Source organism: Primulina eburnea, chromosome 18, assembly GCF_022965805.1.
Source record: "Primulina eburnea isolate SZY01 chromosome 18, ASM2296580v1, whole genome shotgun sequence".
NCBI classification, from domain to species: Eukaryota; Viridiplantae; Streptophyta; class Magnoliopsida; order Lamiales; family Gesneriaceae; genus Primulina; species Primulina eburnea.
Window position 1 is genome coordinate 8,413,169 of NC_133118.1, and position 72,089 is coordinate 8,485,257.

Genomic DNA, 72,089 nt, shown 5'->3' on the forward strand with positions numbered 1-72,089 from the left:
GGAAACAGGAGAAGGGGAGACGTAGAAGAGTTTATCTTCGAACTTCCATAAACAACTGCTGCTTACTGTTTTATTGTCTTTCAACTACTTCATCAGATTGTTTCCGCACGTTTTATTGTAATCAGGTGAAAGTATGCGCACAAGATAAACTAATATCCTTAACAGGATTTTAGTACCTCATCCGAAAAGAAAGAAAAACGAGTAGAGTTTATTCACCCCCCCCCCCTCTAAACTCAACTTCGATCCTCAACACCTTAATATATAATTTCCAAATTCAAAAATTAGACTTATAATAATTATTTAAGCTTAAAACTAATTTTCCAAAATTTTATAAGGCTTAAAACTAGGCTTTTCAATTAACTCGTTAATTAGCGTTTCGTGTGTCGATTAAATCCCGAATAAATCCAAAACTCATTATTTTGATCCCAAATTTTAAACATAACATATCCTATCTCGCTCAAACCCACCTTAAACTTGACCACAATTTCTGCATGTTTGAGAGTGAGTCTCCTAGCTTCTGTAGAACTCCTAACCCAATTAGGGCACTTCTAGCTGAGCCACCACCGAGACCACACGACCCTCACCATCCCTAGACCACGCCCAGACCATACCCAGACTAACCCAAGCCACTGGACGTGAGTAACAAACCACTGAACCAGCGGCAGCAACTTCACGTGCTCCCTAGTTAGCTTGCTACCTTAATTCACGTTTTTGTTGCTAGGGCCCCAACCACCGAGCCACCTCTTGAACCAGCCCTCAAGCAATCTCCTAGGACCCTAACCACTTGACCTAACGAAGCCCAGAGCCCCCAGGCCGAGCCTTCTCTTCCCTGCACAAGCTGCCAACCTGCGCCCCCTTGCTGTAACTCACGGGTGGGAGTCCTTCTTGGATAGGACTCCTCCCAGCCCACTTATCTCGAGTCCTAGCGTGGCTAGGACTCTACGCCTGACCCATAACTGACCCTAGCCACGCCCCGGTCCCACCCGAACCAAAGCCAAGTACTACAACTCAAAAAACCGAGCCCCTCAACCTCATGACAGAAAAGTGCTTCCAGCTTTTGTGTTTCTTATTTGTGCAGTGTGTTCGGTTGAGTTTTATGACCCTAAACTTGTGTAAATTCATGCTTGATCAAGTACTAATCATGGCAGAGCTTTTAAACACATAAAAACATGATTTTGGAAATTAAAAAACCGATTTAGAACACATAAGCATGTAGTTACGAAAATTTAACTTGTGTGCTATGTTTTTCTTTAAAAATCATGCATAAACAAATACTATGGTGTGATGATGAGTAAAAGGATAATATGGCGTGCCTTTACGTTTTAAACGCACGATTCTACGTTGAAAAATCGAAGAACAAGACGAGAAGACGTTGGCTTGAAAAACTTGAAGAACCTTGATGCTTTTCCCCTTGAATTTTTGAACACTTTCTCTTCAAAACATGATGTGTGTGCCGTGTAATTTGAGTGGTGGGGAGAGTTTTAATTGGTGCAAAGTGTGTGGCCGTGAGATGGAGGTGAAAAGTGTGGGGTTTTGGGAAAGATTTACATATTATATAACTTAATTAAACACTAACAAGGCTTTAGGCCTATTAAACCCCTAAATTAAGCCCATTAGTATTTAATTAAAATATTTAAAATAATTTTGCTTAAATAAGTTTGTGAATTTATCAGCCGGGTTGCCAAGAAATTCGTATTTTTGTTGAAAAACCAACACCGATAAAATTTACGTCCCGACGTATAAAATCACCTCAAAACCCCTTATTTTCAAAAATACTAAAAAGCAACAACCATATTTTAAATAATTAACAACAATTATTAATAAAAACATTTTACATTTTTCAGCCCTCGGTCCCCGTTCCTCGATCGCAACTTGAATAACCTTTTAAAAATATATTTTAATGCAACCATGTAGAAAATATATTTTAAATATGCAAATATGCACAACTTATTTAATTCATGCAATTAAAACAAACAATTAAAATACAAGAGAATTTAATAAATCGTATGCATATGGTTCGCGTAGACCTTAAAATATTCGGGGCGTTACAATCTTCCCCCCTTAAATTGAATTTCGTCCTCGAAATTCGTTTATCCTAGATAACCCAAAGTTTATGCTTAGTTCTAATATCCCAAAAATCCACGCTTCCGCTACGCTACTCTGATCAAACTTAAGTTTTAGAATGTCCTTAATCTCATTGATCTCAATTAAATTTTCCTTCTCAATCCTTATTTTCAAATCGCAATTTAAAGAGACCTAAATGACTTAGTACTATACTATTGTAACCTCGAATTTCGATTTTTCTTACAATTCCCAATATCAAAAGATGGATGACCACTTATCGTATATTACCTTCTTTATTTTATACCCAAAATATTCATTAACTTATCAATTTAAAATTTAAAATCTCAAACGCATCCGCTAACGCTAAGATTTTCAAGCCTATTATCAATTCATTCTTAAAAACCCTTGATTAACATTCCTTATAACATTATAACCCAAGATATCCCAAGGTTCTAAATATTCTTAAAAGTTTAAATCCTCAAAATTCTTATCGTTTAAACCATTTAATTATCGCTTAATGCTAAAATAGTCCCAAAATTCCCTAATATTTACAAAATTAATTCTTAATTTCCTCAAAAATCATCATAATTGGTCCTTAATTTCAAAAATCCTACGATTAACCCATAAATTCTTGGCATTCTTAATTTTCTTCTATAGGTTTCCCATAACATAATTTCGATAAATTTAACCTTATTTACCAAAAAAATCAATTCCTATAACCAATATTATCTTTCATCAAACTTAAAATCCTAATTTATATATTTTGTTGCTTCCCAAGATAATCGCAGTCCTGGAGTAATTATTACTTACGAGTAATTCCAAAAATTAATTCGACTAGTAACCATGAATCATAAATATTTTCTTAGAAAATCTATGTGTCCCAAAGAATTAATAATATTCCCCATTAACTTATAGCCCAAAAATAGAACGTCGATACTAAAACCAAAAAATCGACATAGTCTAATTCCACCACAAAACCAACATGCGTTGAAATCAAATAATTTCTTATTTCATATCATATCGCGTATAAAAATCATGAAGCATATAAATCATAAAGCTATTAAACCGTGTGACGTTAACATATAATTCATGTAGTCATGCAGGTAACAACATATAAATCATATAAAGCATGTAAACTTACAAGTTTGAGGCTCGACGACTGATCTTCCCGGCGCTGATGGTGGCACAACCCTTTACAGGAACCATTGCTCTTATACCAAATGAAACATCTGCTTATTCGTTTTCTTAAAAAGTACTAGGAATTTTTTTTTTCAAACCTCACATAGCATCGGCCGAACCATAAAATATTTTTGACATCATTTTAAAGATAAACATCCAACTGCCATTTACAAATCCAAAGGAAAATATGTTAAAGCATAACATCGTCAAAAAATTTACCAACCTAGAAACATTATTTGAAAAGTATAGCCCATACTATAACCTCTCAAAAATCTCTCATAACATAAATAAAAGACGTAAAAATATCTTTAACATTGCTTAAAATCATAAATAATAACTAGTGCGGAAAACTAGCGTCGGTCCTCGAATTATGTGCACCTTCACTCCAGTCAAGTCAACCATCAAGAGCTCTATTATTGTGGGGACCCGGACGCTAATCAAGTTCTTAATCATCATTGGGACTAATTAATCAATTAAAACAGGGTCTAAATTTTTTTTTTTTTATGCGGAACGTAGTGAAATCAAACTAATATACAACTCAGTATATAAAAGTACAAGTCCTGTATTTCAACATTTATTCAAACTAGGGTTTAAAACTAAAGTCAAGTGTTTAACCCTACATCTAGTCCAAGTCCGGTGCCACCACTCTAATCACGATCTAGCTCTTCATCTCCTGGACCCTGATCCTGTCCCACCTGTTGTCAAGTACACATACAGACAAGACAACAGCCGGATAACTCCGGTGAGAATAAATCCCAGTATAAATCAACGAAACATGCAATCATATAAACAAATATAAAGCATGTAATCAGGTAACAGAATATGTAACAAATCTGAAACATAATCAATATCATGCTGTCGACAATACTCGTAGATCTACAATTCAGACTAGACTCAATCCTAGTCTAGGGATCCCGGTTTCCAGATGTGGTATTCCTATATCGAATTCCGTAAAGGATGGAACCATAATCTCTATTACTCGATATAACCAGTGCCCTGGTATTCCTATATCGAATTCCGTAATAGAAGAATTCCACTACCCTTTACTCGATATAACCAAATATGGTGTTCCTATATCGAATTCCGTAATAGATTCCATTACTCGATATAACCAAACATCCAGTGTCCTGACCTAACCGTCAAGGACTGTAGCTCTATCGCTAGCATCCTATCTTGTGACATCGTGCAATGTGCCGTGGCGATACCACCACTATCCGGCACTTCTGTCACAAGATAACTCGTCTAATACCTGTCATCTAAAATCAAGAGAACAAGTATATCATCAATTCAATGCAAATATCAATGCAATAAAGTAAAGTATGTGATTTAGGGAAACTCAAGTACAAACCGACTCAAGTCCATCTCCCAATACCACATTGACTTATACCTTTCGTTGCAGTCTCGGTTTCCTGCTCAGTCGAAGTCTTGAATTCACAGTCTGTCTGGTAATGACAATATCAATAATCTTATGTCAATATACCACTCGAATCAATAACAATCTGATAAATCTTGATTTAATTCAAAATCAACGGCATAACGGTACAATCTCCATATTCCCGTCAATACCATTTCACCAGATAATAGTTACAATCCATAACCCATATCCAGTATAATCTGTAATCCAATCACAATTCAACTCTATCCGGTATAACTCAATATACCCTAAAAATTCATAACAATTCCATAATCAGTCCGTTTCTCAATCTGACTTCGATTCTACGATGTCTAACATATCAAGAACATCATATATGAATTCCATTCAATTCTGACAATAGCAAAATATCAAAGCATGTCAAAACGTAGCAAAACTTACGTCCAGTTGTAGCCTACGTTGCTAGGAACTCAGTACCGAAGTCGAATTTAAAATCTAACGGACGGATTTCGCATAATCAAATTGAACGTGATTTCTCCCCGGAAACTTTCGTTCTTTTCCTCTGAGATTCTGAGGAAATTTCGCATGTGTATATATATATATATATATATATATATATATATATATATATATATATATATATATATATATATCCATAACATGCATCAGGACGAGTGGCTCGATCTTGGCTCAACACGTCTCTCGCTCGGGCGGACATAAATTTCCGCCCGGGCGAGCAACTCTCGGCCCTTCTGCGCAATTCAGTCTCGCTCGGGCGAGCACAAACTTCCGCCCGGGCGAGTAACTCTCGGCCCTCTTCCACTAGGCACTCGCGCTCGGGCGGTTAAAACTTCCGCCCGGGCGTGCCATCTTCGCCCAACAATTTAGTCTTCTCAAATTAATCTCAAAATGGTCCGGGTTATAATCGTGTCCACTAATAATCAATAATCTCAGATTAACATGATACAAAATCTTGAGCATTACAATTATCATAATCATAATCACCTGCATCAATCACACCTAGTGAGTCTAAAGACTCAACACGTCATATTCTTGATAACGAGTAATACGTAATACAGTTAACATATAACAGTGAAAAATACTTGTATTTAAAATATCGTTTTCATGAAGATGCATAAACATAAACATTTTCGTAAACATTTTCATGATGCATAAAACTTTTAAATAAAAACGTTTTCATAATCTTATGCATAAACATTTTCATATAAACATAAACATATTCATATTCATATTCATATCAACATATTCATGTCCTCATATTCATATTCATATTCATGTTCGTGTATGTTGAACTCAGATCGTGATTGTGACTCGTATTCTTAAACGTATTGGGCGATGGATCCATCTAAAAAAACCACAGTACTGGGCGACGGGGACACCAGCAACACTCTCACCGGTCAACTGTACATTAGCCTACGTATTAACATATTCGTATTCTTATCACGTATTCATATCATATCGCGTATAAAAATCATGAAGCATATAAATCATAAAGCTATTAAACGTGTGACGTTAACATATAATTCATGTAGTCATGCAGGTAACAACATATAAATCATATAAAGCATGTAAACTTACAAGTTTGAGGCTCGACGACTGATCTTCCCGGCGCTGATGGTGGCACAACCCTTTACAGGAACCATTGCTCTTATACCAAATGAAACATCTGCTTATTCGTTTTCTTAAAAAGTACTAGGAATTTTTTTTTTCAAACCTCACATAGCATCGGCCGAACCATAAAATATTTTGACATCATTTTAAAGATAAACATCCAACTGCCATTTACAAATCCAAAGGAAAATATGTTAAAGCATAACATCGTCAAAAAATTTACCAACCTAGAAACATTATTTGAAAAGTATAGCCCATACTATAACCTCTCAAAAATCTCTCATAACATAAATAAAAGACGTATAAATATCTTTAACATTGCTTAAAATCATAAATAATAACTAGTGCGGAAAACTAGCGTCGGTCCTCGAATTATGTGCACCTTCACTCCAGTCAAGTCAACCATCAAGAGCTCTATTATTGTGGGGACCCGGACGCTAATCAAGTTCTTAATCATCATTGGGACTAATTAATCAATTAAAACAGGGTCTAAATTTTTTTTTTTTTTTTTATGCGGAACGTAGTGAAATCAAACTAATATACAACTCAGTATATAAAAGTACAAGTCCTGTATTTCAACATTTATTCAAACTAGGGTTTAAAACTAAAGTCAAGTGTTTAACCCTACATCTAGTCCAAGTCCGGTGCCACCACTCTAATCACGATCTAGCTCTTCATCTCCTGAACCCTGATCCTGTCCCACCTGTTGTCAAGTACACATACAGACAAGACAACAGCCGGATAACTCCGGTGAGAATAAATCCCAGTATAAATCAACGAAACATGCAATCATATAAACAAATATAAAGCATGTAATCAGGTAACAGAATATGTAACAAATCTGAAACATAATCAATATCATGCTGTCGACAATACTCGTAGATCTACAATTCAGACTAGACTCAATCCTAGTCTAGGGATCCCGGTTTCCAGATGTGGTATTCCTATATCGAATTCCGTAAAGGATGGAACCATAATCTCTATTACTCGATATAACCAGTGCCCTGGTATTCCTATATCGAATTCCGTAATAGAAGAATTCCACTACCCTTTACTCGATATAACCAAATATGGTGTTCCTATATCGAATTCCGTAATAGATTCCATTACTCGATATAACCAAACATCCAGTGTCCTGACCTAACCGTCAAGGACTGTAGCTCTATCGCTAGCATCCTATCTTGTGACATCGTGCAATGTGCCGTGGCGATACCACCACTATCCGGCACTTCTGTCACAAGATAACTCGTCTAATACCTGTCATCTAAAATCAAGAGAACAAGTATATCATCAATTCAATGCAAATATCAATGCAATAAAGTAAAGTATGTGATTTAGGGAAACTCAAGTACAAACCGACTCAAGTCCATCTCCCAATACCACATTGACTTATACCTTTCGTTGCAGTCTCGGTTTCCTGCTCAGTCGAAGTCTTGAATTCACAGTCTGTCTGGTAATGACAATATCAATAATCTTATGTCAATATACCACTCGAATCAATAACAATCTGATAAATCTTGATTTAATTCAAAATCAACGGCATAACGGTACAATCTCCATATTCCCGTCAATACCATTTCACCAGATAATAGTTACAATCCATAACCCATATCCAGTATAATCTGTAATCCAATCACAATTCAACTCTATCCGATATAACTCAATATACCCTAAAAATTCATAACAATTCCATAATCAGTCCGTTTCTCAATCTGACTTCGATTCTACGATGTCTAACATATCAAGAACATCAAATATAAATTCCATTCAATTCTGACAACAGCAAAATATCAAAGCATGTCAAAACGTAGCAAAACTTACGTCCAGTTGTAGCCTACGTTGCTAGGAACTCAGTACCGAAGTCGAATTTAAAATCTAACGGACGGATTTCGCATAATCAAATTGAACGTGATTTCTCCCCGGAAACTTTCGTTCTTTTCCTCTGAGATTCTGAGGAAATTTCGCATGTATATATATATATATATATATATATATATATATATATATATATATCCATAACATGCATCAGGACGAGTGGCTCGATCTTGGCTCAACACGTCTCTCGCTCGGGCGGACATAAATTTCCGCCCGGGCGAGCAACTCTCGGCCCTTCTGCGCAATTCAGTCTCGCTCGGGCGAGCACAAACTTCCGCCCGGGCGAGTAACTCTCGGCCCTCTTCCACTAGGCACTCGCGTTCGGGCGGTTAAAACTTCCGCCCGGGCGCGCCATCTTCGCCCAACAATTTAGTCTTCTCAAATTAATCTCAAAATGGTCCGGGTTATAATCGTGTCCACTAATAATCAATAATCTCAGATTAACATGTTACAAAATCTTGAGCATTACATTTCTCCCCCCCTAAGATACGATTTCGTCCTCGAAATCACAAACTGTCAATCGTATTAATAAGGAGTATGTATACAAACACTGTATCAAAATTTACATCAGTGAAACAATGCTGGAAATTCCTGTCTCATGTCAGATTCAGTCTCCCAAGTAGCTTCGTCAACCCCATGACGAGTCCATTGTACTTTCACAAGAGAAATCGTCTTTGTTCTGAGCTGTTTTTCTTTACGATCTATAATCCGGATCGGTTTCTCGACATAAATCAATGTCTCATCCAGCTCAGTCTCGTCTGGTTGAATCACGTGAGAATCATCAGGGAGATATTTCCGCACCATTGATACATGAAAAACATCATGTATTCCAGATAATGAAGGCGGCAATGCTAGTCGATAGGCACGATCTCCTATCTTCTCGAGAATCTCATATGGACCGACATATCGTGGAGACAGTTTCCCTTTCTTGCCAAATCTGACAACTCCTCTGAAAGGTGAAATTTTCAGGAACACTTGGTCTCCAGCCTCAAATACCAACTGTCGTCGTCTGAGGTTGGCATATTTGGCTTGTCTGTCCTGAGCTGCCTTCATTTTCTTTTGAATCAATTTAACTTTCTCGGTCATATCTCTGATCATATCCGGTCCAGTCTCAGGAACTTCAGAGATATCATCCCAATATAATGGGGATCTGCACTTCTTTCCGTACAACGCTTCAAATGGTGACATCTCAATACTCGTTTGATAACTATTGTTGTACGAAAATTCACAAAGTGGCAATGCTTCTTGCCAATTAGTACTAAAATCAAGTACCACCGCTCTCAGCATATCTTCCAGGGTCTGGATAGTCTGCTCTGACTGTCCATCGGTCTGTGGATGATATGCGGTACTCAGATGTAACTTCGTACCTAGAGCTTGCTGCAAACTCTGCCAAAAGTGCGAAGTAAACCGAGGGTCACGGTCTGAAACAATCGACTTCGGCACTCCGTGCAATCTTACCACTTCCCGGACATAGATATCGGCCATCTGATCATATCTATACGTCATCTTGTATGGAATAAAACATGCAGATTTGGTCAGTCGATCAATCACGACCCAAATCGCATCATAACCTCGGGAGCATCTCGGCAACTGTGTTACAAAATCCATGGAAATGTGATCCCATTTCCATTCAGGAATGGACAAACTCTGTAACAATCCTCCTGGTTTCTTTCTTTCAGCCTTCACCTGTTGGCAATTCAGACACTTGGCTACAAAGTCAGTCACATCAGATTTCATTTGTTTCCACCAATACTGTGTCTTTAAAGCATTGTACATTTTCCTACCACCAGGATGAATGCTAAAACGACTGTTGTGTGCTTCTGTCAGTATCCGCTGTTTCAATTCTGAAACATTTGGCACAACAATACGATTATTCACATACAAGACATTGTCACGAACCTGATATTCCGATTGATGTCCAGTTCTAACCATCGCAATCGAATTCTGTACATTCTGATCAACTTTCTGAGCTGTTTTAATTTTCAAAAGCAGCTCTGGTTCAGCTCGAACAGCACACAATCTCAGAGGCTGACGATCTGTCTTAAATACTAATCCAGACAAACAGCAATCTTCAATCAAATTCGATACACCTATCGTCGATAAGGATAGTGCACATACCTTTCGACTCAGCGCATCTGCTGCTGCATTGGACTTTCCTGGATAGTATTTAATCTCACAATCAAAGTCTTTCAGTAAATCCAGCCATCTCCGCTGTCTCATATTCAGCTCTGATTGCGAAAATAGATATTTCAAGCTTTTGTGATCAGAATATATCTCAAATTTTTCACCGTACAGATAATGCCGCCATATCTTCAATGCAAAGACTATGGCTGCCAATTCAAGATCATGAATTGGATAACGAGTTTCATGGGGTTTCAGCTGTCTTGAGGCATAAGCAATCACATGCCCCCGCTGCATCAAAACACAACCCAATCCTCGGTGAAATGCATCACAATAAACAACAAATCCACCAGGACCTGAAGGAATCGTCAACACAGGCGCACTGGTCAATCTCTTCTTTAACTCAAGAAAACTGGTCTCACATTCCTCAGACCAATTAAACGGAGCATTCTTCTGAGTCAACTGTGTAATCGGTTTGGCAATACTCGAGAAATCTTGAATAAATCGGAGATAATATCCTGCCAAACCCATAAAACTGCGAATTTCTGGTACAGATATAGGTCTCGGCCAACTCATCACGGCTTCAACCTTACTAGGATCAACTGATATACCGTCTCCCAATATAATGTGACCCAAAAACACAACCTGTTTCAGCCAAAACTCGCATTTCGACAATTTAGCATACAGTTCCTCTGCCCTCAGAATTCTCAATACAGTCCTCAGATGATTAGCATGCTCAATCATATTCTTCGAATAAATCAATATATCATCAATGAATATGATAACAAAATCATCCAAGTATTTCTGAAATACGCGGTTCATCAATCCCATAAATACCGCAGGTGCATTCGTCAAACCAAAAGGCATGACAATAAACTCATAGTGTCCATACCTGGTTCTGAATGCTGTCTTTGAGATATCAGAATCCCTGACTCTCAATTGATGGTATCCAGATCTCAAGCCGATCTTGGAATATACCGATGAACCCTGCAACTGATCAAATAAATCATCAATACGAGGCAAGGGGTATTTATTCTTTACCGTTGCCTTGTTCAGTTGCCTGTAGTCGATACAAAGTCTCATCGACCCATCCTTCTTTCTCACGAACAGTACTGGAGCACCCCAAGGAGACACACTCGGTCTAATGTACCCCTTGGCCAGTAAATCCTCCAACTGTTCTTTCAATTCCTTCAACTTGATCGGTGCCTATCCGGTAAGGAGCTCTCGAAATCGGAACTGTTCCTGGCATTAGCTCAATGCTGAAGTCTATCTCTCGAATCGGAGGCAATCCAGGAATCTCGTCTGGAAAGACATCAGCAAATTCGCACACCACTGGCAAATCCGCCAATGATGGGCTCGATTTCAGTAAATCAACTGAATATACCTGGAATCCATCCGCTCCCTTCTGCAATAATCGAGTCATATTCATTGCAGATATCAAAGGAATTCTAGCACGAGAACCCTTACCATAAAATTTCCACTCCTCTGCCATCTCAGGTCTGAATCGAACAATCTTGTGGAAACAATCTGTAAGACCCGAGATTATATCATTTTAATCCGAGATTATTTAATTTACGAATTTTGGAATGATGAATTAAATTCCACGATTTTTGTAATTAATTAGGATTGAAATGGAGTTAAAAAGAGTTGCGAGGACCAAATTGCAAATAGTGAATATTTCAGGGGCTAAAGTGCAATTAGCACTTGAGTGGACACTTGTCACATCATGCATGCCTATTATATATAGATATTCACTTTCCTTCAGCAAAGAACCGAGCCAATTCTCCGAGAAATCCCTTCAACTTTAGTATGTTGTGATTTTTGATTTCGTGTGATCCGTATATCAGAAATTAAATCCGGACACAGTACCGTACTCCTCTCGTTGACAGCTACAACTGGACGTAAGTTTTATTGATTTCTGGTATCATTTGAAAATGTGATGTTGTAGAAATTTGATGTAATTCATATATGATGTTCTGGACATGTTAGACATCATAGAATCGAAGTCAGATTTAGAAACGGACTGATTATGGAATTATTATGAATTTTTAGGGTATATTGAGTTATACCGGATAGATTTGAATTGTGATTGGATTACAGATTATACTGGATATGGGTTATGGATTGTAACTATTATCTGGTGATGTTGTATTGACGGGGATACTGAAATTGTACCATTTTACCGTTGATTTTGAATTAAATCCAGATTGATCAGATTGTTATTGATTTGAACAGTATCTTGACATGAGATTGTTGGTATTGTCAGTATCAGACAGGCTGTGAGTTGAGGACTTCGACTGAGCCAGACACCGACGAAAGAAAGGTATAAGTCAATGTGGTATTGGGAGATGGACTTGAGTCGGTTTAGACTTGGGTTTCCCTAAATCACATACTTTATTTTATTGCATGGATATTTGCATTACATTGATTAATGTACTTGTTCTCTTGAATTTAGATGACAGGTATTAGACGAGTTATCTTGTGACAGAAGTGCCGGATAGTGGTGGTATCGCCACGGCACATTGCACGATGTCACAAGATAGGATGCTAGCGATAGAGCTACAGTCCTTGACGGTTAGGTCAGGACATTGGATGTTTGGTTATATCGAGTAATGGAATCTATTACGGAATTCGATATAGGAACACCATATTTGGTTATATCGAGTAAAGGGTAGTGGAATTCTTCTATTACGGAATTCGATATAGGAATACCAGGGCACTGGTTATATCGAGTAATAGAGATTATGGTTCCATCCTTTACGGAATTCGATATAGGAATACCACATCTGGAAACCGGGATCCCTAGACTAGGATTGAGTCTAGTCTGAATTGTAGATCTACGAGTATTGTCGACATCATGATATTGATTATGTTTCAGATTTGTTACATATTCTGTTACCTGATTACATGCTTTATATTTGTTTATATGATTGCATGTTTCGTTGATTTATACTGGGATTATATTCTCACCGGTATATCCGGCTGTTGTCTTGTCTGTATGTGTACTTGACAACAGGTGGGACAGGATCAGGGTCCAGGAGATGAGGAGAGATCGTGATTAGAGTGGAGGCTCCGGACTTGGATTAGAGATAGGGTTGAACACTTGACATTAGTTGTTAAACCTCAGTTTATTTTGAATGCATGCAGTACAGGACTCGTATTGTATTTTATACGGATATGTATATGAGTTTGATTTCACTACGTTCCGCATTTAAAAAAAAAAAATTTAGACCCTGTTTTTAATTGATTAATTAGTCCCAATTATGATTAAGAACGTGATTAGCGTCCGGGTCCCCACACAATCGACTGTAGCTCGGTACTTGGCCAACATATCGATACCGATAATGCAATCAAAATCAGATAAACCAAGCACAATACAGTCTAGCTCAATCGTATGTCCATCGTACTGCAGTATACAAGGTTTCACAGATTTCACTGATATCAAACCTGTTCCTAACGGGGAAGACACAGACACTACTGCAGACAATGACTCAATTGGTAATGCAAGACTCAATGCAAACCTCTCAGAAATAAAAGTATGCGATGCACCAGTATCAATCAATACATATGCAGGATAACCAGAAATAAAACAGTTACCTGCAACTACATCATCAGGTGCATCCTGAGCTTGCTCCTCAGTCAAAGCAAACAATCGGGCCTGCTGTCTAGGAGGCTGGCTCGCGGTCTGGTCCCTCTCCTGGCCTCTGCTGTGACAGAGTAGACGGTACTGGCTGAAAAGTATGAACGGCAGATGGTCGTCTACCTGCCTGAGCCACTGATCCCGATGACTCAGCTGCCTGGGATCCCTGGGCACCTCGCTGTGGACACACTCGGGCAAAGTGTCCCTGCTGTCTACAGATACGACAGCTGCCAACTACTCCTCGGCACTGATCTGTGGAATGCCTCCCTCCACAAGTACTACAGTACGGTCCTGCATAGCTCTGGCTCTGACCGGTCTGTCTAGAGCCACTCGAACTGGACGAAGTAGTCCCTGATTTCTTAAATTGCTTCCCTCTAGCCTTCAAGAAATCCTTCTTCCCGGTACTACTGCTGCTGCCTCCTTCAAATCGAGGAGGTGGTTGTTGCTGTCCCGGTGCTGGAAGCACAAATGAAGCCTCTCTCTGCCTCATCAAGCCTGCCTCGGCTCCCTTGGCTCTGTTCAGGGCATCGGTGAAGTTGTTGGGCCTCCCAGTATTTACCAGCGTAAAAATCTCAGGATTTAGGCCATTTATGAACTGATCTGCTACGGCCTCATCATGTTCAGCTACGTGGGGAGCAAATCGGAGCAATGTCGAAAACTTAGCCACATAATCCTCAATGTTCAACTGGCCTTGTTTCAAGTTTGCAAACTCGGCTCCCTTGTCCTTTCTATAAGAAACTGGAAAGAACCGTAGATAAAATTCAGATTTGAACACATTCCATGTAATGGCCGTACCTCGCTGTTCCAATGCCCTTTTAGTCGTGATCCACCAGTGTTTAGCAACGTCATGCAACTGGTGTATTATCAGTTTCACCCTCTTTTCCTCAGTATACTCCAAAGATTCAAACAGTGATTCAATGTCGTCCAACCAACTTTCACATTCCACGGAGTTCTCCGTTCCTTTCAAAGTCGGTGGATGAAATGACTGAAACCTTTTCAGCAATTTCTCCATTGCTGTAGGTGTCACATCCATGGGAGGATTCGAGGTACTCCCCTGTTCTGGCATTCTCCTCGGAGGCATATCTGATAACCAAAAGGGTTAGCAATTCCAACAATAATCCTGTTTCAAGCCTTCTCGGATCATCTTACTGCTGATCCAGAATCGGTTCTGATTCAATCTCAATAATACATGTTTTCAAATCAAATCAGATAAACAGATAAACATGCATTATAAAGCAGTAAATCATGCTAGCAATCAAAAGCAGGAAAGAAAACACATTCTACCCCGCTCACTAGCTCCTATCTCAATCTCAAGGATGTATCGCTCTGATACCACCTGTTGTGGGGACCCGGACGCTAATCAAGTTCTTAATCATCATTGGGACTAATTAATCAATTAAAACAGGGTCTAAATTTTTTTTTTTTTTATGCGGAACGTAGTGAAATCAAACTAATATACAACTCAGTATATAAAAGTACAAGTCCTGTATTTCAACATTTATTCAAACTAGGGTTTAAAACTAAAGTCAAGTGTTTAACCCTACATCTAGTCCAAGTCCGGTGCCACCACTCTAATCACGATCTAGCTCTTCATCTCCTGGACCCTGATCCTGTCCCACCTGTTGTCAAGTACACATACAGACAAGACAACAGCCGGATAACTCCGGTGAGAATAAATCCCAGTATAAATCAACGAAACATGCAATCATATAAACAAATATAAAGCATGTAATCAGGTAATAGAATATGTAACAAATCTGAAACATAATCAATATCATGCTGTCGACAATACTCGTAGATCTACAATTCAGACTAGACTCAATCCTAGTCTAGGGATCCCGGTTTCCAGATGTGGTATTCCTATATCGAATTCCGTAAAGGATGGAACCATAATCTCTATTACTCGATATAACCAGTGCCCTGGTATTCCTATATCGAATTCCGTAATAGAAGAATTCCACTACCCTTTACTCGATATAACCAAATATGGTGTTCCTATATCGAATTCCGTAATAGATTCCATTACTCGATATAACCAAACATCCAGTGTCCTGACCTAACCGTCAAGGACTGTAGCTCTATCGCTAGCATCCTATCTTGTGACATCGTGCAATGTGCCGTGGCGATACCACCACTATCCGGCACTTCTGTCACAAGATAACTCGTCTAATACCTGTCATCTAAAATCAAGAGAACAAGTATATCATCAATTCAATGCAAATATCAATGCAATAAAGTAAAGTATGTGATTTAGGGAAACTCAAGTCCAAACCGACTCAAGTCCATCTCCCAATACCACATTGACTTATACCTTTCGTTGCAGTCTCGGTTTCCTGCTCAGTCGAAGTCTTGAATTCACAGTCTGTCTGGTAATGACAATATCAATAATCTTATGTCAATATACCACTCGAATCAATAACAATCTGATAAATCTTGATTTAATTCAAAATCAACGGCATAACGGTACAATCTCCATATTCCCGTCAATACCATTTCACCAGATAATAGTTACAATCCATAACCCATATCCAGTATAATCTGTAATCCAATCACAATTCAACTCTATCCGGTATAACTCAATATACCCTAAAAATTCATAACAATTCCATAATCAGTCCGTTTCTCAATCTGACTTCGATTCTACGATGTCTAACATATCAAGAACATCATATATGAATTCCATTCAATTCTGACAACAGCAAAATATCAAAGCATGTCAAAACGTAGCAAAACTTACGTCCAGTTGTAGCCTACGTTGCTAGGAACTCAGTACCGAAGTCGAATTTAAAATCTAACGGACGGATTTCGCATAATCAAATTGAACGTGATTTCTCCCCGGAAACTTTCGTTCTTTTCCTCTGAGATTCTGAAGAAATTTCGCATGTATATATATATATATATATATATATATATATATATATATATATATATATATATATATATATATCCATAACATGCATCAGGACGAGTGGCTCGATCTTGGCTCAACACGTCTGTCGCTCGGGCGGACATAAATTTCCGCCCGGGCGAGCAACTCTCGGCCCTTCTGCGCAATTCAGTCTCGCTCGGGCGAGCACAAACTTCCGCCCGGGCGAGTAACTCTCGGCCCTCTTCCACTAGGCACTCGCGCTCGGGCGGTTAAAACTTCCGCCCGGGCGCGCCATCTTCGCCCAACAATTTAGTCTTCTCAAATTAATCTCAAAATGGTCCGGGTTATAATCGTGTCCACTAATAATCAATAATCTCAGATTAACATGATACAAAATCTTGAGCATTACAATTATCATAATCATAATCACCTGCATCAATCACACCTAGTGAGTCTAAAGACTCAACACGTCATATTCTTGATAACGAGTAATACGTAATACAGTTAACATATAACAGTGAAAAATACTTGTATTTAAAATATCGTTTTCATGAAGATGCATAAACATAAACATTTTCGTAAACATTTTCATGATGCATAAAACTTTTAAATAAAAACGTTTTCATAATCTTATGCATAAACATTTTCATATAAACATAAACATATTCATATTCATATTCATATCAACATATTCATGTCCTCATATTCATATTCATATTCATGTTCGTGTATGTTGAACTCAGATCGTGATTGTGACTCGTATTCTTAAACGTATTGGGCGATGGATCCATCTAAAAAAACCACAGTACTGGGCGACGGGGACACCAGCAACACTCTCACCGGTCAACTGTACATTAGCCTACGTATTAACATATTCGTATTCTTATCACGTATTCGTATCCGTATCCAAGGAAACACGATCGTCGGGCTCCCACTGGGACCATAACCCTCACGATATTTCCAACATGTAGTGGTCACAATCCCTTCACATCCTTCAACATGTCGTATTTCCATCACTTAATAAAAATATGCATATAATATCATTTTATTTTGAAACCAAGCATGCAACATGTCCTTTAAATGCTCATATTTAAATCATAAAAATCATAGACATTTAAAAATCATAACTTAACATATTAAAAATCATAAACATCTATGAACACTTTTAAAATAAACATTTTAGTATATTAAATCATAAAACATTAAACATATTAACGTCTTAAAACCCCATAAACATTTAAAATTGACATATTAACATATAAACATCCATAATCATTGAAAATAATCATATTAACATATAAAACAGCATTCAGGACACTGCCATGATGTTTACTAATTTTCTAGGTGTAAAATGACCTTTTTACCCCTGGACGTAAAATTTTTGGTTTTTAACTTTTTTCTTAATTCCATTGACTCTAACATGATCCAAATAATTTCTTAAACCTACATGAATTTTCTTACATTTTTATTTAGCATAAATCGAGGACTTTTAAATTAATCTTTATATGTGAAGTATTAATGCGTTTTAATTCCGAATTAAACCAAACCTTAATATAAAATTTCCAAATTCAAAACTTAGACTTATAATAATTATTTAAGCTTAAAACTAAGTTTCCATAATTTTATAAGGCATAAAACTAGGCTTTTCAATTAACTCGTTAATTAGCGTTTCGTGCGGCGATTAAATCCCGAATAAATCCAAAACTCATTATTTTGATCCCAAATTTTAAACATAACATTTTTAATATGTATTCTACCCTTCCAAGTCATGAGCCACCACCGTGGACCCATGGAATCAATTTTAGTTATTTAATTTCGAAATATGACACCTAACGAACCACCCGAGCCATTTCCCAAAATACTCGAGCCACGCCCGAGCCATCTTGAGCCAAATCCTAGCCAACACACCTAGGGACCCTACTGATCAACCCCAGCCCAAGGAACCAGCCCCTAGCTTGCTCAAACCCACCTTAAACGTGACCACAATTTCTGCATGTTTGAGAGTGAGTCTCCTAGCTTCTGTAGAACTCCTAACCCAATTAGGGCACTTCTAGCTGAGCCATCACCGAGCCCACATGACCCTCACCATCCCTGGACCACTCCCAGACCATACCCAGACTAACCCAAGCCCCTGTACGTGAGCAGCAAACCACTGAACCAACGGCAGCAACTTCACGTGCTCCCTAGTTAGCTTGCTGCCTTAAAACTCACGTTTTTGTTGCTAGGGCCCCAACCACCGAGCCACCCCTTGAATCAGCCCCCCAAGCACTCTCCTAGGACCCTAACCACTTGACCTAAGGAAGCCTAGATCCCCCAGGCCGAGCCCTCTCTTCCCTGCACAAGCTGCCAACCTGCGCCCCCTTGCTGTAACTCACGGGTGGGAGTCCTTCTTGGATAGGACTCCTCCCAGCCCACTTATCTCGAGTCCTAGCGTGGCTAGGACTCTACCCCTGACCCATAACAGACTCTAGCCATGCCCTGGTCCCAACCGAACCATAGCCAAGTACTGCAACTCATAAAACCGAGCCCCTCAACCTCATGACAGAAAAGTGCTTCAAGCTTTTGTGTATCTGATTTGTGCAGTGTTTTCGGTTGATTTTTATGACCCTAAACTTGTGTAAATTCATGCTTGATCAAGTCCTAATCATGGCAGCCATTTTAAACACATAAAAACATGATTTTGGAAATTAAAAACACCAATTTAGAACACATAAGCATGTAGTTACGAAAATTTAACTTGTTTGTTATGTTTTTCTTTAAAAATCAGGCATAAACAAATACTATGGTGTGATGATGAGTAAAAGAAGAATATGGCGTGCCTTTACGTTTTAAACGCACGATTTTACGTTGAAAAATCGAAGAACGAGACGAGAAGACGTTGGCTTGAAAAACTTGAAGAACCTTGATGCTTTTCCCCTTGAATTTTGGAACACTTTCTCTTCAAAACATGATGTGTGTGCCGTGTAATTTGAGTGATGGGGAGAGTTTTAATTGGTGCAAAGTGTGTGGCCGTGAGATGGAGGTGCAAAGTGTGGGGATTTGGGAAAGGTTTACATATTATATAACTTAATTAAACACTAACAAGGCTTTAGGCATATTAAGACCCTAAATTAAGCCCATTAGTATTTAATTAAAATATTTAAAATAATTTTGCTCAAATAAGTTTGTGAATTTATCAGCCGAGTTGCCAAGAAGTTCATATTGTTGTTGAAAAACCAACACCGATAAAATTTACGTCCCAGCGTATAAAATCACCTCAAAACCCCTTATTTTCAAAAATACTAAAAAGCAACAACCATATTTTAAATAATTAAAAACAATTATTTAATAAAAACATTTTACATTTTTCAGCCCTCGGTCCCCGTTCCTCGATCACAACTTGAATAACCTTTTAAAAATATATTTTAATGCAACCATGTAGAAAATATATTTTAAATATGCAAATATGCACAACTTATTTAATTCATGCAATTAAAACAAACAATTAAAATACAAGAAAATTTAATAAATCGTATGCATGTGGTTCGCGTGGACCTTAAAATATTCGGGTCGTTACATGGTAACTGATCGATAAATCGTAATCTTTCAGATATTCAATCCAGCTTCTTTGCCTCATGTTTAGTTCTTTTTGAGTTAATATGTATTTGAGGCTCTGGTGATCAGTAAATACTTCACATTTTACCCCATAAAGGTAATGTCTCCATATCTTTAGCGCAAATACTGTAAAGGCCCATATTTCGTAATCATATTTTAGCGGAATTATTAAAAATTTTCTAATTAAATAATTATCTTGTCTCATTTATAAAATAAACATGTAAATAATTTTTAACTTTAAATTAACAGAGGAAGCAAATATTGTTTTCAACCAACAATTTAAAAATAATCCAACGTAAACAACAATTTATAAATAATCCAACGTATTAAAACTGAGTTTGAATAATAAAAGATGCATAAACTAAATCATGAGGTCCTCGGGTTTACTACTGCTGTCCCAAGATCGCTCACTGGTCTCCGCCCGCAGTCTCGGCCTCATCAATACCTACAACAATCAAGTCTAGTGAGTCTAAAGACTCAACATGTATATATCGTGAATAACAAGTAAATATATCATAAAATCGCATGCAACGTAAAAATAAAGTATCGTAAAGCGTACGGTGAAAATCGTGTCATTAATAATTATAACTACGTGCATATCTGAAAATCATACGTAAAAGCTTTGCTTAATAGAGCTTTGTCATAACATATCATAATTTTTTTTCTGGTAGAGATAATGTTTCTAAGCAAGTGGCCCATAACATAACGTGAGCGTCTGATCAGACTAAAGCACAGTATTCTGGGCGGTAGAGATCCATCACAGCCCTAGGACTGGATGTCCGTACCCATAAATAATCATAAACCGATCGTAAGTCACCGGGTGGAGAGGTCCTCGGTTGCGCCTACCGACTTCCAAACCCATAATCATAAGGTGGTCACAAGACATATAGCATATATCTCAAAAATAAATATTTTATATTTTTATGCACGTAATATAATTATAACCCCAGTTTAGCGGATGAGTTGGATCGCTCCCAGGCTTGCTGCGACTTAATTCTAAGATGTGACACATGCAAATAATATTATCTTGGCTTAAACTTGAAAATAGAACCAAAATTCAACAATAGAACCAAAAATGAGACTATTAGGACCAACCACTTGATTTTTAATCATGGTATCGTACCAATCCAAACCAACATTAAACCGACGTTTAACCATGATTAAAAATACCCCAAACATACTGAAAAACATGCACAAGGACTGTAAAACACGAAAATAGGTTAATAGAACACAAAAACATAAAACACTCTTTCGAGAGTCATTTTGGCACCTTTCACCGTAAATTCTCGTACGACCTCTAAACTCGACCAAATCACAAAGGGCCAAAAACACGACTCTCCTAACTCATTAAGGTACTGTCCAATCCAAGGCCATGAGCTAATAGCCAACCAAGAACTCAAACAAGCACCAAAACCGAACTGCAAGTTGCCGTCAAATTACAGCAGTAGCAGCTTGTGTGTTTGTGGTGAAAACTCTGAAATTTAATGACCAATGGCTTGAACCAACGCCCAAGGACTCTCACCAACATCCTAAGGCATGGCTTGGACCATGGCAAAGGGCTAAAAGCCAAACACAATCCATTCAAACCCTCAAAACCGAAACACACTCCTACAGATTTCAGAAATTTTAAAAACCGAGGGACATGTGCCATGTAAATGTAAAAATCTGATGAAGCCATGAACCAAACCTTGAAAGGGTGATTTGGTCACGTCCTATACATGATAAGGGAGGGTTCTAACCATGGCTACAGTCCCTAGGACAGCCAAGATTCGAACACACACCCTAATCATCCAAGCAAAAAAATCGTGAGTCAAATATGTAGCTTTTTGGAAGTGTTGCTGTCATGCCTTTATTCGAAATGTTTGGACTCAAACCAATGAACCAATAACACCCTAACACACTATAAATCATGCCTATAAGCAGCCATGAATGCCTGGAACCGAACAACTTCCTGTAAGCAACCAAACACACCAAACCGTAAAGTTGAAATCAAAAGAGCCAAGAAATTATGTACAGATTTTTGCTTGGAAAGTTACTGTCATTTTGGATTTATTGCTTGAATCATGCATATATAATGGTTTAAATATATCTATAGGACTTGATTGAAGAGAAAAGGAACAACATATACATGCCTGGAATTTGTTTTGACACAAAAACAAATCAATACAACGAAGACGAGCGGCGGAGTCGGAGTTGGTTTTCTTCTTTCTTGTGTTAGTGCTGCTGTGCACGATAACCTTAGCTGCTGTTTCTAATATATTTCAAAGGTGGAGAGTGTAGGTTTGCTAGACAATGAAGAGGAGTGCTATAGGAGGTGTCAAAGGTGCCATAATATACACTAGCCACCGAGGCACACGCGTTGCGTGTGTCATGAATATATGAGGCTAATATATTAAACATTCATGATAGACTAAACATTTATGACACCAAAACATTTTGTACTTGAATATTGAAAGTTAATGGATTCCAAAGCTGAAATAAATTTGTCAACCTCATTTTGTTAACTTAAATGATGTAGGTTTTGATCATAAAAAAAGTAATATTTTTTTGGAACCATAATATCATATCACATAACAAATTGTTAAAAAGAACAATAATAGATTTATTTATATTTAAGTATTTTATGCACAAGTTAAACCATCTCTATATTAGGCTTAATAAGAAAATATTCATTTTTATAGAATCATACCCAAGTACAACATAAACATACAAAATAAATAGAACAATCTATTAAAGTGTTCTGTAAACAAATTGAGTTGAAATCACAAAATGTAAGCAATTAAAATAGGAATTGACAAACTATTTTTATATGTCAGAAAAACCAAAATATTTTAAGTAAATGACTTTACAAATATGAAATCACAAAATCTTGTAATTCAAAAATCTAATTCAAAATCAGATTCTGGTGAAATATGCTCCTGAGCATTTTAAAAAAATAAGATTCTTCGGTGTCGCATATGAAACTATCCATGTTTCTCGAGTTCAACCCATGAAAAACTGGAATCCCACCTCAAATAGTCAAAACCTTAAGCTCCAAACAATGCGTTGATGCCTTTTCACTGTAAGCTTTAATCAGGGATAAAAACAATCAAGGTACAGGACTAATAATCGGTCAGCAAACATAAATACTATAGACAATGTTTCAGTAACATAATCTACGATGATAATCAAATAAACTGACCGGTTCAGGAAGACCATAAAATAATCATTGATTACAGGTCACAACTTTAAAATAGAACATCAAATGTAGAATGGATACTAATCCACACGCACTAAACCTAGCATCCCACTAACTACACTTCCCCCCATTAAAAGAACACATTCTTTCCCTTGCCCCAAGAAAATGTAAACCAAGTTTCTCACATCAAAACCCAAATAATTCAGCATGCATCTTGCCATTTGATGTTGATATGAAGCATGAACTTGATATCATGTTTCTTTCATATCAATCAGAGTACATAATCATAACAACAATTATGTAGATCATGTAAATAACTATTTATAGTTATCAAAGCTACAATTCCATCAACGTAAAGAAACCAAATAATAATAATGCTGCAAAAAAGATACACATCCTCCAATATAAAAAATTTATTGTTGAAAAATTAATGTTGGAATTAATAAATCAAACCTTTTGCTTTCTTGCAGAAATCCGAGAATAGACCGGGTCCCTTGATCACACAAAGAAGCATCCCGATAACAACTTTTAATGTGAAACCTAAAGTAAGAAAAACAATCCGCACGAGTTAAACCAACAGATGAAAGAAACTAACACACGAGTTATGCCATTTATAAATAAAACAAATGCATATGTAGTGCCGGAAAAGCTGATGTTTACATGAAGCAATAAAAATGGCTAATGACATTGCAAGTATAAGAGGATAAGCAGGTAAATCAAGACAAAAGCCCAAGGCGGTTTAAATTCTATAAACCTAAATGTAAATTTGTTTTTAAACATTATAATAAAACAATGTGTAAGAAGACTTAATATAATGATTTATTGAGTGTATTGAGAATAAGTGAAAGATTAAATAATAGGACCTTGAAGATTGTATTAATTAACATTATCACCTGCAAGATCAAAACGAACAAACTAATTTGATCACTCAACACAATCAACATAATGGTTCGTAGAGATAAACTTATTCATTATTAAAAACGAACCAGATGAAGATGTGGGCGAGTAGATATTTTTCATTGAATTGAGTATGACAGTTGTACAAATACTTTGTTTGCAACATGTATCTTTGAGCTTTTGAGAAAAAAGCACCAACAAAATTCAAATCCAGCAAAAATATTCAACTTAAACCAAAAATAAAAATAATAAATAATATGTTTATCAATTAGTCACTAAGAAAGTACTGTTCAAATTTGAATCAATAAATATAGAAAGTGTAATGCCCGTGTAATAAATGGTTATTCGGGAGACATGGTAAGATAGAGGATGAGAAGTCAAAAAACATTGGCAGAGATAAAACCATGTACAGAATACAGGGTGCCACATATAGCTGACTGTGATTGAACACAGATAATGGAATATATATATTAGCATCCCCAAATTATAATGCCGAAAAATATAGCATGTATTTTTCAATTAATGTATGTATTTGTGCATAATTTATTTTTTAAAATTTAAAAGAAAGAGAGTTGATTTACTTACACTTTATCATTCTCTGGTTGGTAGCAATACGTCTTTGAAAACAACGTTTCTTGTGAACACACCAGATCGATGCTGTAAATTCCCGTCTTTGACCAAAAGTTTTGTAGAATGTTGGGAGACTCCTCTTGAAAGTGCCACATATAGCTGACCATGGCTGAACACATGGTTACGCAAAAATATGCCAATATTTTGGATTGTTTGACCTTGTGCTTTGTTTATTGTCAATGCAAAACTAAGCCTTACGGGAAACTGTCGACGTATCAACTCAAATGGTAATCCAGAGGTATCTTCACTTTTCAAGGGCATTCTATGTAGAAAGAACCTGGTGCACTTATAAGGACCTGTTATGATCTCGGCATCTATGAAATTTTTACGAAGACCCCGACATATTAATCTTGTTCCATTGCATAGACCAAGTTCGGGCGCAACATTTCTCAAGAGCATGATAGGACTTCCTACTTTCAATATGATTTTATGTGGTGGCAAACCACTTGGACTAAGAGAATTCAAAAATTCTTCTTGAAAAAGGTTGTGATTGTCAGTCTTCGACACTATCCCAAGATGTATACTCTTTTTCCTGTCCAGGAAACTTGAGAATGAGCATTTGATTAATATTGTCGACATCAACATTTTTTGGTGTGATGATGGCTCTATTGACCATATAGTTTTCATCATTAACATGATTTGTCATATTAGGAAAAACAGAATCAATCAACATCTGAATTGATTGTTCACCTTCCCATGGTATGATAATTGAATCTGGTAATTTTATGAAATCATGATTCACAGTTTGTTGCAATCCATCACCTATGCGCAAGAGAAATTGTGAGAACTCAATATCTTGAGCAGATCTCATATTTTGTTGAAGGTGTATTATCTTTACGCGATGCCAGAATGTTGACCTTGAAATACTTGCAGCAATTTGTTCTGCCTTTGTTCCTCGTTTAACAACTGGTAACACTTGTCGAAAATCGCCACCAAAAACCATTGTCTTCCCTCCAAATGCTATTTGATTTTCCATAATATCTTGGAAACTCTTACTGACGGATTCAAAAGCGTATCGATTTGCCATTGGAGCCTCATCCCATACTATAGCTGATGCGCGCCTTATTAGTTCTGCAAGTTCTGTCTGTTTTTTTATTTTGCAAAGTGATGATGCAGTTGGTCTAAGTGGAATCTGAAAACGTGAATGTGCGGTTCTTCCACCTTGCAACAATGTCGCAGCTATCCCAGATGTTGCAACCGCAATAATAATTTTACCCATTTTTCTTAGATGTGCCAACATTGAACGGTATAGAAAAGTCTTACCAGTACCTCCAGGACCATCAATGAAGAAAAGCTTTGATTGGCTATGCATAATACTTTCTATGATGGTGTCAAACGCAATCCTTTGTTGAGCATTCAAACGTTCAATAGATAGCAAATCATCATCAGAAATCTGATAAGAAAGTTCATCCTCAATTATTTTTGGTAGCGGTGTTTCTTCTAAAAAATCAACACTTATTGATGGCAAATCAAAATCATCAAGTTTTTTTTTGTACTGATGCAACAACCTTCGTATCTCAAGCAATAACTTATTGATGATTAAGTTACTTGATGGTATTTCTCTACCATAATCTTCACACATGCTAGGGTGGAATTCGTCCCAGAGTTCTCGAACTATTGTTGGTTGACAGAACACCAGTATGGATACAAATAACCTTCTCAATGAAGATGGCATTCTAACAGAGCGTGCTTCTTCCAGACATTGTTTTACATAATCATCCTGTTGGAGAAGTCCTCTCATTTGAGCAGAATCCTTAAATGTTGAATATGTTAACCCATTCACAGTCATCAGATCTTCAAAAGATGTCGGGCCCCTGACATGATTTAAAAGGATACGAAGATAAAACCTCTCACCTTCAGATGGCGACACAACATATACTCTTCCAACCACTTTATTGTAGCTTCGTCGACGACTCCATTTTTTTTCAGATTTTATCCATGTATAATATTGTGGAAATTCTCGATATAAATACTTTCCAGTCAAGTCAGGATCACAATTTATTTTGAAAAATTCTGTAAGCATAGTTTTCGAGTTGTCATCATCTGCAAGTATATCACTTACGTGTTGTTGGGGGTCAAAATAAATCAAATGTTGGTTTGGTGTATGTATTTGTAACCTAATGACTGAAGGATACATCCTACTGAACTCAAATGAGAAAATTCGCCATAATGCTTCAGGCGCACAAATCCACCTTCCATCGACATATTGTTGGATTTCATCACAATTTTGTCTATTTCGTAACTCTAGTGCGACTCGATCAGGACCTTTATGGATATACTTGTATATGTACTTAACACATTTAATCCCTCCACATACTTCAACATTAATATGACAATCATATTTCAACAAAAGCCACGGGTTGTACGGAACAACCCAACCATTATCAATGAAAATATCGTCAGTTGTTGGGAATTGATACTTGGCCACCTGCACGTCTTCGATATAAAGGGTATGAATCATTTCCTCGAGATGTGTATTCCACAAATGGCTTTGGAAAATTCTTCTTACATTTACCACTTACCATGCATGGACAATTAGGATTGATTGATCCACATGGGCCATGTATCATATGGTGGAGAACTGCTTTGTGTAGATTGGGTTCTTCTGTTTGTGAAGGTATTTCAGCACGCACAATTGAGTCAAAGTGATCGGGAGTACACAACTTGTCATTATTTTCGAATATGACTAACATATGAACATGAGGAAGCCCTCTTTTTTGATACTCAATGACATACGAATAAGAACAGACCTTACCTAAAACTCCTCTATCGACAATGTCTTTCTTAAACTCCTCAAATTTTGACCGAAATATCCTTGTAATCAAATCTGGACGGTCTTGAGGTGATTGCCCAGGAAGTAGTTGATATTTTATCTCATTCCAATTAGGATTGCATGTCATTGTAAGCATTATATCTGGTTTTCCATATGTTTGTACCAAAGTCATGGCATCTTGATACCTCTGGTACATATCACGTGGGCTTCCACCGAAAGATGAAGGCAAAACAATTCTGGTTCCAACATTTCCTGTATGAGGTATTCGATAGAGATGTATAAGATGTGAGCTGTAATAATGTCCCAATAGTGTGCGTTGGGGAAGAATGGTAGATTTTGGAATATGAATAGTTATCCAGATTGTATTTGTTTGGTAAATATTAATGTAATTTTTTATGTTCAATTTATTTAATTTTTAGTTTATAAAATTTTGTTTATTATATGTGGATCTACTCATAATTATTTTTTTTTGATAAAAAAAATAAATCATGTACATTGTACATTGAAGTTTAAGATTTTTTTACAGGAGATGCTATTACAGCTTCAAAATAATAATAACATTTTATGATAAAAAACTATATTATATAAGGTAACAAATTGAGGCTGTAAAATTTATGTAAACTTCGGAATTCATTTTACATCATGAATATATTCATTGTACAAAATATTTTAGTGTCATGATATAATATCGTGAATATTTAATATATTAGATCATATATTTATGACATATGCAACGACTGTGGCACGGTGGCTAATTGGTACTATATTGTTGAAATTGTTGATTATTTTGGAATTTTAGAACGTCATTCCAGAATAAATATATCATTTAGTTTGGATTTTTGGGAATCTAATTAAATTTAAATTCAAGAAATAGTAGTTGAATTATTTGAGATATTGATGTTGTGTTATATATTTAAATTGGCTTTGTGAATTATTTGAGAATATATAGGTCGAGGATTCGAAGTTGGATGTTAAAGTTGACATTTGATTGTTTATACTTTATGTTGACTTTGAAGTCGGTATATGTATGTTACTGTTCGATATAGGTATATCTAAATATAAATTAATACAGCAATGTTTCATAAAGTGAAACAGATATAACAAAGATTATAGTTATAACTTATAAGTGGTAAATAATAAATTTAATGTAAAATGAAAGAAGAGACATTTTTGTACATATACTAAAATGACCAAAGTAGTTAATTTAAGGGGCTGTTGTGTGTAATTTATGTGGTATATATTTATAAGTGATCATACCTGCATTATTTTCACCGCCATGTAAACAATCTTGCAATCCTTGGTAAAGTTCAGAGCGTATATCACGTTGATTTGAACGTATCCATCGTAGTCTTTGTGTTTCAATCTTTACGTAATTGTCAACTACGTATTGTTGAAGTAGACGGCCTCCTCTAAGTAGCAAAGATGGTGAATTTTCTCGTATCTGATTAAGAGTATAATATACAATATATGAGTATATGTGTAAATTTAATTTTTAAATTGTTTGTAATTAAAAATAAAACGCATAAAGTATAATGTTCGTTTCACTAACCTGTAGCATATACGCATAGTAATTTAAGCATGATAACCGGGTACCATTGCTATTTCGGCTATTTATGTCCCAACCATATGTACCATATGGCAGAAGTAGTGGATATTGCAAAGGATCATAATAGCCAACTACATCTTGAATGCTGATAAGATTTCCACCGATTCCTTGTATAGTAATATCTCGACTATTCAAAGTTTCTTGACATTCGTTGTCAACAATGACGGCTGCAACTTGAGATGTTGTTGGTAAACTATATTGATGTTCATTAGGTTTTTGTTGCCTGATGATGAGCCTACAGTTAGGTATGTCTTGACATTTGCCAATCTGTCGAAACACGTGCACAAATGGATTGTGTTGATCAAGAATGTTTTGTATCCTAAGCAGCAATTCTCGCCTTAGTTCTGGATTTTCTTGAAGTCTATAGTCTATATCATGTTCAGTGTCTACAATCCACATCTGCATGTACCTTGGCCTACAATTCTCATTTGGTAGAAGACTTCCAATCGAGTGATATATTGATCCATTGGCACGAAATGTGTAAATTCCATGTGTACCGGTTGCTAAAGACTCATCTAATTTGACTCCCATCGATGTAAAAGAGAAAACATGATTGTATGCCCTTATGAATTGCCGAAAATGCCTACCCTCCTCATTATCCGCAGCATACAGCTCTTGCAATTCAATAGGAGAAGGAATATGATCCAAAATTGTACTTCCATTTCTACAGCAGAATTGTGATGTTTCACCATGAAACAATAGAGCGTGGCAATGGAGACAAATTCTCGGGTTAGACAATTGCCACCGATGATTTATCTCATTTTCACCGAAATTTCTTGCTAGGTTACGATATCGACGTGGACGTGTATATCGTCGCATGTTATTAATGACACTGTTTTCATTGAAGTCACTTCCTGCAATAAATTTTAAAAAAATATTCGATCTAACAAATATAAAAAATAAATTTAGTAGTTGGAAGAGTGAACAAATAGGATATATGGTGGAATTTTTTTATTATAACATATTTGTAAACAATGTTTTTAAAAATAATTTATTTTAAAAATATTTGGCGATATACTTTTAATCGAAAGAAGTTTAACAATAATTACTTTAAATTAAATAAAATTTTGTACGAAACTCTAAAAATAAGACATTCAAAAAATGTACCATGTGTTCAAATTATATTTTCCACGTTTGTAAATATATGTCACTTGCAAATATGTTAACAATATATTTTAACAAATATATGTAAGGGTAAACAGTTATGTTGTTTTTAAAATTGATAGTTCATATAGTTATATGTTTATTTTGGGTTTCTTATATTATATATAGATGAGATAATGCAAATAAAGGAAAAATATGATACATGTTATATAAGTTGTGTATTGGAATTTTGTAGACTACCTTGATGATTTAAATTAGTTAGACGGTGACACGTGCTAGTACTCCCTTGCTCAAAATTTGATGTCATTGTTTGATAAGGTAATGTCTGTATGTGACACGTTTGTCCAACTGCAGTTGTGGTGATACCTGGCATTGAAGATCAATATCAATTATTTAACTTATATGTGTGGATTTAGTCTTGAACATTTGCTTCCATGTTATATATGAAAGAAAATGTTAAAAGCGTTAAATTTCAAAGAACGCAAATGAAATATACCATCTTGATTTGAAGAAGTTTCCATTATTGTATGTGTTGTGGTAGTCGTAGGCAAATTGTTGTTGACGGGAACTGAAAAATAGGTAAGAGCATTATATGCGTGTAGTAGAAGAATTAATTAAAATTTAGAATTAATAATATAAATTTACAAAAAAGGAATATAATGATCGATTAAAAGGAAACAATTCAAATCTTTCATAACGTACCATTCAAATGTGCAGTGACATCTGAATTTTGAAAGTTGAATTCATCAGAGTATGTAGCATGTGCACTTCTATTTATACGTCTTTGGTAGCTTGACCGACGTCGGGCTAGATTTGTTTGTCGTTGATCTTGTGTTATCAATTGTCTATGTGCTCGTCGTCGTGCTGTGTTTAATTGACGCCTTTCATTGTCATTGCGATTGGTACGAGCAGTAGCTCGTGTAGAAGGAGAAGACATCGAAGCTAAATAATATTTTAACCTTTGACAATATGTAGAAACCAACTGTTAGATATTTTTGTAGACATGTTTAAGTTTCAATGATTTTAGGAATAAAATAACATTATCGCAAAAAAACCTGTATAAACCGTCGTTACATAGTAAATGAAAACCAAGAAAAATCAGTGAGATTTAGAGGAAATAAACTTACATTATTTGAAAAAGTGGATAGAAATTTGTGAATTCAAAGGAAAAAATTCATAGTAAAGAAAGTATTGTGTGAAAGAAATTTCCGAAAAACTTCAAAGAGAATAAAGTCTTGTGGGAAATATTTTTGAGATATGAGGTTTGAAAGATTGAAGCTAATATCGCAAAGCAAAAACAAAAATAAATATGATGAAGATACATAAATTGCACAATATCGTTACCATAAATTGTATCAAAATGATGAATGAAGTAAAAAGAATGATCAAGAAAAGCATCAATAAGTAAGACAATCGACAAATATACTGAAGTTTCGTATGTTAACTTCTTATTTGCATTTAAAAAAACCAATGAAATGTACAACCAAGATTGTCATTGGAATGAGGACATTCAAGCAGAAGCAGCCGCAACTACTATGTATATGTCATAAAAATTATAAAAAAACATATTTTTAATTTTAATTTTTAAAACCATGATATAATAATAATAATAATAATAATAATAATAATAATAATAATAATAATAATAATAATAATAATAATAATTTTAGCTTATTTTGTTTGCAAAAACCCTCAATAACAATTATAGCCTTGAAGTGTAAACAAAACCCAAAATAATTTAAATAAAAGGACAAAAAATAATTTGAATTATATGCTCTAATATTGGTTTGGCTATATTAGAGAAGGTAAAATTCTCAAAGGTTTTATAGGGAATAAAAAATAATGTTATGAAGATATTAATACAAAGCTATCATCGAGAATATGATTTGAAGATAGTTTCTGAAAAAGTATTAGAGAAATAATATTGAAATGGAGAAAACCGTATAAATTAAATCCACGGCAAAGAGACAATTATAGTGGAATAAAGAAAACCAACCATTGGATTACGGTAAATAATATGAGGACAACAAAGATACCAAAAATAACGCACATAGAAGCCATCACAAACAAATTCACACATGTATAACCGATTATTACCGGGTTTTTGGTCTTCCGGATGAGTAATCCGGTCGATGGTGAGTCCGATTGTGCCTTTTGTTATCTCGATAAAGTATTTTGCTAGTGTAATCTGTTCGTAATCAATGTAAAATCAATGAATGAGGGGGTATGGAAAAATCATACGGGAACTTAAAAGCAAAGCATTGAACGTGGATGATGTGTGCTACACAATCGAAACAACATACACAAAATATAACACCAAAGTGAAAGCAAAAGAAGAAAAACACACAGAGTCGAGACCTCTTTGTAAGAAGGAACATCTGGCCTGGAAAAACAAAGTTCAACTAAGAATCGAAAATCCAAGTTCGATAGCCTAGAAAACAAAGCAATTGTACTTGTATTACAATGTGTTTGAAAATAATAAAGTTATAAAATTAGTCGTGAAAATGAGAAAATAGCTATAATATTAAGCAATGGACAGAAGCTTCACATGAAAATCATGTTCCCATCACCTGAAAAACCTTATTAAAAAACCCAACTTAATGCACCAGAAATAAAACCAAAAAGTATAATTCGATGATGTTGGAATGAAATGTATGAATATAAATCTGAAAATTGAAATAGACTTTTGTTGTACATTTTATAAAACATTTTATGAAAATTGTATTAAAGATTTAAATTTTTTATATTGATTGACTTTAAAGTTTCCATCAATTATTTACTCCAACTAATTGAAGTATTAGATTTAATTTTATATCAGTAGGAAATTTTGAGATGGAAAAGAAAATCAGATCAGCCAAAGCTCACATATTTTCACATAGGGTAAAACAGTTGTGGGACTAAAGTTTGCAAACACTGTAAAACCCTCCCAAAGCTCAAGCAACCCGGTCTCAGGCTTTAGGTGTCTTGTTATGAACAAAAGTATAACTTCGCATCAAATTCAAAAGGTAACAAAATATTCAAGACGGAAAATGCAGAACAAAAGTACAATGCAATTGACCTTTATATATACATACCTGCCCTTTAATGGGTAAAAGGAAAAGGTTTTTTATGGTGAAGGTACTCCAGTGAAATCCAATGCTACTCCACTCATTGGCATTTCCTTGCACTTGAACTCAAGTAGTAGTCACAAACACAAAAAGAATAGTAATAACATATGTGCATAGACAGCTCTCTCGCAAGTGATCGATAATACAATGATTATGATAATAAATAACACCACACCACAACTGACTTGTATTCGTAATCCTACTTCTTTTGAAGTTAAAATTTTGTTGTTGCTGTGTGTACATGAATCATTAGTATATATACAATTGTTAAGTCTATATTGTTTTATTGGCACATCTGTGAAATTGTGTTGAAGCTATCCTGACTTCCATAATTGGAAATTTCAAATCTTCATATAGGGCATCATGCTTCTGGTGAGGCGCCCAAGGCACAGCTTTTGATCAATGAGGAAAATTCCTGTTCTATATGTTGACTTGTTAATTTACTCTTTACATAACTATTTGAATGAATCCGTGTATTTCCAGGGCGCAGCTTGTGATCAATGAGGAAAATTTCTGTTTTAATAGAAATATAAAGCACATGTGTAATTACCATAGGGGTGTGGAAACTGTCTAGTTGTATGTGTTATTTTTTTGCTTTTGAAGCTCTGAGCTTGATTTCCATGTGTTGAGACAGGATTTTATTCAAGAATTTGAGAACTATAACCTTTGTTATGATTAAAAATAACACAAAATTTCCACAACCGTAAGAAATCAATATGTCCCCAAATTTAAAATTGAACTATATATCTGATTCTGTACAAAATACTTGCCACAGAACCGTGGTCTTATGTGAAATTGAACCGTAAGAAATAAATATTGGTACAACTCAGGCTGTTGGTGTTATGTATTTACCCAAATTCTGGAAAATTTTGAACCGTAAGAAATCGATATTGTTACAACCGTAAGAATAAATATTAACCCAAATTCTGAAAAAATACTTGCCACAGAAACACAATAAAACACATCAAATAAAGAAGTAATTTCACGCCCACCTGGGAAAAGCAGGCTCTTGGTCTTATGTAGGGGTTGAAACTCCAATAATTGATTCAACTCAGGCTCCAGTTATGCCAAAAAAAAACACGTCAGAAATAATATTGCCGGTGAAAACAAAAATAACGGAGAAGGCGACCAAGAAACCACAAACAACGGAGAAGCCATCACAAACAAAATAAAACATGTTTAGCCGATTTTTACCTGGGTTTTTGGACTGTCGGATGAGCAATTCGATCGAGATGTGAGGCCGATTGCGCCTTCTATTGTCTCGCTGAAGGAGTTGGGAGAGAGTATGTATAATGGAGGTGGGGCGGTTATGGGCTGGAAAGGGGTTCCGATTCTGTAGTTATATTGAGGGGCAAAAAGGGATTTAAATAATTTGGTGTCTTACGTGACAGTTTCTATAAGGTGCTCAGCTTTAATAAAATAGAATAGATTAAGTTGGGAGGTTACAAGTCAAGAAGTTGAATGGATTTGAATGGCTTCTTCTTCTCTAGTTTGATTGTTGCTGCTTATCACGATTTTGCTCAATTTTTCTATAATGCCCGGGATTTTATTTACTGTAATCTGAGATTAATCTGAAATGATTATTGATTAATTAAGGTAGATATAGACGGAACGGATTATACCGGAAAAGACGCGAAATATGTGCGAGGGAGGTGCCATTCGCGCTTATGCGCAACCTAGTGCGCACAAATGCACAGATTTGGCAGAATACCCAGCGCATATGCACGCCGTGAGGGCATGCATATGCGCGAAGTATCCAGTAGCCAAGGAGCTGGAAAAAAACATTGCGCGCATATGCGCGACGTGAGCTGCGCACATGCGCGAGGTAGGCAGAGAGTTCGGCGCATCTGCGCGGGGTGAAGTCGCGCATATGCGCGAGCGGTCAAGATGATGATGTGCCGAGACGTAGGTCTCGCGCATATGCGCGATAATAAAGCGCGCATCGCGCATATGCGCGAGATGATTTGTATGAATTTTGAGAAAAACACGTATCAATTGCATGCAAGATATAAATATTGATATTTTTGTTTCTTCCTTCGAGAATTCCAACAAAGAAGCGAGCTAAATTCTCTGAAAATCCCTCAAGCTTCCTCGTATAATAGATTGGTGATTTCGTGTGATCCGTATATCAGAATTTGAATCCGAGTACGACACCAAGTTCCTAGCAACGATAGCTACAACAGGACGTAAGCTTTGTTACGTTTAGATATAAATTAAAATTATGCTATTTTCAGAATCGAATATGAATCATATATGGTGTTTCTGATATAGTAGGCATCGTATAACTGAAGTCAGATTGAAGAACAGACTGTGTATGTATTTGTTATGATTTTCGGAGTTGATTTGATTGAGATTCGATATCAGGGTTGTATTATTATTGATGATGAGTCACATTGATATCAATTATGACTCATGGTATTATATCTGTGATGTTGATATTACTGGATTTATTGAGATTGTATTATTATACCGTCGAAACATTAGTGGGGTAATATTGATCAGATTCAGTAGTGACTTCGATTATATCGTGATATCGTCGATATTGATCAGATTATGTGTAGAACCCATAACTTAGACTACGTATAAGACATGCATAATTCTAGTATTTTAAATTAAAATGATTTTTATCGCATGAGTATTTAAATTTAATTATTTTCCGTAGCAGTTTAAATTTGTATCATTTCAGTTAATTCAGTGAGGCCGGACTGGAGTTGGAGTTTAGGGATAAAATTTAAGATTTAGAAAACATTTCCAGAATTTATTTTAGCTAGCAAGTAAGTTAATTTAAGTTAAAAGGAGGTTTGAGGATTTATTTAAGCAACTTGAGGTGAGTAGAAAATAAATTCATTTAAGTTCCATAATTAAGGGGTTAGTTCACTAAATTATTTAAAAAGATAGGTAAGGCTTTTAAGGGTTATAAATTTTTTAAATAATCAAAATTTTCCCTCCAATTAATCTATAAATTTCGACCACCTTAGAATATTAAGCAATTCAATTGCCAACTTACCCTTTGACCCATTCTTTGTTGTTTTAGCATGCTAATTTTTTTTATTATTGAACAACCTTAATTAATTAACTAATAAGCATTATCCTAGTCTAGAGAGCATGAGGAATTCGGTCATAGCCACCAACTAAACACCCCAACAAATATTTAATATCAAACCAAAATTAAAAATTCAAAAGGTGGAGACTTGGTCTTGATTTGTTCCCTATATTTGGCAACCATTCCCTCACTCCCCTAACCACAATTTCTCCCCCTCTCCACCGAATTCAGAACCATTTTCAGAGCCATAAAACCGTGAGAATATCAGTGTAATAAAGAGAGAAAAATCGAGAGCAAGGTAGCAAGAAAAGAAAGTGCTCCACCTCCTCCGCGCCGAGTCGTCTTATTCATTTGTTTTTCTTTCAAAACGAACCAGGCATGTATATGTTCTTCTTTGCTCTTCAATCAAGCCATATTAATATTTTGAAACATCATAATCATGATTTTATTAAGGCAAAAACCGAAATATTGATGAACCATTTCAAAAAAAGTAGTGCAGAATTTTGTTGGCTTCATTCTATGCTTCACGGTTTTCTTGTTTTTGTGAGTACAGGTGGATGGTTCGATTCCAGGCTCCCAAGGCTACATCTAGACATGTTATAGGATGGATTAGGACCACGTTGGTCCATTAGTTCAGCCCCCATGCTTGCTGGAAATCGAAATTGACAGCAACTCCTCAATCTTGGCCATTTAAGCTTTCGAAAAATCTGTTGCTGCTGTCCAAGGGAATGGATCTGATAATGGCTGCCCTAGGGGCCTATAGCCATGGTTAGAACACTTCCCTAGCATGTCTAAGGCATGAATAAGTTGCCCTTTTGGTGGCTTGGTCCATGGTGAATCGGTTTTCACAAAATACTCAAGAACAGACCGTGCACCCTTCGGCTTATCATTTTTGACAGCTAGTATTGTTTCGATTTTTAGGGAATGGTGTGGATCTTGGTTGGCCTCCGGCCCTTAGACACAGTTCATACCATACCCTAGATGTCTAGATTGTGTCATGGTCAATCAAATGGCCATTGTAATGATTCATGACAGCAAAACAAAAGCAATGCATCCTACGTGCAGAATTTGTTCTCGGTCGGAACGTTCGGTTGTTTGCTGGTGTGATGCGAATTGTGTCTGGTCTAGGGCCCTTAGCCATGGTTCAAATCATTCCTTAGGATGTTGTTAAGAGGTTTTGGTCAGTGGTTCAAGCCCCAATGGCCATTAGCCTCGCAAACGACGCAAGAAACCAAAGCACAGCTGCTGTATTTTTGGACAGCAACTTGCGGTGACGGTTCAGTTGCTCGTTCGAGTTCTAGTTTGGCATAAGCCTATGTCCTTGGACTGGAAAGTGCCTCATCAAGTTAGGAAGGTCATGTTTTTGGCCGTTTGTGATTCGGATCATTTTTGAGGTCGTACGAGAATTTAAGGTGCGATGTGCCAAATTGACTCTCGAAAGAGCGTTTCATGTTTTGGCCTTCATTCACCTAGATTACGACCCTCACTATTTTAGGAGCATTATTTCATCATTTAAGGCGTATTTTAATCATGACTACTTGATGGTTTGGTATTGGTTCGGTGTAAGGCTCGAAGATTTAGTTATCATAATCAGATGGATTTGTTGATAATTAAGATGATTGTAGATGTATTTCATTGGACTAGAAAAGAAAGGGAAATGTATAATAAAGATGTGATAGATAGTCAAAAGAATAAGTAAGGTCGAAGCTATGGCGCACATGCGCGAAGAAATGCGCGCATATGCATGGAAATTCCAGTAGCCTCGGCGCACATGCGCGAAGAAAGGCGCGCACATGCGCGAGCAGGCCAGTGGCATTGGCGCATATGCGCGAGAGTAGTGGCGCATATGCGCGGAGCGTCCAGAAACATTGGCACATATGCGCGAGTTTAGTGGCGCATATGCGCGAGTGCTAAATCTGCCGAGACAGTAGGTTCGGCGCATATGCGCGAGTAGTGTCCGCGCATATGCGCGAGACGTGTATTGCAAAGAACAAGCCATGTGTTCGAAACATGCAAAGTATATATATGATTTGCCTCGATTTCTTCTCATTTCAGTAGCAAGAACCGAGGTTTCTGAGGAAGAAAGGCTTTCAAGTTTCCTTTCACTTGTAATTGTGATTTTAGAAGATTGAGCCATCCAAATTCAAATCCGACTTCGGTTTTGAACTCCTCTCTTCATTATCTACAAAGTGATTTAAGTTTTATTCGATTTCAGTAAGTTTTGAAATTCAGATATTCGGGAAATTGGAATATGATAGTTATATTGTGTTCTTGACGTATTGAGCAGGATATATTCGTAAACGGATCAAAGAAATGATATCATATGCCTTTCCTATGAATTTCAGTATGATTTATGAATTGTTGGGACAGAATTATTGTGTTTTGGATGGATATTGTATTGGATTATGATTGAGAATGAGATAGTGTTGATATCTGTTGAGAATTGGATTGACCGGTATCGAGAATTAAGTTATTATGCCGTCAGATTGTATTGAGATCACGTAGTGACTTGGATATATGTTGATTTAGATTAGAAATTGATAGAGTGCGTATCTACATTTCCATTTCAGATTCGTATTGGCGACCGTGACAGCGATTCTACGACGAATGGTATAAGTCATGTTTTGTTTGGGGAAATGTAACTCAAATAAGATATTATTTGAGTGTCCCAACCAAAATCACATACTAGTATTATTAGATATATTGTACATGTTTATGAATTGTGTATAGTATTATATTCAATCTTTTAACATGTTTATGCTTTGATTTCAGAATTGTATTCAAGCATGTATGATCAGTGTGATATTCAGATATGAAGATGATTATACTTTGTTTACATATTGATATTCATTTCATCTAAGATAGGAGAGTCTTTGACAGGCATTGTCAAATAGCTAGACGTTTCGGTGTATCTCAGCATAGGAGTAGGTATTAATCTTATTGCCGCCGTTGATACAGCTCAGACCGAAGTCTAGGAATGAGACGTACATTACCCCGATTGGAGGGTAGGTAGTGACGTCTTATTCACACCGGGATCCCTAGAGTTCTAGTCGAGTCGAGTCCAGACATGGTTTGATTCGCATTGCATTGCATGTGCATATGATGTCATTCATGATAGCATGTTTCATGTTTAATTGATTATATGCATGTATACATGTTTATACTGGGATTTGTTCTCACCAGAGTTTCCGGCTGTTGTTATGTCTGTATGTGTGCATAACAACAGGTGGGGCAGGATCTGGGTCACGCAGAGGATGAGAGATGGACATAGCGTGGTGATCTCGGGCATAGCAGAAGAACTAGTAGTTGTACTTTTGGCATGTACTGTATTTAATTACTAGTTGTCGAATATGGTTTGGAACCAGACATATTTGTATCTTATGTTTGTATATTATGTTGTTGAATAACATAGAAACTTCTTATGTTAGCTTTCATTTGAGTTAATGTAAAAGCAAAAATTTGACCCACTTTTTAGATTAATGATCTGTTTTAATCCCAAAGAAAAGAATTAGAGCCCGGGTCCCCACAACAGGTGGTATCAGAGCCATAGGTTCTATAGATTGAGATAGAATAGAATGAGGGGGGTAGATCGAGTCTTCTTCCTTGCTCTATGATGTGCTAGCATGTTTATTTCTTTCCTTGTTACATGTTGTTCATTATTTGATTGATTACAGCATGTATTGGTTAAGACTGAATCAGAATCGATTCTAGATCAGAGGTAACTGACTAGAGGAGGGCTGAGACAGTTGTATATCTTGTATTCTAATCAGTTGGATTATTAGATACATGCCTCCTAGAAGAGCAGCCGTTCCTTTACGACCACCAGCGCCAGAGCAGGGTAGCACATCCGGAGATACGATGGACGTCACTGCTACGCCCATGGAGACTCTATTAAAACGATTCCAGTCATTCCGACCCCCGACGTTAAAGGGTACAGAAAATGCAATTGAATGTGAAAGCTGGTTGGAGGATATCGAGATGTTATTCGAGTCTCTGGAATATAGTGACGAGAAACGAGTGAAACTCATTGGCCATCAACTGCAAGATGTGGCTAAGTATTGGTGGGTGAATATAAGGAGAGCACTAGAACAGCGTGGCACCGAGGTTACATGGAAAGCATTCAAGACGGAGTTCTATCAGCGATTCTTTCCTGTATCCTACCGTAAAGATAAAGGCGCTGAATTTGCAAACCTGAGGCAAGGGCAATTGAATATTGAAGAGTACGTTGCTAAATTTTCTTCCTTGCTTCGCTTTGCACCTCACGTTTCAGGCAATGATGAGGCCATGGCAGATCAGTTTATAAACGGCTTAAATCCTGATGTTTTTACATTGGTCAATACTGGGAGACCTAATAATTTCGCTGAAGCATTGAATCGTGCCAAAGGAGCTGAAGCAGGATTGCTTAGGCAACGGAGTGTTCCGTATGTGGCTCCGAGTCCAAGACCGCCATTACCTCCAGTACAACCTCCTCCTCGATTCGAAAGTGGTGGTAGCAGCAGCGGACGCAAAGATCAGTTGAAAGCAAAGGGTAAACAGTTTAAGAGGGCAGGGAGCAGTTCTTCGAGCTCCAGCGGGTCAAGACAGAGAGGTTTTGGCCAGAGTCTAGAGGTGGCAAGTGGATATTGCAGTACTTGTGGAGGTAAGCATGCCACAGACCAATGTCAAGGTGTAGTGGGCAGGTGTAACGTATGCAAGCAACCGGGGCATTATGCCAAGGTCTGTCCTCAGAGAAGTGGTGCATCGAGATTCCAGGCTGCAGGATCGTCTGCCTCCGTGACTCAGCCTGAGAGGCAAGCTTCATCTGTTCACTCATTTCAGCCGCCACCAGCACAGACCCAGCCTCGAGCCAGAGGTGGCCAGCCAGGGAGTCAGCCTCAGAGACAACAGGCTCAGGTGTTTGCCTTGACTGAAGAGCAAGCACAGGATGCCCCAGATGATGTCATTGCAGGTAACTGTTCCCTTTGCGGTTATCCTGCTTATATATTGATAGATACGGGTGCATCGCATACATTCATATCAGAACGATTTGCATTATTGCATTCTTTGCCTGTTGAGTCGTTACTAGATGTCGTGTCTATTACTTCTCCGTTAGGAAGTGGATTGATATCGGTGACTACGGTTAGACATTGCATCTTATGGTTTGAGGGTCATGAAATTGATCTAGATTGCATAGTACTCGGGTTAGATGATTTTGATTGTATTGTTGGAATTGACATGTTAACAAAGTACAGAGCCACCGTGGATTGTTTCCACAAGATTGTCAGGTTCAGCCCAGAAATGGCAGAAGAGTGGAAATTCTACGGAAAGGGTTCCAGATCTCGGATTCCCTTGATTTCGGCTCTTACTATGAACAGATTGTTACAAAAAGGAGCAGATGGTTTCTTTATTTATGCTGTAGATATGCAGAAGTCGAGCCCGGCGTTGGCAGATTTGCCAGTAGTACGGGAATTTCCAGATATTTTTCCAGATGAAATCCCAGGATTACCTCCGGTTCGAGAGGTAGATTTTAGCATTGCACTTGTACCAGGTACCGTTCCTATTTCGAGAGCTCCGTATAGGATGACACCTATTGAACTAAAAGAATTGAAAGCACAATTAGAAGATCTTCTAGCCAAGGGATATATCAGACCTAGTGTATCTCCTTGGGGTGCTCCGGTGCTATTTGTGCGAAAGAAAGATGGTTCGATGCGTTTATGTATTGATTACAGGCAACTGAACAAGGCAACGATCAAGAATAAATATCCTTTGCCTAGGATTGATGATTTATTTGATCAGTTGCAGGGATCCTCCGTGTATTCGAAGATTGATTTGCGTTCTGGGTATCATCAGCTCAGAGTTCGAGATATAGACATACCAAAGACAGCATTTCGAACCAGGTATAGACATTACGAATTTATTGTCATGCCTTTTGGTTTAACCAATGCTCCTGCGGTATTTATGGGCTTGATGAACCAAGTGTTTCAGAAATATTTGGATGAATTTGTCATTGTTTTCATCGATGATATTTTGGTGTATTCGAAGAACAGAAATGAGCATGCAGAGCATCTCAGAATTGTTTTGCAGACGTTGAGAAACGAGCGACTGTATGCTAAATTGTCAAAGTTTGAGTTTTGGTTGAATCGAGTTGTATTCTTGGGGTATATCATTTCTGGAGATGGTATTTCTGTAGATCCAAGTAAGGTGGAAGCGGTGATCAGTTGGTCGAGACCGACTTCTGTGCCAGAAATACGCAGTTTCATGGGCTTAGCCGGATACTATAGAAGATTTATCAAAGATTTCTCCAGTATTGCGAAGCCAATAACTCAATTGACGCAAAAGAATGCACCGTTTGTTTGGTCAGAGGAGTGCGAGTCTAGCTTTCTAGAGTTGAAGAAAAAGCTGACCAGTGCTCCAGTACTGACGATACCTTCAGGTACAGATGATTTCGTTGTATATTGTGATGCTTCTCATAGAGGTTTGGGATGTGTTCTTATGCAGCGAGGCCATGTGATCGCATACGCCTCGAGACAATTGAAGCCACATGAAGTTCGATACCCCATTCATGATCTGGAATTGGCGGCTATCGTATTTGCATTAAAGATTTGGCGTCATTATCTCTACGACGAGAAATTTGAGATCTTTTCCGATCACAAGAGCCTAAAGTACCTATTCTCTCAATCAGAATTGAACATGAGACAGCGTAGATTGTTAGATTTATTGAAAGATTTTGACTACGAAATCAAATATTATCCAGGAAAGTCAAACGCAGCAGCAGATGCCTTGAGTCGAAAGGTATGTGCCTTGTCCTTATCGACGATAGGTGTTACAAAGTTAGTTGAAAGTTTCTGTCTCTCTGGATTAGCATTTGATACAGATAAAAGGCCACTACGGCTTGCTGCTATTCAAGTTGAGCCGGACTTGATCAGGAGGATCAAAGAAGCACAAAGGACAGATCAGAATGTGCAGAGATCGATTCAAATGATCAGATCAGGGCACTTGTCAGAACATCAGGTGCGTGAGCATAACTTATACGTCAATAACCGTCTTGTTGTGCCAGATGTTTCAGATTTGAAACATCAGATTATGTCCGAAGCACACTGTAGTCGGTTTAGCATCCTTCCTGGTGACAGGAAGATGTACAATGATCTGAAGACCCAGTTCTGGTGGAAGCAGATGAAGTCTGACATCGCAGAGTATGTGTCTAAATGCTTGAACTGCCAACAGGTGAAGGCCGAGCAGAAGAAGCCCGGAGGGTTACTTCAGAGTTTGTCTATTCCGGAATGGAAATGGGACCACATTTCCATGGATTTTGTGACGAAGTTACCCCGATCTTCCCGAGGCTGTGATGCGATTTGGGTCGTTATCGACAGATTGACCAAATCAGCTTGTTTCATCCCGTACCGAATGACATACAGACACGATAAGATGGCGGAGATATATGTTCGAGAGGTAGTCAGATTACATGGAGTGCCGAAGTCTATCGTATCAGATCGTGATCCACGATTCACTTCACACTTCTGGCATAGTTTACAGCAGGCCTTAGGGACGACATTACTCCTGAGTACTGCTTATCATCCTCAGACAGATGGACAGTCAGAACGGACTATCCAGACTCTAGAGGATATGTTGAGAGCCGTAGTGCTAGATTTTGGCACTAGTTGGCAAGATTCCCTACCTCTTTGCGAATTTTCCTACAATAACAGCTATCAGACGAGCATTGAAATGGCACCGTTTGAAGCGTTATATGGCAAGAAGTGCAGATCTCCGCTATACTGGGATGATATCACTGAAGTACCAGAACTTGGGCCAGATATGATTCGTGACATGACAGAGAAGGTGAAACTCATTCAGAAGAGGATGAAGACAACACAAGATCGACAAGCAAAGTACGCCAATATCCGACGTAGACCGTTAGTATTTGAAGCAGGAGATAGAGTATTCTTGAAAATTTCTCCGTTCAGAGGCGTTGTTTGATTTGGCAAACGCGGAAAACTATCTCCTCGATACATTGGTCCTTACGAGATTCTTGAAAAGATTGGCGATCGAGCTTATCGACTTGCACTTCCTCCTTCTCTATCTGGGATACATGATGTCTTTCATGTATCGATGTTACGAAGATATATGCCAGACATTTCTCATGTCATTCAACCCGACGAAGCTGAACTTGATCAGACATTAAGCTACATTGAGCAACCGATACAGATTCTTGACCGGAAAGAAAAGAAGCTCAGAACGAAGATTATTCCTCTAGTAAAAGTCCAATGGAGTCGTCACGGCGTGGAAGAAGCGACATGGGAGACAGAAGCCGACATGCGACAGAAACACCCCGAGTTATTTCAATAATGTAAGTATTGATTTAACTTTGATGTTATTACTTTTGATGCTTACCTTGATAGAATGATGTGCGATTTCGAGGGCGAAATCATTTCTTAGAGGGGGAGAAATGTAAGGCTCGAAGATTTAGTTATCATAATCAGATGGATTTGTTGATAATTAAGATGATTGTAGATGTATTTCATTGGACTAGAAAAGAAAGGGAAATGTATAATAAAGATGTGATAGATAGTCAAAAGAATAAGTAAGGTCGAAGCTATGGCGCACATGCGCGAAGAAATGCGCGCATTTGCATGGAAATTCCAGTAGCCTCGGCGCACATGCGCGAGCAGGCCAGTGGCATTGGCGCATATGCGCGAGAGTAGTGGCGCATATGCGCGGAGCGTCCAGAAACATTGGCGCATATGCGCGAGTTTAGTGGCGCATATGCGCGAGTGCTAAATCTGACGAGACAGTAGGTTCGGCGCATATGCGCGAGTAGTGTCCTCGCATATGCGCGAGACATGTATTGCAAAGAACAAGCCATGTGTTCGAAACATGCAAAGTATATATATGATTTGCCTCGATTTCTTCTCATTTCAGTAGCAAGAACCGAGGTTTCTGAGGAAGAAAGGCTTTCAAGTTTCCTTTCACTTGTAATTGTGATTTTAGAAGATTGAGCCATCCAAATTCAAATCCGACTTCGGTTTTGAACTCCTCTCTTCATTATCTACAAAGTGATGTAAGTTTTATTCGATTTCAGTAAGTTTTGAAATTCAGATATTGGGGAAATTGGAATATGATAGTTATATTGTGTTCTTGATGTATTGAGCATGATATATTCGTAAACGGATCAAAGAAATGATATCATATGCCTTTCCTATGAATTTCAGTATGATTTATGAATTGTTGGGACAGAATTATTGTGTTTTGGATGGATATTGTATTGGATTATGATTGAGAATGAGATAGTGTTGATATCTGTTGAGAATTGGATTGACCGGTATCGAGAATTAAGTTATTATGCCGTCAGATTGTATTGAGATCACGTAGTGACTTGGATATATGTTGATTTAGATTAGAAATTGATAGAGTGCGTATCTACATTTCCATTTCAGATTCGTATTGGCGACCGTGACAGCGATTCTACGACGAAAGGTATAAGTCATGTTTTGTTTGGGGAAATGTAACTCAAATAAGATATTATTTGAGTTTCCCAACCAAAATCACATACTAGTATTATTAGATATATTGTAACATGTTTATGAATTGTGTATAGTATTATATTCAATCTTTTAACATGTTTATGCTTTGATTTCAGAATTGTATTCAAGCATGTATGATCAGTGTGATATTCAGATATGAATATGATTATACTTTGTTTACATATTGATATTCATTGCATCTAAGATAGGAGAGTCTTTGACAGGCATTGTCAAATAGCTAGACGTTTCGGTGTATCTCAGCATAGGAGTAGGTATTACTCTTATTGCCGCCGTTGATACAGCTCAGACCGAAGTCTAGGAATGAGACGTACATTACCCCGATTGGAGGGTAGGTAGTGACGTCTTATTCACACCGGGATCCCTAGAGTTCTAGTCGAGTCGAGTCCAGACATGGTTTGATTCGCATTGCATTGCATGTGCATATGATGTCATTCATGATAGCATGTTTCATGTTTAATTGATTATATGCATGTATACATGTTTATACTGGGATTTGTTCTCACCGGAGTTTCCGGATGTTGTTATGTCTGTATGTGTGCATAACAACAGGTGGGGCAGGATCTGGGTCACGCAGAGGATGAGAGATGGACATAGCGTGGTGATCTCGGGCATAGCAGAAGAACTAGTAGTTGTACTTTTGGCATGTACTGTATTTATTTACTAGTTGTCGAATATGGTTTGGAACCAGACATATTTGTATCTTATGTTTGTATATTATGTTGTTGAATAACATAGAAACTTCTTATGTTAGCTTTCATTTGAGTTAATGTAAAAGCAAAAATTTGACCCACTTTTTAGATTAATGATCCGTTTTAATCCCAAAGAAAAGAATTAGAGCCCGGGTCCCCACATTCGGGTTGGCACGAAGTCATGATTAAATACGAAGTCGTAGGCGCAATTGTCTCAGTTTTTGGATTTAATTCTATAGTTTGGTCAAGTAAAGTTATTGCATCTTTTTCATGGCATATGCAGGTTGCAGCGAGCCTGGGAGCGATCCAATCCATTCAGTAAAATTAGTACAGGATATTTAATTCAGTTATTTAATTATATTAAGTGCAAAAATACAAATTTTGAGATTTATGCGATATTGCTTGTGGTCACTTTACTATCATTATTAAATCCGGTCGCCAGTTATCGGTCCGATCGTCAGTTACCGGTCATGGGATCATTACTAAATCTGGTCGCCAGTAACCGGTCCGGTCGCCAGTTACCGGTCTGTTCAGTTGTTTCACCCAGTATACTGTGGCCGTAGTCTGATCAGACGTACATTATTAAACCCGGTAGCCAGTTACCGGTCCGGTCGCCAGTTACCGGTCAGCTCAGTTCAGTTCAGTTCAGGGGCCACTTGCGTAGACCATCATCTGAACAGAAAATTTATGACATGTTATTTTATTACAGAGCTCCAAGGAGCAAACATTTTCACTATGATCTTCAGTTCAATTATGCATGTATTATAATTGCTCATGACAAGTTATTTTCACATTATGCCTCATGACATGATATTTTTATCCCATGCAAATTTTATTAAATTATTTACTCGTTATTTACGATATATGCATGCTGAGTCTTTAGACCCACTAGACTTGATTTTTGTAGGTACTGATGATGTCGGGATCGGGGGACCAGTGAGCCAGCTCGAGTCGGCAGTAGTAGGACCCGAGGACCTCAGTTAAGCATTTATTATTATTTGATTGCTCAAACATTTTAATTATCGTTGGATAAACTTTTTCTGTTATTTCGAAAATGTTAATTTCTTCCGCTTCCATTTTGAACATCAAACCTTATTTATCAGTTCATTTATGAATGAGGCAATTTTAATTATTTAAAAAGAAAAAAATTTAAATTTTCCACAAATTTTCAAACATGAATTTTCGGGCCTTTACATTATGTCTTGATTTGAGTATTGTTCAGAGCAGGTTCTGAATTGAATTGTATATTGATATTGTGCCTGTTTGATATCGTCATTATCAGATTAGGGATGGACAGAGTTGAATTCGGGACTTCGTCTTCGTCAGACCGAGAAGATAAAGGTATAAATTAATGTTGAGTTGGGATTGCACAACTCGAGTGATGTTTGACTCGAGTTTCCCTAAATCACATACTTCATATGATTATGTTCATTGTTGTGACTTGATATGCTTGTTCTAGGGATGTATAGAAAGCAGGTATTAGTCGAGTGATCTTGTGACAGAAGTGCCTGATAGTGGTGGGATCGCCACGGGCACATTGCACGATGTCACAAGATAGGATATTGGTGAAAATGCCAAATTCTGTGACGGATAGGTCAAGACACCGGACGTTTGGCTATATCAGAGTGGATAGAATCGGAGTTTCTTCTATTACTGGTGTTCGATATGGAAAGAGCCAAAGTCTGTGAATAAGAACATACCACCAGCCCGATCGGGACTGTAGGTGGGTGTATGTTCTTATTCCTATCGGGATCCATAGATTAGGACAGAGTCGAGTCTAAATCTAAGAATCACGAAAAGTGATTCATTGATTGATATTGAATTATGTTCCTGATGATGGTACATATTTAGAATATGATTTATTCTTGATTCATGTTTAGGATTATAATACATGTGATGAATATTTGATTCATGTTACTGATTTTTATACATGTTAGGAATATCTGTTATATGCTTTTATATTGTTTATATGATTGCATGTATACATGGTTTATACTGAGAATATAATTCTCACCAGAGTTATCCGGCTGTTGTCTTGTTTGTATGTGTACATGACAACAGGTAGGGCAGGATCAGGGTCAAGAAGAAAACGAGGCTGGACTAGATAGCGTGGAGATCCGGGCTCAGAAGTAAACTAGGATTCAGTACTGATATGTAGTTGAACCTAGTTGAATTCTCATAGACAATACAAGACTTGTATAATTATGTATTTCGAATTGATTTACATTACGTTTCCGCTTTGTATTTAAAAAAAAAAATTAGACCCTGTTTATCATAATTGATTGATTAATTCTAAGAATGATTAGAATTTAATTAGCGTCCAGGTCCCCACAACAGGTGGTATCAGAGCATTAGGTTCCAGAACAGTAGGTTCTAGAACTGTAAGTTCTTTAGACGGAGATAGAGGAGAATGAGCGGGGTAGATTGAGTTTTCTTTCCTGCTTTTGATTGCTAGCATGTGCTTTATTATAATATTGAATTATATTGTGTATCCTAACATGATGTTAAGTTTTATTGTTTTGTTTGAATATACATGTTACCTGAATATCTGAGTTGATTTGGTGATATGTATTAATGGAAAATGAGTTAGAACCAATTCTTGATCAGAGGTAAGCTGATCGGAAAGGGACTGAGACGGATTTGTCTCATGTGATTGCTAACTATTGTGATTATCAGATATACCTCCGAGAAGAATTCGAGAACCGGGTAGTACTTCGACTGATCAGATAGATGTGTCAGAAACTCCGATGGAAATATAGTTGAAACAGTTTCAGTCATTTCAACCGCCGATTCTGAGGGGTACTGAAACGTCTGATGATTGTGAGAATTGGTTAGATGATATAGAGATATTGTTTGATTCACTTGATTATCCAGATGAATTGAGAATGAAACTGATGCCGGACCAATTACGAGAAGTAGCAAGAAATTGGTGGATTACAACCGAAGGAGTATTAGAACATCGTAGTAAGGTGATTACGTGGGAAATCTTTAGAGCTGAATTCTATCAAAGATTTTTTTTCAGTTTCGTACCGAGAGGACCAGAAAGCATAGTTTGAAAATTTGAAACAGGGCCAACTGAATATTGAAGAATATGTTGCTAAATTCTCTACCTTATTGCGTTTTGCTCCTCTTATAGCTGGGAATGATGAAGCTGTAGCGGATCAGTTCATCAACGGATTAAATCCTGAAATATTTGCCTTGGGGAAGGTAGAGCGACCCCATCATTTTGCTGATGCCTTGAATAAAGCAAAAAGAGCTGAGGCAAGTTTGATGCGACAACAAGAAAGGTTGAATGTGTTCCGATACCAGACACAACAATTCCCTCTCAGATTTGATAGTGGTAGTACGAGTGGGAAGCCAGAATTGTTGAAAGCTCGAAAGAAACAGTTTAAGAAATTAGGAAGCGGAAGAAGCGGTTCATCCAGCTCCAGTGGTTCTAGCCCGAGTTATACTGGAGTCCATTGTAGAACCTGCGGAGGGAGACATACGACAAAGCAATGCCAAGGAGTACTTGGTAGTTGCAACATTTGCAAACAGCAAGGACACTTTGCTAGAGTTTGTCCACAGAGAGGTTACCGAAGATTTCAGGGAGCAGAATCATCTGGGGTAGTGACCGAGAAACAGACCCAGGATGCACTTGATGATATAGTGGCAGGTATTGATCTTTTATGATTATGTTGCATATGTATTTATATATACTAATGCATGCCCTATGATTATTTTAAATGAATTGCATTTATAGAATCTTTATCTGTTGGGTCTGTATGCACTGTAGTATTGAATTCTTTACTTTTTGGGGGAAAGATTGATATCAGTGAATTCTGTAAAATGTCATATACTGCAGTAGAGAAGAATGAGATCGAGTTAGATTGTATTGTAGCTTGTAGTGTATTGGTGTTGTCGGATTCTGACTGCATGATGGATATTGTTATGCTGACCAAGTACAGAGCTATTGTATATTCTTGCCAAGAAATGGTAAGATTCAGACCTGAAATGGCCAAAGAATGAACGATGTACGGTAAGGATTTTCGATTTTGAATTCCTTTAATTTCCATATTATTTATGATTCGATAATTATCGAAAAGAATGGAGTAATTCCTTACGTATTCAGTGGATTACTGGAATTGAGAATAGCAGGAGCATTGCAATAGTTTTCCAGATTGAATGTCGGGTTTGCTTTATATCAGGGAGATTGATTTCAACCTTGATTCGATATCAGGTTGTGGGGCCCTTAGCTCCTAATCGTTATTACACTAGTAGAATTATTGATTTTTACTTCGCCACGGGTTACTTCGGCGATTATTAATTATGAAGTAGTATATACCAATCAACTTCGGTAATAACACACGCGAAGTGAAAGATTATTTTTTACTTCACTATTTAAAAAACACTGGCTTCACTTCTAATTTTTTGTAGTATTTTACTTCGACAGAGTAGTTTTGATGAAGTAAAATGTTAAAAAAAAATTTAAAATTTATATTTAGTGAAGTAAAAAAAACCATACTTAACTTGTAATTTTTCTTAATTACTTTGTAAAAGATTAACCGATAGTCAACTTTTAATCTCCTCAGATTTTTAAATTGTAGTGCCTAAAATCTGGAATAGCCACTAGACCACGAATTTAAAAAAATAAAATAAAATAATATTTTAAAGATTTAATTTAATTTGAAAGAGAGACAAAATCTCTAATTTTATTTACTGAATTAAATTTCATTTTTTAAATTTAATCTAGCAATTATAAAATTCTATTATATACACAGTTCAAAACCCACCGTATAACCCTTAATTATAAACCTTTGTTCGCTTCAGCCGGCTCACGTATACTTCGATTCCTTCACTTTCAGCCTCCCGCGACTTCACTTCTCTTCAGCGGCTGCCGTTCAGGTATGTCATTTTTGGGTGTTTGCTTCGGATTTATTCTAATTTCTCGATGATTGTAGCTGATTTTGGGTGTCCCGCGACCTCAGCCTTCGATTTTGGGTGTTTCAATATTTCATTTTTTTGTGTAACTTCTGGTTTCTTGATATTGTTGCCTGGTTTCGTTTTTGTTGCTGGTTTAATTTTTGTAACTTCCTTCCAATTAATTTTGTTTCTGGTTTGTCGAAGATTGTTGCCTCTATGTTGAAGGGTTCCAATTTTTGTTGATGCGTAACTTCGGATTTTTGTTGATGGTTTAATTTTTGTTTCTTGTTGTTGGTTTGTCAAAGTTTGTTGCCTCTATAAGAATGTACACTAAGTCCATAGTGTCAAAGGTTCTCGTAAGTAGTCTGGACTAGCTAGGCTCGAACACGAACATTCCAGCATTGAAATACAGAGGCCGGAGGTGACCCCATTTCAGCAGGCCAAGTCACCTTATTGGGAACCTGTTGGCAGTAGCCAATAGAGGCTCCATGTTTTCTCGTAGAAACAGCCCATTAACGTACGCTTAGAAGTAGCAGTCCGTTGTGTCAAAGAGATGGTCGATGTTGTCGTAAACTTGAATGTCTAATCTTGCTGTACTCCTTGAACTCCCTAGCCTACTGTGTCTATCTTAAGGATAACTGGCTGGGAATTCATTGATGAGTCAGCTCGTTTCAAGCACTGCATGAATGATAAGAACATGTTGCTAGATCTCTTATCTTGGATGTTTATGCAGACAACCAATTGTTTCCAATATAGAATGGGATAAAGCTACCAACTATGAAATTCATTTCTCTGAAGGCTAGTCTAATTTACCAACAAATAGGTAATTGTGCTTGTCTAATGTTTATGCTCCATAAAACACAGAACTCATGTGTGAACTCATGTGTGTGTGTGTGTATATGTGTGTGTGTGTGCTTATTAATATGCAAAATTATTCTATGTTGCATTATAAATTTAGATTGCATCTCCATATCAAATGATCAGCGATTATTTTAATGTTTGTAGACTCTAGATAATAGTTCGGACTAATTTATCAGTTGGTCGGATTAGCTTCCTTCGGTATTAAGTCTATCTTAGGACCTAAAATAGTCAAATTTGAATTTGTCTTTGCAAGTATGAAAGTGTTTTCATCACTACACTTGAATCTAGATTCTCTTGATATTAGATTTGGGTTGTGGAAAAGATGAGTTTGATGAGCTTCCTTGGGACTTGGGGCCGATGATTTGTCGTAAAGTGGCTGATTTATTTTAGCACTATGAGCATGTTTAATCTTTTATGGTCAAATCCTTGTTGAAATTCCGGGTGCTTATTTTAATGTATCTCAGAATTGTTGAAACGAGTTTGGATAAGTTAATAGGTGGGTTAAATCAACTTCCTTAGGAATTAATAAATTTATTTTTAATTTTGTGCAATTAGTCTAATTTTTTCCATAATATTTATTTCATATTGATATATGATCAGCTATATTTATCGTCATGTCAGCCTACATGCCCAATTGGCAAAGATGGTCGTGACTTATCACAACATATTGCTGACCAGTTGGAAGCAGTGTGTAGAGACAGCATCTGTCTTATCCCATACAACACTGGGTAAGAGTTTAGTTATTTATTGATTTCTACTACATACTAGTCAATGCTATATTTTCATTTTTGCAGGTACCATTGGATCTTGACTGTCATCAATGAAGATAAAAATATGATATATTTATTGGATTCTACGGCTAACAGAAACCGAGACGATGCATGGAAAACTATAGTGACCAAGTAAGTAGTAGATTATGTTGATTTTGAATGCAATCAATTATAAATATGAAAAAAAAAAAGATGATTTTTTCCTTTTTAAAATGTAGTGGTGTCAGAATGTACAATGCCTCGAAGGGTATTTCTCAAAAGCCGTGTTTTAAACAATTGACGGTATGAATTGTGCCTATGTATGAAGACATGAATGAATAGTTCTTATTATTTGGATTGTGATTGTTGCATTAAATTTTCCATTTCATTATATATAGGGTAATCTAAAACAAAGTGGTTCTGTTGAATGTGGATATTGTGTGATGATGTACATGAAAGAGATAGTTGAATCTGAAAATCCACAATTGGAGAAGATGGTAAGTTCTTTCTTTATGATATGCTTTGGTTTATTATCGAGATAAGTTGTTGCCATTGAGATATGTGCACATGAAATCTATATAATTATTAATTATGGAATTTGTGCTATTAGAATTAATGGTTGAGATAATTTGTTTCCATTGGGATATATATGCATATGGTAATATGCATTTTATGATAATTGATATGTTTTGCCATTTATTTCGTTGTTTATGATATGCTTAGTTTTGTTGTTTATATGGATATGATTTGGTCTTTATTTGTGAGAGTGGTGTGTATGATATATGCCCAATTGTGGATATATTTTCCATGAGACCCATTTCTCGATCCCTAAGCTCCCCAGTCTAAAATTTAATTAAAGTATAGTAAGTTAGTAACTGAGGTACGAACCATAACAATGTACTAAAGATTCAAGAATCCTTATTATCCATATAGTGATTACGATACACAATCACATTGACAAAGACATGGGGCCAAATCAAGGGATTGCCCGTGAATTTGTCAATGTGAGTGTGTATCCTTTATCATATAGGACCATAGAAGTGAGTGTGCATCCGAATAATGCATTCTCATTTGGATATTGTCTTTTTTTATGAATGTTCTTATTAATCTAATGCATCTTGTACCTTTTACATTTCAGTTTGCAGGATCAATCAAGAACCAATATTTCAACCAATCTCAATATGATGAAGTCAGAAGTGAATGGAGCGAATTCGTCTACTCTTATGTAGGTGCTTAATAGATCATGTGCATCATTGTGCATTTTAGAACATACTTGTGGATATATACTTTTGGTTTTGTGGATATACTTGCTGATATATTTTTGGGTTATACGTAATTTTGGATACATTTTTGGGTTATATTTGTGGATTTGTGGATATATATACTTGTGGATTGGTATATATCCTTGTGGATTCGTGGATTTTCATTATTTATAGATGGATAATTTATGATTCAAATGAATGTATTTTAAGTTATGTGTGTATATAGTGGTATTAATGTATATTAATTAAATTATTTTGATAAAGTGAAAATTATGTTTTTACTTCAATACTTTATTAAATTATTGTGGTAGATATCAAGAATTACTTCGTTAAATTAAAATTGTGTTGCAATAAAATATGATTATTTACTTCGACAACAAATTAAATGATGAAGTAATAAAATACAAAATAACTCGTCATATTAAATTTGTGTCGAAGTTATAGAAAGAATTTACTTCACCACAACTCAATAATTGTGAAGTCGTTTTCTATTAATTACTTCACTACAATACAAAGAAATGAAGTCTTTCAAACCTACTACTTCGTCATTAAATGTAAATTTTGAAGTAACAAAAGATCAAATACTTCAACAAATAAAAATTATGGTGAAGTTATAGAATATATTTACTTCATCATAGTTCCATAACACCGAAGTCTTTCGCATAAATTACTTCACCAAAATACAAAACATGTGAAGTTATACAACACATTTACTTCGTCATTCAATATAAACTATGCAATTATATATAAGCTATTACTTCTGCACTTTACAAAGTCGATGAAGTAAAAGACGTTGTTTTACTTCGGCACCGGCCTAATTCCGGACCGGTTTTCTCTCATTGAACCGGTCAAAGACTTCGCTAATTTTTTGGATACGACTTCGGTGATAGTGCGAAGTAAAATGGTACCCTATTACTTCACGTGCGTCTACTTCGGCAGTTATATACCTATGACTTCATTGAATATACGAAGTAAATCAAGGAAATTCTACTAGTGTTACAATGCAATCTGATTAGGGTTAATTAATCACAGCGGAAAAGGAGTTTAAAATTTCTTTATATTGAGCCCGAATCATTTCATTTGAATACTAAAAATAGTATTTAATCTTAGATCATAAACACGCCCACACATAATCAAAACCAATCATATACACACAACCCATATCCTCGGGACATGTCCCGGTATATAAATACATATACATATACTTGGAACAAGACATAAACCTCAACTCAACTGTGACTCCCTCCAGAAGTACCCTCTCTGGCCTCCTGATATCCTGGAGTACCTGCCATTGTCCACACACAAAGACAACAACAGCCCCCCCTTGGGGGTGAGCAAAGCTCCGTATGGAACAACCAATCATATATACCACAGATATCTAAACAATGATATATGGTATGCAATGCATGTATGTCGTGGAGGTATCAGGTAATATTCCCATCCACTGAGCACATGTCAGAATCAAACGAATCGCTATCAAATCAATGCTCGAGCTGGCACACCGGCCAATATGGGAATACACGTATGATAGCGTCAGCAAAGCGCCATCAAATCCCACATCTCATATCCAATCATATGGGGCCACAATTGTCTATGCTTTACGGGTCATATAATACCGGCATAGCGATTGTGTTCACAAACCCCGGAATCCAATCCAATCATATCAAGGTATCCAAGGATCATAGATCAACGTGCATGTCTGGTATCGATGTATGCATAAAATGATGTGTGTTAACAAAACGTTCATTTCATACATCGATATTCAAATCTCAATGTCATGTATGCCACATAAATCAACACATAGGGCATATAGACACATAATCCCATTCCAATCAATCTAATCAAACCGACATATATCATATAATACAGATACCTGTCGTATGTTACCCGGTCGCAACATACCTCAATTCTTCGTTCCAATTTATGTAGCCTGAAGATATCGGTATAATACTTTATCTACATCAATAACATACTCACTCCAATCAATAACATAATCCAAAATCATTAATATGAGTTTCAAATATCATTTGAAACTTCAAAAATTCGTATCAAATCAAAATCATATCATAATTCAATTCCGACTTCAAAACATAGTTTCTTGTCAGTTATTCTACTACATATCAGAAATTCAACTTCAAATACATGCTATTCCAGCACTTTGATATTATAAGCTGCTGGAACTAGAAGAAAATTACCTCAGTCAGAAGCCCTCAACGCGACGATCACAAATATATAATTTGTTTCGCGTTTAGACAGCGTTTCGAAGTCGATTCGGACGAAAGAAAATCAAAATTCTCTCAACTTTCTCGAAGTTATTGAAAAGTAAATGACGAAGAAAGAAGAAAAAATCTAATTCTTATCTCCACCGATACCGCGCTCGGGCGGTAGAATTCTCGCTCCCGAGCGCGAGAAGTTCTGCCACCGAGTTTTAATTGTACCGCGCTCGGGCGGTCATAAGTTACCGCTCGAGCGCGGCATGTTCTGTCCGAGAACACCCCTTAGTCCTCACTGGCGCTCGGGCGGTCGAATTCTACCGCCCGGGCGCTACAAGTTCTGTACAATTATTTAGGTTAGTACTAAATTGGCATCCGGCCTCTCCACTCGAGTTCTTACAACGTCAATTCATATTCAATATTCATTTCTCAATTCCATTGTCATGATATACATCAAATACGTAATCACATGACAATTTCATACATTATCGATAATCACATAAGATTTACGATAATACGATACGCGGTCCTTACATTTCTCCCCCTCTTAAAAGATTTCGTCCTCGAAATCTCAAACATTTTTATATACATAACATTGGCAAACATACATATGCACCAGTTATAGTACATATCAAAACTAAAATCAGAATAAGGATCAGAATACATCGAATACTATGGAACAGATGAACTAGCATCAAATAAATGCGGATATGTATCTCGCATTTTGCTTTCCAACTCCCACGTCGATTCTTCAACACCATGTCGAGTCCATTGCACTCGTACCAAAGGAATCGATTTATTTCTCAATATCTTCTCCTTTCGATCAATAATGCGAACAGGTTGTTCAACATAGGAAAGAGAAGGATCCAGTTCAACCTCATCAGGTGCAAGTACATGTGATGGATCCGGTTCATATTTCCTCCGCATAGAAACATGAAACACATCGTGAATGACAGATAGAGCTGGTGGCAATGCCAATCGATACGCAAGATCACCAACTCGATCAAGAATCTCGTATGGACCAACATATCGAGGAGATAACTTCCCTCGCATGCCGAATCGAACAGTGCGTCTAAAGGGAGATATTTTCAAGAACACTCTGTCACCTTTCTGGAATTCCAAGGGTCGTCTTCGTTTGTTCGCATAACTCATTTGACGATCCTGAGCAGCTTTCATCTGCTGTCGAATCAACTGAACCTTATCATTCATTTCTTGTATCATTTCAGGTCCAGTCAATTGTCTTTCACCAATCTCATCCCAGAATAACGGTGATCTACATCGTCTTCCATATAGAGCTTCAAACGGTGCCATACCGATACTCGTCTGAAAGCTATTATTATATGAAAATTCAACCAATGGTAAGGCATCTTGCCATCCTATTCTGAAGTCCATCACAATCGCACGTAACATATCTTCTAACGTTTGAATCGTACGCTCAGTTTGGCCATCAGTTTGAGGATGATAAGCAGTACTCATAGCCAAACGCGTACCCATCGCTTCCTGAAAACTACCCCAGAATTTAGAAGCAAACTTGGGATCACGGTCAGATACAATCGAGACTGGAACACCGTGCAGTCTCACAACATTCTCAATGTATAAACGGGCCATTCTCTTATAAGGATAAGTCCGCTCATACGGAATAAAATGCGCAGATTTCGAAAGCCGATCAATAATAACCCAAATAGCATCACAGCCCTTGGGCGAACGAGGTAAATGAGTCACGAAATCCATAGCAATATGTTCCCAATTCCATTTCGGGATTTCAAGACTATGGAGCAAACCTCCGAGTTTCATTCTCTCGGCTTTCACTTGCTGGCAGACAATACATTTCGAAATAAACTCAGCAATGTCCTTCTTCATACGTTTCCACCAGAATTGAGGTCTCAATGTCAAATACATCTTCCGACCTCCAGGGTGAATACTGTATTTTCTACAATGTGCTTCTCGAAGAAGGGCAGATTTCAAATCAGAATCATCAGGAACTACCAGCCGTCCATTAAGTCGTAAAGAATCATCAGAAGAAATCTGGAATCCAGACTGATGTCCAGCAAATACAAGTTCTTTCGACTTTTGGATCTGAGCATCGCTTCGTTGGGCCTTTCGTATTTTAGATATCAAATTCGGCTCAATTTGCAATGCAGAGACAGTGACAGAATTCCAATTCGAGTGAAAAGTCCAGCCAGAAGTACAAATATCCTCGTGTACTTTGGCGACATTGATAGAAGCTAAAACAGAATCATGAAATTTCCGACTCAGGGCATCCGCAGTAACATTCACCGATCCAGGGTGATATTGAATCTCACAATCAAAATCCTTCAGGAGATCCATCCACCTGCGTTGCCTCATATTCAAATCAGATTGAGAAAAGAGATATTTCAGACTCTTATGGTCCGAATAAATAATAAACTTTTCTCCGTACAAGTAATGACGCCAAATCTTCAAAGCAAACACAATGGCAGCCAATTGGAGATCATGAACAGGATAACGTGCTTCATGAGATTTCAATTGACGAGACGCATAAGTAACCACTTTGTCGTGTTGCATCAGAACACAGCCCAAACCTTTACCAGACGCATCTGTACAAACCACAAATCCTCCGGTACCTGAGGGGATAGTAGGTGCTGTGGTCAGTCTCGTCTTCAATTCAAGAAAACTAGCTTCACATTCATCTGACCAAATGAATCCCTGATTCTTCTGTGTCAGTTGAGTGATAGGTTTAGCTATCTTCGAAAACCCTTCAATAAAACGACGATAATATCCCGCTAAACCCATGAAGCTACGGATCTCAGGAACATTCGTAGGTCTTGGCCAATTCAATACAGCTTCGACCTTCGCAGGATCAACAGATATGCCATGTCTCGAAATGACGTGGCCCAGAAATACCACTTTGTCCATCCAGAATTCATTTGGACAATTTCGCATACAAATGACTAGTACGAAGAGTTTGAAGTACCAGTCTCAGATGTTCAGCATGCTCTTTTTTCGATTTCGAATAGACAAGAATATCATCGTTAAATACAATAACGAATCGGTCTAGATAATCTCGGAAGACACGATTCATTAAGTCCATAAAAATAGCAGGAGTATTCGTAAGACCAAAAGGCATAACCAAGAATTCATAATGGCCATACCTCGTACGAAAAGCAGTTTTGGGCACATCTTCGTTTCGAACTCGTACTTGATGATACCCAGAACGAAGATCAATCTTCGAGTAAACAGAAGTACCCTGAAGCTGATCAAACAAATCATCAATACGCGGAAGTGGGTACTTGTTTTTCACAGTAGCCCGATTCAGTTTCCTATAATCGATACACATTCGCAAAGTACCACATCTCTTCCGAACAAATAAAACTGGAGCTCCCCAAGGTGATACACTCGGTCGAATATATCCTTCTTGTAATTGTTCTTTCAATTCTTTCAATTCCAAAGGTGCCATGCGATAAGGATCTTTCGAAATAGGTGCAGTCCCCGACACAAGATCAATACTAAATTCAACTTCTCTATGAGGAGGAAAATCAGGAATCTCATCAAGAAATACATCCGGGAATTCTTTCGCAACAGGAATCTCAGACAAGGAAGACTCCTTCTTCGAAATATCAATAGCGTAGATAAGATAACCTTCATCTCCGCTAGTCAACAATCGGGACATTTCCAAGGAAGATACCAATGGAATTTTGGCTTGGGAACCCTTGCCATAAAAATTCCACTTGGGTCCATCAATCGGTCGAAATCGAACCACTCCATGACAACAATCAACAGTAGCTCGATTCGTCGTCAAGATATCCATGCCAACAATACAATCAAAGTCGTGCATAGGGAGGACAATCAAATTCAGAAATATCACATTATCCTCATATATTAATACACAATTATACACAACTTGATCAGACAAAATAATCTTCCTTGTTGGCGTGGCTATCGACAAAGTATCATATAACGGGGTACACTCAATATCGTGAGATGCAACAAATGCATGAGATATGAATGAATGAGATGCTCCTGTATCAAATAAAACACGTGCATGATAATTTCAAAGCGTGCAAATACCTGCAATCACGCCACCAGGAGCTTCTCTCGCCTGATCCTCAGTCATGGAGTACACTCTTACTTGAGGAGGAACTTGGGCACCTTGACCACCCGGTCCTCGATATCGTGGGACACTCGACTGCTGAAAAGATGGAACAGGAACAACAGGTCTCATTATAGTACTAGGGCCACCTCTAAATCCTGGCTGGGGTTGAGCAGAAATCGTACCCCTGTTCGGACATACTCGAGAGAAATGGCCTTCCTGCCCACATTGATAACAAGTACCAAACATACCTCGACACTGTTTTATAGTATGTTTACCCCCACAATGGCTACAATAGGGAGCAATCATAGGACTCCCTCTCTGTGATCCACTAGAACTCGAAGAAGACGAAGAAGCATAGCCAGTCTTCTTAAACTTCTTACCTCTCGGTCGCAAAGTAGGCTGCTGAGCTGACACCGGAGGTGGAGGAGTATACTGTGAACCTCCTCTCCTAAGTCCAGCCTCAGCTGCCTTGGCTCGTTCAACTGCCTCTGCGTAGCTGGTAGGCAATCCAGAAACAACATATGTATACAAAGCAGGATGTAAAACATTTAAAAACATGTTATATTTTGCCCTCGCATTCCCAGCCACGTGAGGTGCATACTTCAATAAAGTAGAAAACTTCGAAGCATACTCCGCAACAGACATCGTTCCCTGCTGCAGATTATTGAATTCATTCTCCTGAGCAGTATAATAAGAAGGAGGAGAATACTGCTCCAAAAATTGGGCATTGAAGACATCCCAAGTGACTTCAATTTCGGCCTCTTTCAATCCAATCTCAGCGGCTTCCCACCAAGATTTAGCGAGGTCTTTCAGCTGATACAAAGCAAGTTTCAGTCTCCGAGCCTTGGAATACTCAACAATATTAAACAAGTGCTCGATATCCTTCAGCCAGGCCTCAGCTCTTTCAGCACTCTATGTGCCAAAGAACCTCGGTGGTTTCAGATCATGGAATCGAGCCATCACAACATCCATGGACAATCCTTCAAATTGCCCAACTATTCTCTCAGTACTGCTACTCGCAGTTTCATTTGTGTGATCCATCTACAAATCAAAAGATGAATATCACAATTTCATATCAATTTCATAATCTCATCATCTCATAGCATCAATCTCATCAAATACTTACTCAAATCAACTCACATAAGAGCAAGTAATACAAATAAGTTAAACACATACGCACAATTCATTTGTGCCTATTCAAGTGTACACAAGACTCAATAGAGCATTCCCAGCTATGCTCTGATACCACTCTGTGTGGGGCCCTTAGCTCCTAATCGTTATTACAATGCAATCTGATTAGGGTTAATTAATCACAGCAGAAAACGAGTTTAAAATTTCTTTACAGTGAGCCCGAATCATTTCATTTGAATACTAAAAATAGTATTTCATCTCACATCATAAACACGCCCACACATAATCAAAACCAATCATATACACACAACCCATATCCTCGGGACATGTCCCGGTATATAAATACATATACATATACTGGGAACAAGACATAAACCTCAATTCAACTGTGACTCCCTCCAGAAGTACCCTCTCTGGCCTCCTGATATCCTGGAGTACCTGCCATTGTCCACACACAAAGACAACAACAGCCCCCCTTGGGGGTGAGCAAAGCTCCGTATGGAACAACCAATCATATATACCACAGATATCTAAACAATGATATATGGTATGCAATGCATGTATGTCGTGGAGGTATCAGGTAATATGCCCATCCACTGAGCACATGTCAGAATCAAACGAATCGCTATCAAATCAATGCTCGAGCTGGCACATCGGCCAATATGGGAATACACGTATGATAGCGTCAGCAAAGCGCCATCAAATCCCACATCTCATATCCAATCATATGGGGCCACAATTGTATATGCTTTACGGGTCAAATAAAACCGGCATAGCGATTGTGTTCACAAACCCCGGAATCCAATCCAATCATATCAAGGCATCCAAGGATCATAGCTCAACGTGCATGTCATGTATCGATGTATGCATAAAATGATGTGTGTTAACAAAACGTTCATTTCATACATCGATATTTAAATCTCAATATTATGTATGCCACATAAATCAACACATAGGGCATATAGACACATAATCTCATTCCAATCAATCCAATCAAACCGACATATATCATATAATACAGATACATGTCGTATGTTACCCGATCGCAACATACCTCAATTCTTCGTTCCAATTTATGTAGCCTGAAGATATCGGTATAATACTTTATCTACATCAATAACATACTCACTCCAATCAATAACATAATCCAAAATCATTAATATATTTGAAACTTCAAAAATTCGTTTCAAATCAAAATCATATCATAATTCAATTCCGACTTCAAGGCTTAGTTTCTTGTCAGTTATTCTACTACATATCATGAAATTCAACTTCAAATACATGCTATTCCAGCACTTTGATATTTCAAGCTACTGGAACTAGAAGAAAATTACCTCAGTCAGAAGCCCCAACGCGACGATCACAAATATATAATTTGTTTCGCTTTTAGACAGCGTTTCGAAGTCGATTCGGACGAAAGAAAATCGAAATTCTCTCAACTTTCTCGAAGTTATTGAAAAGTAAATGACGAAGAAAGAAGAAAGAATCTAATTCTTATCTCCACCGATACCGCGCTCGGGCGGTAGAATTCTCGCGCCCGAGCGCGAGAAGTTCTGCCATCGAGTTTTAATTGTACCGCGCTCGGGCGGTCATAAGTTACCGCTCAGGCGCGGCATGTTCTGTCCGAGAACACCCCTTAGTCCTCACTGGCGCTCGGGCGGTCGAATTCTACCGCCCGGGCGCCACAAGTTCTGTACAATTATTTAGGTTTGTACTAAATTGGCGTCCGGCCTCTCCACTTGAGTTCTTACAACGTCAATTCATATTCAATATTCATTTCTCAATTCCATTGTCATGATATACATCAAATACGTAATCACATGACAATTTCATACATTATCGATAATCACATAAGATTTAAGATAATACGATACACGGTCCTTACACAGGTACTGTTCCTATTTTTAGAACTCTACACAGAACGACACGGATGGAGTTGAAATATCAGGTAGAAGATTTACTAGCCGAGAGTTACATCCGATGGATTGTTCCTCTTTGTGTGTATCTGTTATGGTTGTGAGTTGATAAACTCTGTGTTCAGAATATTTTGACGATTCTCTGATTAGTTGATCTATGATATTCTGGTGTATTCGAAGAATATGACTGATTTGTTAGATATGTGAGTATTGCATGAAATATTCTGAGAACTGGAAAGTTGTCCACAAACACTGTTGAATTGTGAATCTTGACTGAGACAGATTGTATTCAGGGCTTGTTACATCTGAAGACGATATATATGTTGATCTGAGTACAGGGAAGCCGTAATCATTTGGCCGAGATTAATGTCAGTGTCAGATGTTTGCAGTTCTATGAGTGTAGTTGGCTAGTATCGACGACTGATGTTCTGAATTTGCTTTGAAATATCGGTTGTTCTGAATGAATATCTGAAACAGATAGTGGACAGTTGATAATTGGTACTGTACAGATTGAACCAGAGCTGATATCGGAAACTAAAGCAGTTCTGAAGTTTGATCAGAATGTTCAGGATGTTTAGAACTTGATTTTGATAGTCAGAACAGGGTGTCAATCAGAATATCAGGTAGGTAATACTGTCCTATATGTGGATAACCGACTTGTTTATGCTGAATATTTCGAATCTGAAATTATAGATGTTTGTCAGCAACGCACAGTGATCGATTCAGTATTCTTTCTGGTAGCCAAAAAGGTATGATAATTCGAAAAGATAGTTTTTATATAAACAGATAAAATCAGTTGTAGCAGAATTTGTACTGAAAGGTCTAAATCGTTGATAGAGGAAGACAGAAAGATAGAAACCAGGATTTTGGTTACATAAATTATCGATTCCTGAATAGAAATGGGAGTACATTTCTATGGATTTCGTGACGAAATTACCGAAATTTTTCCATGACGATGAGGTAATGTGGTTGTGATTGAACGATTGTTCAAACCTATATATGTTATGTGGTACAGGAAGACGTACAGACATGACCAGACGACTGGGATTTATGTCAGAAAAGAGGACAGATTGCATTGAATGCCAAAGTTGATTAGATCAGACTGTGATTTTCGTTTGAGTTTGTATTTCTGACAGAATATACCACGTGATCTTTCACTTATCATTTATAGATCAACGGATAGATGGATTGAACAATCCTGATACTGGAGGATATCCAGGAACGGTAGTGCTGGATTTTAGCACTAGTTGACATGATTTATTGTCACTTGTAAATTATGGTATAACGATAGCTATCAAATGAGTATCGAGATAACATTTTTCGAGGTATGATACAGTGAGAATTGCAGGTTTCCATTGTATGGGGATAATACCTCGAAAATACAGGAGGTTTGATCTGATGGGGAGCAGATATATGACGAAGAAAATGAAGACATCTCAGAATGAATAGACTGAATATGTCAACGTCGGACGATGACTGTTGATATTTGAAGCTGATGGCTTGAACATAACCTTGATTGGAATTATCAGATTTAATAGGAGATGAGAGTGTTGATTTGTTATGAACTGTTGATTAGTATATACGGATGTTGTATAGCCAATATTGTGAGATTATGTAATGCCCGAGAATTTAATTACCGTAATCTGAAATGATTTGGATATGATTACTGTAAATTGAGATTAATCTGAAATGATTTATAGAATTAATCGAGATGATTATAGACGGAACGGATCGGACTAGGACACATGATAAAGGTGTGAAATGTGTGTGCAAGAAGTGAGAGGGCGCACATGCGCGTGGAGGTGCGCGAGTCTTGCGCGAGATTGGCAGAACCTTTCGCGCACATGCGCGGATGAAGTCGCGCACATGCGCGGAGGTGGCCGAGGCATGCGCGCACATGCGCGGACGGACTGCGCGCATATGCGCGTAGCGTCCCGAGCCATGGGCGCATATGCGCGGAAAGCGTTGCGCATATGCGCGCGGCATGCAGATTCTCAAATTGCCACTTGGTCTATTGAAGGCAACGTGTATATATATATATATATATATATATAAATATATATATATATATATATATACATATGTATCTCAATTATTCAGAAAGGGAAAAGAAGAAGGAAACGAGGGAGCGCAAGTTTGATTTCTGATTTGGGTTGCGAGTGCTCTGGTTATCAGAATCTAAATCCGACTTCAGTACCGAGTTCCTATCGGCGTAGGCTACAACTGGACGTAAGTTTTGTTACGTTTAGACATGATTTGAATTTACGATATGGTCAGAATTGAATATGAATCAGATATGATGTTTCTACTACACTAGACAGTGTATAAGTGAAGTCAGATTAAAGAATAGATTGGTTATGCAATTGTTATGACTTTCAGAGTTAAATTGATTGAGATTCTATACCAGAATTGTGTTAGTATTCAGATTATGAATTCCAGTATTATATTTGTGATGTTCAGAACTGACGGGGTTATTCAGGTTGTATTGTTATGCCGTCGAAACATCAGCTGATTTAAATTGATCAGATTCAGTTATGATTTAGATTTCATCGTGATATTCGTTGATATGAATCAGATTGTATCTTGTTCAGATATTGATCAGATTATGTACTGAGTAGAGTATTGATCAGAACAGAGTGTGTCTTGAGTTATGCACTGATACAGCGTATTGATATTGTCATTTCAGATTTGATATGGACAGATTTGGATACAGGTCATCGTCTTCGTCAGATAAGGACGACAAAGGTATAATTCATGTGATATTCGGGAAGCATAACTCAAATTAGATTAATTTGAGTTTCCCAATAAAATCACATACTAGATTATTGTTTATATTGTTACCTGATCATGCTTTGATTATAGAATTGTATTCAAGCATGTAAAATAATTGTGATATTCAGTTATGAATATGATTATGCTTTGTTTACAGATTGTTATTCATTGCAGTTAAGATAGGAAAGTCTTGACAGTCATTGTCAGACTTCTAGACGTTCGGTGTATCGTACATAGGAGCAGACATTGTCCTATTGTAGCACCACGATACAGCCATGGCCGAAGTCTAGGAATAAGACGTACAGTTACCACGATCGGTTGAGTAGGTAACAGCCATTGACGTCTTATTCATTACGGGATCCCTAGAGTGATAGATCGAGTCAAGTCTAGACATGATTTTATTAGGACTTCATGCTTATATGGATGTGGCTCCTAGATCATGGAACCCATCGTTATTGCTTTCAGTTGTGCTAGCATGTTTTATGATTTAGATTGTTTATATGCATGTTTATCTGATTTGAGTTGCATGCTTAATTTCATAGATTATGAAATATATTGTGTTTACACATGATCGCATGTTTTATGAGTTAGTTTGTTTATATACATGCTTACCATGTTTTATACTGGGATTTATTCTCACCGGAGTTATCCGGCTGTTGTCGTGTTTTGTATGTGTGCATGACAACAGGTGGGGCTGGAACAGGGTCGAGAAGATGACGAGAGAAGACGAGTTTAGCGTGGTGATTCCGGACTTACAGTAGATTGGATTTTACTACTAGAACTTTAGTAGTGAACCTTAGATTAGAAGGTTGTACATTATTGTATTTTAATACTGAATTTGTATTTTTATATACAGACATGTATAGTATTTAGAGTCCATTACCTTTCGCAGTTATAATTTAAAAAGAAAAATTTTTAGACCCTGTTTTATCTTAATTGATAAGTAAATCCCAAAAAGATGAGTAAGAAGATGATTAGCGTCCGGGTCCCCACAGATTAATTCTGTCAGAGCTATTTCGAGTGGTATTATGAGATTATACTTCTTGAATGATTATTCCAGATTGAAATCAGAAATCTGTGAACAAAAGCTATTTCAGAATGAATACTATTCCGTTGTTGAAAGTACAGTAAAGTCATCAAGGTATCGAAGAGGATACCTGAAAGATTTAGTCTGATATGAGGTAGCGATATTCAGAGTCATTACACGGAGATGGGTTATGATTGATTCTGTTATAAATTTTTTTTCCTTATTGGACATGCTAGCTGATTTGATTGCCTATGATTTCGGAATGGATTGCCTGTGATTTGAGGACGAAATCATATCTTAGGAGGGGAGAAATGTAATGCCCGGGATTTTATTTACTGTAATCTGAGATTAATCTGAAATGATTATGGATTAATTAAGGTAGATATAGACGGAATGGATTAGACCGGAAAAGACGCGAAATATGTGCGAGGGAGGTTCCATTCGCGCACATGCGCGACCTAGTGCGCACAAATGCACGGATTTGGCAGAAGATCCTGCGCATATGCGCGGCGTGAGGGCGCGCATTTGTGCGGGGTATCCAGTAGCGAAGGAGCTGGAACAAAACATTGCGCGCATATGCGCGACGTGAGCTGCGCACATGCGCGAGGTAGGCTGAGAGTTGGGGGCATATGCGCGGGGTGAAGTCGCGCATATGCGCGAGCGGTCAAGATGATGATGTGCCGAGACGTAGGTCTCGCGCATATGCGCGAGAGGATTTGTATGAATTTTGAGAAAGACACGTATCAATTGCATGCAAGATATAAATATCGATATTTTGTTTCTTCATTCGAGAATTCCAACAAAGAAGCGAGCTAAATTCTCTGAAAATCCCTCAAGCTTCCTCGTATAATAGATTGGTGATTTCGTGTGATCCGTATATCAGAATTTGAATCCGAGTACAACACCAAGTTCCTAGCGACGACAGCTATGATGTAAGTTTTGTTACGTTTAAATATGAATTAAAATTATGCTATTGTCAGAATCAAATATGAATCATATATGGTGTTTCTGATATAGTAGGCATCGTATAACTGAAGTCAGATTGAAGAACAGACTGTGTATGTATTTGTTATGATTTTCGGAGTTGATTTGATTGAGATTCGATATCAGGGTTGTATTGTTATTGATTATGAGTCACATTGATATCGATTATGACTCGTGGTATTATATCTGTGATGTTGATATTACAGGAGTTATTGAGATTGTATTATTATACCGTCAAAACATTAGTGGGGTAATATTGATCAGATTCAGTAGTGACTTCGATTATATCGTGATATCGTCGATATTGATCATATTATGTCTTGATTTGAGTATTGATCAGAGCAGGTTCTGAATTGAATTGTATATTGATATTGTGCCTGTTTGATATCGTCATTATCAGATTGGGGATGGACAGAGTTGAATTCGGGACTTCGTCTTCGTCAGACCGAGAAGATAAAGGTATAAATTAATGTTGAGTTGGGATTGCACAACTCGAGTGAGGTTTGACTCGAGTTTCCCTAAGTCACATACTTATTATGATTATGTTCATTGCTGTGACTTGATATGCTTGTTCTATGGATGTATAGAAAGCAGGTATTAGACGAGTGATCTTGTGACAGAAGTGCCTGATAGTGGTGGGATCGTCACGGGCACATTGCACGATGTCACAAGATAGGATATTGGTGAAAATGCCAAAGTCTGTGACGGATAGGTCAAGACACCGGACGTTTGGCTATATCGTAGTGGATAGAATCAGAGTTTCTTCTATTACTGGTGTTAGATATGGAAAGAGCCAAAGTCCGTGAATAAGAACATACCACCACCCCGATCGGGAGTGTAGGTGGGTGTATGTTCTTATTCCTATCGGGATCCCTAGATTAGGACTGAGTCGAGTCTAAGTCTGAGAATCACGGAAAGTGATTCAGTGCTTGATATTGAATTATGTTCCTGATGATGGTACATATGTAGAATATGATTTATTCTTGATATTGATTCATGTTTAGGATTATAATACATGTGATGAATATTTGATTCATGTTACTGATTTTGATACATGTTAGGAATATCTGTTATACGCTTTTATATTGTTTATATGATTGCATGTATACATGGTTTATACTGAGAATATAATTCTCATCGGAGTTATCCGGCTGTTGTCTTGTTTGTATGTGTACATGACAACATGTGGGGCAGGATCAGGGTCAAGAAGAGAACGAGTCTGGACTAGATAGAGTGGAGATCCGGGCTCAGAAGTAAATTAGGATTCAGTACTGATATGTAGTTGAACCTAGTTGAATTCTCATAGACAATACAAGACTCGTATAATTATGTATTTCGAATTGATTTACATTACGTTTCCGCTTTGTATTTTTTTTAAAAAAAATTAGACCCTGTTTATCATAATTGATTGATTAATTCTAAGAATGATTATAATTTAATTAGCGTCCGGGTCCCCACATGTTCCCTTCTGATTTTTCGAGCATATTAGTGTAGGATATATAAGTAATGAAGATGAATGTTATAAGTGGGGATTAATGGGTCTTGAAGTGCATTTAGTTGAAGGTTACAAGTGAGAATTTTGAATGGAATTTTGAGATGCATTTTCATTCCCTTAGCTGCCGATTTCTTATCCTCATTCTTGTTGTCTTCTCAACGGTTTTTAGTTTAATAGGTTGAGTAGAAATGAGGTGTTTTATTGCATTTAAATTTGCTACCCATTAGAGAATTTAAAATGAAAAATTAATACCCCATGAATTGTAATTAGAAATGGTTTGAATGGAGAGTTATCAACCATTGAATTATTTTAAATGTTGGACCCAAACTTATTATTATTACTAATTTGCATGGCATTTTATTGTTTAAATCTTGTATTTTAATTGCTTAAAGTTTAGCACCCTCATTATATATTTTAGTGAATTTACACATTAAATTTAGGATAGATTATTGCATGGCATTCATGACCTCAAATTTAAATATTCAAATTCTATGATTAATTTCTTGAATAAATTATACTGATTCATCCCCATATTTTTACATATTTTTATTTAAGCTTTAATTAAATATTAACCTAAAGAACTTTATTTAATAACTTAGCTCTAATTAATTTAAATGAATCCTAAAACATTTTATTTATTTAAATTAAATTATTCTTTGACTAAAATTAAATTAAGAATATTTTCTTATTATTCTTATCTCTAATCTCCAAACTCCGGTCCGACCTCGCGTATATATCCTGAAAAGATAAAACTAAATATCTATCTTTGAAATAAATAATCATGACTTAAAATTATTAAAATAAATCAAACACTTCATATTTATATAAAATATTCATTTTTAATTTAAATAAAAGCAATTATGCATGGCTTATACGTAATCTGATTTTCGGGTTCTACAACTCTACCCCCCTTAAAAGAAATTTCGTCCCCGAAATTAAAACTTATCGAATAACTCGGGATAACGACTCCTCATTTCCGGCTCAGATTCCCACGCAGCTTCCTCCTCCGAATGATTGAGCCACTTGACTTTCACTAGCTTGACCATTTTGTTTCGAAGCCTTTTCTCTTGGCTGTCTAGGATTTGCACTGGTCTTTCCTCCTAAGACAAGTTCGGAGTGAGCTGCAACGGTTCAAAGTTCAGGACATGCGATGGATTCACCATATACTTCCTCAACATGGAGACGTGAAACACGTTGTGCACTCCAGCCAGATTCGGCGGAAGAGCAACATGATAAGCTAATGTCCCAACTCTGTCGAGGATCTCAAATGATCCAATGAATCTCGGACTGAGCTTTCCCTTCTTTTCGAATCGCATGACACCATTCATCGGTGCAATCTTCAAGAAAACATGGTCCCCAACAGAAAACTCTAGATCTCTCCTTCTCTGATCCGCATAACTCTTCTGTCTACTCTGAGCAGTCCTCATCCTATCGCAGATCTTGACTACTACATCAGCAGCCTGCTGCACAATCTCCGGACCCAATTCTGCTCTCTCCCCTACTTCATCCCAATGAATAGGGGATCTACACTTACGAACGTACAGTGCTTCATATGGAGCCATACCTATAGATGACTGAAAACTGTTGTTATTGGTAAACTCCACCAACGGTAACTTTGATTCCCAACTCCCGGAGAAATCAAGAAGACATGCACGGAGAAGATACTCCAAAATCTGGATAACTCTCTCGGACTGACCATCTGTCTGTGGATGAAAAGCCGAGCTACAAAAAAACTTCGTACCCATAGCTGAATGTAGACTCTTCCAAAATGATGAAGTGAATCTTGGATCTCGGTCAGACACGATAAAACAGGA

General features: G+C 37.2%; 3 protein-coding genes and 1 long non-coding RNA gene across 4 annotated transcripts; 1 reads left to right on the forward strand and 3 right to left on the reverse strand.

Annotated features, from left to right (window-relative positions):
• Window positions 1–23,368: 23,368 nt before the first annotated feature.
• On the reverse strand, window positions 23,369–24,422 carry LOC140819368 (uncharacterized). Its single transcript, XR_012115209.1, has 3 exons — window positions 24,388–24,422; window positions 23,978–24,064; window positions 23,369–23,412 (listed from the first exon to the last, which is right to left on the reverse strand). It is a non-coding gene; the product is annotated as an uncharacterized lncRNA (long non-coding RNA).
• Window positions 24,423–25,544: 1,122 nt separating this feature from the next.
• On the reverse strand, window positions 25,545–26,840 carry LOC140819092 (uncharacterized). The gene has a single exon (XM_073179104.1). It carries the CDS (start codon window positions 26,838–26,840, stop codon window positions 25,545–25,547), a length of 1,296 nt encoding a protein of 431 aa, XP_073035205.1.
• Window positions 26,841–27,307: 467 nt separating this feature from the next.
• LOC140819367 (uncharacterized) lies at window positions 27,308–35,008 on the reverse strand. The gene is made up of 11 exons (XM_073179428.1): window positions 34,836–35,008; window positions 34,634–34,697; window positions 33,609–33,700; window positions 32,893–32,917; window positions 32,632–32,722; window positions 31,237–31,493; window positions 31,031–31,102; window positions 30,775–30,900; window positions 29,374–30,284; window positions 29,082–29,265; window positions 27,308–28,076 (listed from the first exon to the last, which is right to left on the reverse strand). The coding sequence occupies exons 6-11, from the start codon at window positions 31,469–31,471 to the stop codon at window positions 27,451–27,453; spliced, it is 2,154 nt and encodes a 717-aa protein (XP_073035529.1). The 5' UTR covers window positions 31,472–31,493; window positions 32,632–32,722; window positions 32,893–32,917; window positions 33,609–33,700; window positions 34,634–34,697; window positions 34,836–35,008; the 3' UTR covers window positions 27,308–27,450.
• An 18,267-nt stretch (window positions 35,009–53,275) lies between these two features.
• Window positions 53,276–54,825, forward strand: LOC140820276 (uncharacterized). Its single transcript, XM_073180618.1, has 5 exons — window positions 53,276–53,382; window positions 53,449–53,556; window positions 53,643–53,706; window positions 53,802–53,900; window positions 54,542–54,825. The coding sequence occupies exons 2-5, from the start codon at window positions 53,489–53,491 to the stop codon at window positions 54,638–54,640; spliced, it is 330 nt and encodes a 109-aa protein (XP_073036719.1). The 5' UTR covers window positions 53,276–53,382; window positions 53,449–53,488; the 3' UTR covers window positions 54,641–54,825.
• Window positions 54,826–72,089: the final 17,264 nt, after the last annotated feature.

Excerpts from the sequence above, each read along its gene's own strand:
- LOC140819092 (XM_073179104.1), bottom strand. The coding sequence starts at position 26,840 with ATGACTGTGAATGGGTTAACATATTCAACATTTAAGGATTCTGCTCAA.
- LOC140820276 (XM_073180618.1), top strand. The coding sequence starts at position 53,489 with ATGATATATTTATTGGATTCTACGGCTAACAGAAACCGAGACGATGCA. Across the intron at positions 53,557-53,642 it reads TGGAAAACTATAGTGACCAA|TGGTGTCAGAATGTACAATG; the intron begins GTAAGTAGTAGA and ends TTTAAAATGTAG. Across the intron at positions 53,707-53,801 it reads CGTGTTTTAAACAATTGACG|GGTAATCTAAAACAAAGTGG; the intron begins GTATGAATTGTG and ends CATTATATATAG.
- LOC140819367 (XM_073179428.1), bottom strand. The coding sequence starts at position 31,471 with ATGTCTTCTCCTTCTACACGAGCTACTGCTCGTACCAATCGCAATGAC. Across the intron at positions 30,901-31,030 it reads AACTTCTTCAAATCAAGATG|GTATCACCACAACTGCAGTT; the intron begins GTATATTTCATT and ends CTTCAATGCCAG. Across the intron at positions 28,077-29,081 it reads TGGCGGTGAAAATAATGCAG|GAAATGTTGGAACCAGAATT; the intron begins GTATGATCACTT and ends TACCTCATACAG.